The 71,520-nt window shown below is 43.2% G+C and overlaps 5 protein-coding genes across 6 annotated transcripts; 2 read left to right on the top strand and 3 right to left on the bottom strand.

The window, feature by feature from the left end:
- The first annotated feature begins 12,401 nt into the window (after positions 1-12,401).
- On the top strand, positions 12,402-19,871 carry LOC105049814 (uncharacterized). The gene is made up of 2 exons (XM_073262179.1): positions 12,402-14,385; positions 19,506-19,871. The coding sequence occupies exon 1, from the start codon at positions 12,545-12,547 to the stop codon at positions 14,255-14,257; it is 1,713 nt and encodes a 570-aa protein (XP_073118280.1). The 5' UTR covers positions 12,402-12,544; the 3' UTR covers positions 14,258-14,385; positions 19,506-19,871.
- A 1,072-nt stretch (positions 19,872-20,943) lies between these two features.
- On the bottom strand, positions 20,944-25,812 carry LOC105049797 (uncharacterized). Of its 2 annotated transcripts, none has more exons than XM_010929556.4 (3): positions 25,416-25,812; positions 22,938-23,065; positions 20,944-21,820 (listed from the first exon to the last, which is right to left on the bottom strand). In XM_010929556.4, the coding sequence occupies exons 1-3, from the start codon at positions 25,678-25,680 to the stop codon at positions 21,149-21,151; spliced, it is 1,065 nt and encodes a 354-aa protein (XP_010927858.1). In that variant the 5' UTR covers positions 25,681-25,812; the 3' UTR covers positions 20,944-21,148. The 2 variants fall into 2 exon arrangements, with proteins under 2 accessions (XP_010927858.1, XP_010927859.1); XM_010929557.4 differs by having other exon boundaries at positions 22,938-23,062; positions 25,416-25,810.
- A 14,911-nt stretch (positions 25,813-40,723) lies between these two features.
- LOC140851116 (glucuronoxylan 4-O-methyltransferase 3-like) lies at positions 40,724-42,299 on the top strand. The gene has a single exon (XM_073242632.1). It carries the CDS (start codon positions 40,943-40,945, stop codon positions 41,819-41,821), a length of 879 nt encoding a protein of 292 aa, XP_073098733.1. The 5' UTR covers positions 40,724-40,942; the 3' UTR covers positions 41,822-42,299.
- A 1,112-nt stretch (positions 42,300-43,411) lies between these two features.
- Positions 43,412-51,353, bottom strand: LOC140859772 (uncharacterized). The gene is made up of 3 exons (XM_073262315.1): positions 51,078-51,353; positions 47,666-47,780; positions 43,412-43,686 (listed from the first exon to the last, which is right to left on the bottom strand). Exons 1-3 carry the CDS (start codon positions 51,300-51,302, stop codon positions 43,613-43,615), a joined length of 414 nt encoding a protein of 137 aa, XP_073118416.1. The 5' UTR covers positions 51,303-51,353; the 3' UTR covers positions 43,412-43,612.
- Positions 51,354-63,384: 12,031 nt separating this feature from the next.
- LOC140859647 (ras-related protein RABA2a-like) lies at positions 63,385-71,020 on the bottom strand. The gene is made up of 2 exons (XM_073261650.1): positions 70,733-71,020; positions 63,385-64,487 (listed from the first exon to the last, which is right to left on the bottom strand). The coding sequence occupies exons 1-2, from the start codon at positions 70,904-70,906 to the stop codon at positions 63,996-63,998; spliced, it is 666 nt and encodes a 221-aa protein (XP_073117751.1). The 5' UTR covers positions 70,907-71,020; the 3' UTR covers positions 63,385-63,995.
- Positions 71,021-71,520: the final 500 nt, after the last annotated feature.

The following is a 71,520-nucleotide window of genomic DNA, read 5'->3' as shown; positions in this document are numbered from 1 at the left end:
ACGGCCGGCACCGAACCACGACAAAGCACGGTCCCCTTAACTTTTGCAGTCGTCCAAGTGCCTTCGGCCTACAATGCCATACTTGGACGACCCGGACTAAACGCCCTCAAGGCGATTGTCTCGACTTACCATCTCCTCGTTCGGTTCCCGACCAGGAATGAGGTCGGGGAGATGCGCGGAGACCAACAGCTCGCTCGTCGATGCTTCCAGATCTCCGCTCAAAACGACGAGTTGAGGGGCTCCCTGACGATCGACAAACTGGACCAACGGGAGAAGGAAGAACGGGGTTCGCCGGCCGAGCAGCTCGTGTCGATCCCGATAGCGGAAAATCCTGACCGGAAGGTATGGGTCGGGTCTCAACTGTCCGACCCCGAACGACGACGATTGACGAAGCTGCTGATGGCCAATGCCGACATGTTTGCTTGGTCGGCAGCGGATATGTCGGGCATCCCCCCAGAGACGATAACCCACCGACTCAACATCGACCCGACGATGAGGTCGGTGAGGCAGAAGAAAAGGTCCTTCTCTCCAAAGAGACAGAGGGCCATCGACGAAGAAGTAGACAAGCTGCTCGAGGCGGGCTTCATCAGAGAATCCACGTATCCCGATTGGCTCGCCAATGTCGTCATGGTCAAAAAAGCCAACGGAAAGTGGAGGATCTGCATCGACTATACCGACCTGAATCGAGCCTGCCCGAAAGATAGCTTTCCACTTCCGAAGATCGACCAGCTGGTGGACGCGACGTCCGGATTTCGACTGCTCAGCTTCATGGACGCCTTCGCCGGATACAACCAGATCGGATGGCGCCTGAAGACGAGGAGCACACTGCCTTCGTGACCCCCAAGGGCCTCTACTGTTATCGGGTGATGCCCTTCGGGCTGAAGAACACCGGCGCTACCTACCAGCGACTTGTCAATAAGGTCTTTAAAGATCAGATCGGGCGCAACATGGAGGTATACGTGGACGACATGCTGGTGAAAAGTGCGCAGATCCCGGATCATGTTCGGGATCTCGAGGAGACCTTCCGCACTTTACGACGACATCGAATGAAGCTCAATCCAACCAAGTGTGCTTTTGGAGTAACCTCGGGGAAGTTCCTCGGATTCCTCGTTTCTCAGAGGGGGATCGAGGCAAACCCTGAGAAAATAAAGGCGATCATCGACATGCGTCATCCGAACACCAAGAAGGAGGTCCAACAGCTGAACGGAAAAATCGTTGCTCTCAGCTGGTTCATTTCTCGATCAGCTGAAAGGTGCCTTCCATTTTTCAAAACTTTGCGGCAGGCAAACGGTTTTTCTTGGTCGGATGAGTGCCAACGGGCCTTCGAAGATCTGAAGAAGTACTTGGCTTCCCCACCGCTGCTCGTGAAGCCGCAGGTCGGGGAGACCTTGTATCTCTATTTGGCCACATCCTCTGAGGCGGTCAGTTCGGTGCTCGTCCGAAAAAATGAGAGCCGAACCCATCAGCCTATCTACTATACCAGCAAGGTACTCCACGGCACCGAAGCCCGATATTCGGAGACGAAAAAGATGATTTTCACCCTGACTGTCTCCGCACAACGACTCCGTCCATACTTCCAGGCTCATGCCATAGTGGTTCTCACCAACCAGCCCCTGAGGGCGATATTGCGCCGACCGGACACATCGGGACGACTGGCAAAATGGACGATGAAGCTCAGCGAGTTCGACATTCAGTACCGACCGCGGCCTGCCCTGAAGGCTCAGGTCCTGGCCGACTTCATCGCCGAATGTCCGACCACCGACCAAAGGTCGGGAGCTGCGGACCCAGGACGAGACGCGGTCTCCGAGCCAGACCCGGTCTCCACCTGGGTACTGCACATCGACGGAGCTTCAAATGCTCAGGGGAGCGGGGCAGGGCTCCTGCTCACAAATTCGGATGGGGTAGTCGCCGAGTACGCCCTCCGATTCGATTTCAAGGCCTCCAATAACCAAGCCGAGTACGAAGCACTCCTCGCTGGCTTGAGGATGGCAAGGGAGCTGGGCATTGACAGCCTCCGGGCATTCTCCGATTCTCAGCTGATCGTGGGGCAGGTCAAAGGTGAATTCGAGGCGCGAGATCCGACCATGACCAAATATCTCCAGAAAGTGAAGGACCTCGTGGCGCGCCTCAGGTATTTTGAAATTTCCCACATCCCTAGGTCAGAGAACGCCCGTGCCGACGCACTCTCCAGACTGGCGACTTCGGCCTTCGACTCTTTGGGTCGGACGTTCGTGGAAAACCTCGAGCAGCCGAGCATCGATCGGGTCGAAGAAATACAGCAGCTGGCGGCTGAACCAAGCTGGATGGACCCGATCGTCCGTTCTTAACTGACGGGATCAGCCCCGAGGATCCCACGGAGGCCAAGCGGCTCTGATGGTCGGCCTCCCAATATATAATCATGGATGGCCGACTCTACAAAAGGTCGTTCTCCCTTTCATTGCTTAGGTGCTTGGGACCGACCGACGCAGACTATGCTCTCCGAGAAGTGCTCGAAGGGATCTACGAGAATCACTTGGGGGGCAAGTCTCTAGCCTACAAAGTCCTGCGACAGGGTTACTACTGGCCTACCATGAGAAAGGACGCGGTCGAGTTGGTCCGGAAGTGCGAACCTTGCAGAAGTACGCTAACATATAGCACCGACCGGCCAGCCAAATCGCTCCTATTGTTGCTCCATGGCCCTTCGCTCAGTGGGGGGTCGACATTCTCGATCTTTTTCCTCCAGCATCGGGTCAAAGAAAGTTCATAGTTGTCGCATCGACTACTTCACCAAATGGGTGGAGGCCGAACCCTTGGCGCAGATCACCGAGCGGAAGATGGAGGACTTTGTCCAAAAATCCATCATCTTCAGGTTCGGGTTGCCGCATACTATCGTCACCGACAATGGACGACAATTCGACAACCAAGACTTCAGGGATTTCTGCGCAAGGTTTCACATCACGCACCGACTGACTTCGGTCGGGCACCCACAGTCCAACGGTGAAGTCGAGGTGACCAACCGGATCTTACTCCACGGGCTCAAAACCCGACTAAATGAAGCCAAAGGCCTCTGGGTCGACGAGCTTGGCTCCGTCCTGTGGGCTTACCGAACGACCCCCCGCGTTCCGACCGGGGAGTCGCCCTTCAGCTTGGCCTATGGGACGGAGGCAATGATTCCACTCGAGGTTGGACTGCCGTCTACAAGGGTCGAGCGGTATCAAGAGCCGGACAACTCCGATTGTCGAGGGCCGACCTAGACCTCCTCCCCGAACTGCGAAACGAGGCTCAAATTCGTATGGCTTCATACCGACAGAAGGTAGCTCGGCATTACAATGCCAAAGTCAGATCAAAGCTCTTCAGGCCTGATGACTTGGTCCTGAGAAAGGCAGAGGTCTCGAAGCCCCTGGACCAAGGGAAGCTGGCTCCAAACTGGGAAGGGCCCTACGCGGTAGCAGAAACCTATGGTCCGAGAGCCTACCGACTGGAGACTCTGGAAGGGAAACCCATTCCCCGAACGTGGAACGCCGACAACCTGAAGTTGTATTACCAATGAATTTTGTACTTGTCCAGTCGGAATACAAATCCGGTTTGAAATCTCGGAGTTTAACTCTTCGACTGACGATCGGCGCTCACCAAGGTCGAGCCCCGACATGCCGACTCGGACTTGGTATCCGCCTGAAACCGACTATCCCATCGTCGGTGACGCATCGGACTCTTACGAGGACCGATATATCTACATGGACGGGGGTCACACCCCTCCGACCTTCGGCGACACACCGGACTCTTACGAGGACTGATACATCTATATTGACGGGAGTTGACACTCCTTCTACGGTCGAACTTTCGGGCCAGACCATCGGCTAACACGCCGATCGAGCCCCGACCAAAGAAAGGCGGAATGCCTGCGCGACCGCCGTCGCGACTCCCGACCGAGCTACGGTCGGTCGAAGGATATTGGCTTGCCACCGTCTATCGCACAATGCGACCTCAGTCGCATTCATGATTCACCGACTGGGCTACGACCGGCCGGAAGATATTCGGCTTACCATCGTATATCGTGAGGCGCAGTACAGATACCCGACACAAGGGTATCGGGGTCCGACTTATCGGTGCTCCCTCGACTGAATGCGCCGGACGACATTCGACTGAACGCGTCGGAAGAGACCCGACTACCGAACCTTTATCACGGTTGGTCGGCTTCCGACTCAACAAACGCGCTCGACTCACGGCCGGGGAAAGGACGCCCGACTGACGACCTTGGCTATCAAAGGCCGATCAAAGGTCGGGACTTGTCCTACCTTCATGGCGGCGTGAGTTGCCGAACGTCCTAACCGACCTATATGAGTTAGCGACTTACGAAGGCATTCAACAACACATAAGAGAAAGAAGAACAAGCAAAGAAAAAAGTAAAGGACTGATTTCATTCAAGGTCAAAAGGAGTTTACAAAATCGGGCCGAAGCCCAGTTACAATAGTTCTAAGAAGTAAAACGAAAAAAGATAAAAGCCGACGCGACCGCGGTCATCCTTCCGAGTCGATCTCCTCGACCGACGGAAGATCGGGGATGACCGGTGTATCCACCATGATCGGCGCTGGGTCGATGGCCGAAGCAGGATTGTCGGTTGGTGGGGAGCTGGCAGTCGGCGCCGGGACACGAGTCGCGGCCGTCTCTCCTTCGGCCACTTGTTCCTGGACGGCCTCCCCCGCCACGACGACGCCTCCCGATGGCGGGTCGGCCATCTCTTCAGTGACTTTGCTCCTCGGCCCCCGGCGGGACGATACTGCTGAGGTACAGCTCCGGGTACAGGGCTTGGACCGCATCCCGACCGTCCTCGTACCCCATCCGGTACGACGCGAAGCCGGACTCCAGCATTTCCTCCCGGTATTGGTCGGTGGCGCGAAAGTCGTCCACCGCACGACTGGCCGACTCCTTCGCCGACCTCACTTCCGCTTCCGCCCGGCCGAGCGAGTCCCTTGCCGACTCTGCCTCTGCCTTCGATATGTCGGCGTCGGCCTGGGCGATTGACAGATCTTCCTCAGCCTTGGCAAGTTTTTCCAGCTGACTCGAAGCTGCTCGCGCTCACCCTCGAGTTCGATGGCAACACCGTCGCGCTCGCGCCGCAGACGGTGCACGGTTCGACCCTTGCGTTTGGCTTCTTTTTTGGCCGACCTTAGCTCGGACCCGAGGCGGGAGACTTCGTCCACCAACTTGGCCTCCCGGTCGGCCGACTGCTTCAGGTGGTCGACCAGCATTGCCCGGTCGGCTTCGGCCGCCACCGACCTTTCTTTCCAAGCCGCCCGGACGTTCCCGAACCTCCGGTATCCGGCTTCGAGTTCCGACATGGTGTAGATCAGCTGCCGACGCAAGCGTTTCGTCAGGAAAACAAAGTAACGAAAATACTAAGGAAAAACGAGGCGAAGCGGGACTTACCTCGACCATGGTCGGGTAGAATGAAGATAACATCTCGGTCACTTGCCGAGACCTTAGCACCTCCACGTCGGCTGGGAGGAGGATTCCTTGGCACAGCCTCCTGGCCAGGTTGTGATCGGCCAACGCCGACGCCCCTTGGAGAACTGTGCGCTGGACGGCACGGTGCGACTCCCCGACCTCGCGTCGTCCGCGGGGTCCATCGGGGCCTTCCCCCGATCGGCCACCCCGACCGACGGAACCGGCAGGGAGGGGATGCTCGAGTTTGAACCGGCACCCCCCATCGCGGCCGCAGACGCCGTCGGAGGGTGTTCGGTTTCCCGAACGTCCTCCGGTGCCACCCCCGCCGATGAGGCCACCGATGTTCCTTCGGCCGCTTCTTCCACCGGCCTCTCCCCGGATGCGCTGCCGGAGCCGCGAGCGCTATCACCGGCTCCGATTGGTCGATCGCCGACGCTTCGACGGTCGGCGCCGCTGGAGTGGGCTTCTTTGGTGGACGCGAAGGCCCTGCCCCCGACGCCGGCCTCTTCCTCGCTGCGTACTGCCGAATCTCGGCGTCGGTTGGCCGCATCCTCGGAGGTATCCCTGCGATACCGACAGAAATATTAATCTGAGAACCGGAATAAGGGCTGAATGAAAAGAGGACCGGGGGATCGGGCGATACCTAGTCGGGGGACCAAGCTCAGGCCGGCGTCATAGAGAGCTTGTTCGGTAACAAGCTCCCTCTGCTTTGGAACCGACATGTCTTTAAGTCGGTGGAAGTCCTCCCGGTCGTCTGCCTCCACCCGGCTGTTGTCGTTTGCTTCGGTTCGAGGCACGCCCCAGTGGGAAGGGAAGCCCCAAGAGAAGGAGATGAGATGAAGAAAAATTGGTTCTTCCACCCGTGGATGGACGATGGAAGACCAGTGATGAAGGAAAGACCCTTCCGGGGGTTGAAGAGCCACCACCCTCGGGCCTTAAGGTGGGGTCGGAGCACAAAAAATGCCCGGAAGAGCGAGATGCGAGGGTTGGTCGGCAGAAGCTGACACAACAGTGCGAAGCTGATTATCAGTCGGACGGAGTTCGGCGCCAGTTGCGCCGGACAGAGTCCGTAATAATTTAGCAGATTCCGGACGAACTCCGAAATCGGAAGCCGAAGACCCGCGCGGAGATCTTCGACATACAGCGTCAGTTGGCCCGGCGGAGGGTTGTTAACCCGACCGCCGGCCCCTGGGGCGGAAAGTTGAAACTGCTCCGGGATGCGATACTGCTTCCGAAACCGATCAACGTTCGGCCCCAAAGCGAGGAAACCTCAACTTCCAGAGTCGACCGGGAGTCATCGGTCGGATTTTCCGACCGAGCTCCCCGAGACGGATTTCCGGCCATCGCACCAGAACCGAAGGAAAAGCAAAGAAGAAGAGGAAGAAAGAAGAAGAGGAAGGAAGAAGAGGAGATCACAAACCGAAAATGGACCCTTTGGGGAGCGGGAGGAGAGACGACTGCCGGCGATGACGGAGAAATCGCCCGGACAGAGTCTCTGCAGCAAAAACGTCAAGAATGGGGTTTTGAGTGCGGATGGTCCTATATATATAGGGCCGTCCGACGGCCGAGATGCCCCCGCGCCGACCCAGGTCTCACGGATGTGCGACACGTGGCGGCCTCCGGGCCCTCCCTTCGGCCCGATGATTCAGCGCGCCCATCCCGGGACGGCCGCACCGTCTTCATTTAATGCGAGGGGCGCCGGCCCAACCACCTCCGACACGTGGCGAAAGAGGCCACGATTCCGAATTAAAGCACCCGCGGCGATTCGCGTTCCCGATGGGACTCCTGACGGTGCCCCGCGCTCCCAGAATCGATGCTGGGCGACGATTTGCGTTCCCCAGAAGGCGCCGGACATCCGGTCGTCTGACACAGAATCGTCCGGCACCCGACCACCTGACGCCGACATGACACCTGACACTGACTGGACGCCTGACGCCAGCGGATCGCAAGGCATTCATAGGATGCCTGACATCGCATCAACCCGCGGTACGGTCAGAATTGGGCAAACGGTGATTCCACTCCTTGTCGCCCAGCGTCGCTGTCCAAGCAATGGCATCGGCCAGCTCACCGTCCGACTCAGGAGTGGAGGGGGGCAACTGTTGGGGAATACCGACCGTCCCACCGACCGACTGCCGGAGGGTCCGACCGACCGACTGCCGGAGGGACCGACCGACTGCCGGAGGGACCGACCGACTGCCGGAGGGTCCGACCGACCGACTGCCGGAGGGACCGACCGACCGATCGACCGATCGATTAACGGCCCCTTCCCGTCCGTGGATATGTCGATCGGGTTTCCACTCTCCGGGCCAACTGAACCAGGGAGTCTGATGGCCGACTCTCGCAACATGACTTGCTGACCGTCAAAGGGGCCCGAATCTCCACCCGACGCCACATAGATGGCCACCGACCTAGGGTCGGTCGACTCCTCCGATCGTCGTACAGCCGTCAGAGCTTGTCAGTCCTGACAGCAACATGCGGCACTGCCACCTAAGGGCATTATCCCGCCTGGGGCATTGTCAACCCTAGCGATTTGACAGCCCCACGACGATATGACACTTTTACGGCGACTCTGACAGTCTACAGTGAGTTGACAATTCCTCAATTGTCCGCGCCATTAATGACGGCGCCATACCACGCTCCACTATATAAATCGGGGAAAGCAACAGTGCAGGGGACCTCCACTTCGACTTCGAAACCACAGGCTTGCTCCCCCTCTCTCTCTCTCGATTGAGCTCTCTTCATTTCACTATTGCCCAATCACCTCTCTGACTTGACCATCGGAGGGTCCCCGCCGGAGCCGCCTCCGGTCAGTGTGGACTTCTTTTTTTGCAGGCGCTCGTTTCCCGGCGATCAGGCGATGGGGGGATTGGCCGCAACATCTGTTATCATTGGCATTTGGATGTTGAATTGAATAAAGTTCATATTCTCCATATCAATTGTTGGTGCGCTCTGGTTTTAAAGTTATACCGCAAATTATTGACCTGGTATCCTGCTGTTTGAGATTCAAATCAAGAATTTATTATCCTTCTCTTTTACCTTAATTGTATTGGGTTTTGATCATGGACGGGTATACATTGGAACTATCTAGTGATTGCATGTTTAATTACATTTGTGTATCTTGATTATGGTTGTTGAATTATAAGGAGGCAAAAATAATGAAATTTTGGTTTGATGGAAATGAATTTCTTCTGTTGATATCAACCATCATTTTATGCTTTGGGGACCTTCTTTTACTGAAAGGTGGATACTGGATGTCTCTTGTGTGTGACATTATATTCAAAATTTTGAAGTTGGGATTTGCACTCTTTTCCTTTTTGACAATGAGAATGTGGTAAACTTTAACAGTGAGAAATGGTCTTGTTTATTTGAATTTGGTTGTAGGGACCCTACTTTGCTATAACAATTTCTGAATTGTAACGGTGGCTCCATGTTGACATACAATTAATTTGCCATATGCCAGAAATAGAGTGATGAGTACAGAGGTCTGATGGCTCCCTCTGATGTTAATGTACTTTTATTCTTTGAGAGTTCTCAATTTATTTGTATTTCAGTGTGCCAAGGGAAGTTTGGTATTTGTTCTTAATATTACTTTTCCTTATTTCTTTTGGTTGATGGATTTAGTTTGTTTTGTTTGGTTTCTTATTACTTCGCTTATTCTTGAATGAACGAAGAGAGGGGTGGGGTGCTCCTTTGCTTTTGGTAAATAAAACTGGCACATGCAAATTGTTCACCATACATATCCTGGATCATACATAGAATTGTTACAAATCTATCAGAGTGGAAAATTAGATGGACTTGTCCACTAGATTTTAGACTTTCAAGAGTATACCAGCTCTGTTGCCTTAATGCAGTATTTGGATCCAGCATCTTAGGAGAGAACTAAATTATCCACCTAAATATTGACAAGTTTTAGAAGTTTTCCTTCTGCCCCCATTAATGTTGTGATTCTTTCTCCTTGAAAGAGAAAAGGAACAAGAAGGAAAGGAATTCTGTTTATTTGGGTTGAGCGCTATGCCCCCCAACAACAAAAAGGGAGATACATATTTTTGTAGGATTTATTTTGGTAATTGGATTTTGGGGCATGATATGATTTTTGTAGGGTCATTCATCAATGACTGTGCAAGTTGGTACAATTTAAATTGCTTGTCGTTTATGCTATTACCAAATAACCAGGGAGCATTTGAAATCAGTGTAAGATTTCATATGATGATAACTGGTTACCTCATGAGTCATGACCCACATTTTTCTATATAGGCGATTTAACAATCAGTTCATTTGAGAAAAAGATGGTTAGGACTTTGAATCCAATAACTCTTTGAATGAAAATCTTGCCACAATAAACAAAAATCAGCTACTTGTTCTATTGTGATTGTAGTTAAAGAAACAAAAATCAGCTACTTGTTCTATGGTGATTGTAGTTAAAGAAAAGACTGGCAATCAGGCAGGTAGAAACATAGCTTTGTCAGAATGATGTTCTTTGATATAGGGCTAGAGTTCTTTATCTAGTGTTGCAATTTATCTAACTTAGCTAGATATATGGAGCCAATTTTTGTTTCAGGTAGAAGCTTCAACAGCAAGACCCATATTGAATGCAAAAGGTCCAATTTCTTCTGCTTTAAATCTTTCATCTTAGTTGCAACCGAGAGAGCCACATGGAGATAATCTCCAACATTAGTTTTTCGTTTTCATTAGTTTGCACGTATTTTTGATGGGCAACTATACAAGCTTGACTGTATAATAAAGTAAAATAATCAATAAAACAATTACTAATGATGGAAAATTTGATTGTCTTTTATGCAAAAATAGAACAATTTGTTCTCTGATTCACCTTTTTCAAGAAGAAACACAGGATGTTTTGATCATAGATTCCTATGATTTACCTTCTGCTGTATGTTCATCTCTTATCGTCAAACTTTGTTTTTCATGTTAACATCCTGTATATGCCTCATCCTAAGAGGATTTATTTACTAATTCTTATTCTGTACCAAAAAAAAAAAAAAAAAAACAAAACAAAAAGAAGTTTTTTTTTTTTGTGATGGAGACAGAATGATAGACTTCAGATCAGTCTATTATTTGGTGCATGACCTAAAAATGTGATGATGTTGGATGTAAATGCTTTTGATCTTTTGGTTAGTATTTGTTGTTGCCTGTTTCTTCTATCACTGTTGTTCATAAATTGTGCAGAGATGATGAACTTTTGGATAAAAAATAAAATTGTGAGGTCATTATGAAGATCAGGTAAAGGTGATGAAACCCAAGCACATGTATATCTTACAAATGCAAGTACTAACTGAAGATGTCGCCGTTTAAAACAGTACTTATTACATCCAGAAATACTTGGTCACCTCCACAACTTCATATGAATGTTTAAACTTTTTGATGTTTTATTTTCATACCATCAGATCTAAAACTGTCACTTTGCTTCCTCTTCCCTCTTTAACATAATCTGAAAGATACATAAATGGTTGGCGAACAGACTGAGTGAATATGCAAGCTCATTAATTCTGTCTCACTGATCCATAACTCTTTTTCTGTCCCATAAAGCACTAATCTTCTACAACATTTGACTCACTAATGTCAATGTTTTCATTGAATTAACTCCTTTCTGATATATTCTTTGGTAGTCCATCTTTTTCTATCATATATCAAATGCTAGCTGCAGGCCTAGTTGTGTATAAGCACAGAATAATGTGAAGCTTTGGGTAATTAGTAGTGCACTCTTCATATTGTCACTAAACTTAGCAGGAAAATAACTGGGATAATATTGAAATGCATTTCTTACCTGTCCATTTTATCTCTAGCTAAGCGACTTGTATGGAAGGTTCCTTATTTTGTTGCTCACATGAGGGTTTGGAACCTGAAAGAAAGCAAGGGCAATCTTGAAGGAAAATGACTTTGGTAAAGAAAATTTACATGCCTGAAGTCACAAAAAAGGTCTAACAGCAAGTGATCATTCATATGGAAATTTGCCCATACTTTTAATAAGGTAGGTCAATCATGGTTATACCTATGCTAATCAGGTGGGAGACCAACTATGATAGAAGAAACACCAGTCTAATGCCATGACGGTCTTCTTGCAAGCAAAGAAGTCAATCAAAAACACAGGCATTATCAACTAAACAACGTAACCATGCACTAACACCAAAACTTATATAAAATTAATTCAAATTTTATGGAAACATATACATAAAAATAATCTTTACAAAAACATATATTTAATTTGCATGAATTATTTATGCCTTGGTTGGGAGTTTGGAGAAGAAAAGAAAAAAAAAAAAAGTGTCAGAAAAGAGAAAAAAAAGAAAGAAAAAAAGTATATTTGTTTCTCTTAATTGTAAGTTTAAAGAAGAAAAAAATAATAATTTCTTTCCTTTTTATTAAAAGCAAAGAAGAAAGGAAAAAAAAAATATTACAATCTTTTTTTACTATTATATCATTGAAAAGAATCCACCAAATTTCAAAAAAATACTCTCAAAAAAACTTTATTTTTTTATTTTTATTAATTTTTTTCATCTACGAGAATCTCAATCAGATAGAAGATTTAGGTGAGATCTTTGAAATAAATTTTAAAATTAATATATAATATTATTTTTATTTTTTATTATTAAAAAATAAGATGAAAATTATAAAAGATTTATCAATTTTTATTTTTTTTTGAATTCATTTGATTTGGAGGAGCAAAAAATTATGGGTTTGAAGTGGTTTATATATTTTTTTATTTTTTAAATTTATTTTATAAAAAAATTTAAGTATAAAAAAAAATTATTATTATTATTTATTTTTTTCTTCCAACCAAAGCGTTGGAGCCGTGGAATTGGATTCTGAAATTGGGGTGGAAATGAGTGAATTCCATTTGGTTAGGGAGAATTTCATTCCGATCGGATACTTAAATCCATTATTCCATCTCGGTCACGGACCAAACGCACCCTGAGGGTTTTAGCCATCCGGACGCATCATATTAAACCCCCTCTCCCTCCCGAGTCCCAACTAGGGTTTTCGCCTCCTTGTTCAATTCGCCTTCCCACCATTCTCCTCTGTCTCTCTCTCTCTCTCTAAAGTTCTCTCGTTGGAGGAGAAGAGGAGGAGGAGCCCAGTCAATCATCCATCCATCTCGATCCCCATGTCCCTGTGTCGCCACCTCCTCCGCTCCCTCCGCCGCCCCTCCCCCAAATCCTCCCTCCTCCCCTTGGCCGCGGTCGTCGCCGGTGATCCGCAGCAACCCCCCTTCGCCCTCACTCTCGCTCGCTCCTTCGCCTTCTCGTCCGCTGAGGAGGCCGCCGCCGAGCGGCGCCGCCGCAAGCGCCGTCTCCGCATCGAGCCCCCTCTCTACGCCCTCCGTCGCGACCCGAACGCCCCCCGCGCCCCGCCCGACCCGAACGCCCCCCGTCTCCCCGACTCCACCTCCGCCCTCGTCGGCCCCCGCCTCAACCTCCACAACCGCGTCCAGTCCCTCATCCGCTCCGGCGACCTCGACTCCGCCTCCGCCACCGCCCGCCACGCCGTCTTCTCCTCCATCCGCCCCACCGTCTTCACCTGCAACGCCGTCATGGCCTCCATGCTCCGCGCCCGCCGCCTCGACGACGTCGTCGCCCTCTTCAGTTTCTTCTTCAACCAGTCGAGTATCGTCCCCAACGTCGTCTCGTACAACATCCTCATCAATAGCCACTGCGACGCCGGCCGCGTCGACACCGCCCTCGACGTCTACCGCCACATCCTCGACCACGCCCCCTTCTCCCCCTCCTCCGTCACCTACCGCCACCTCACCAAGGGCCTCGTCGACTCCGACCGCATCCAGGAGGCCATGGACCTCCTCCGCGAGATGCTCAACCGCGGCCACGGCGCCGACTCCCTCGTCTTCAACACCCTCATGGCTGGCTTCATCGACCGTGGCAACATGGACAGGGCCCTCGAGCTCTTTGACGAGCTCCGCGAGCGCTGCCTCGTCTACGACGGCGTCGTCCACGCCACCCTCATGGAGGGCTACTGGAAGCGCGGCATGCATAAGGAGGCCATGGAGTCCTACCAGTCCCTCCTCGACCGCCAGTTCAAGATGAGCGCCGCCACCTGCAACACCCTCATAGAGACCTTGCTGAAGCACGACAAGCGGACCGAGGCGAACAAGCTCTTCGAGCACATGCTCGACAACCACACGCCTCCCAGCTTCATCGCCATGAACACCGACACCTACAATCTCATGGTGAACCAGTGCTTCAAGGAAGGGAAGTTTTTAGATGCCCTCGAGGTGTTTCACCGCACAGGGAAGAAGCCATGTGCTATGGATGTTGGCTGCTTCAACAACATCATTGGAAAGCTCTGTGAAAACAGCCTCCTTTTAGAAGCAGAGAAGTTGTTTGAAGAGATGCCTGGCAAGTCGGTGAATCCAGATGCAGCGACCTATGGGTTTTTGGTCGATGGGTGTTTTAAAGAAGGGAGAGTGGATGATGCCCTGCGGTATTTTGAGAAGATGGTGAGCATGGCAGAAGGGGCTCCGAAGGTTGACGTGGGATTCTACAACAAAATGTTTGATGGGTTGGTGAAGGCAGGATTGGTCAGTCATGCATTGGAGATCTTTGGAAAGATGGGAGAGAGAGGGCTTAGGCCAAATTCAGTGAGTTATGAGATTTTGGTTAGAGGGCTATGCAAGGAAGGAAACCTGGACCGAGGACGGGATTTGTTGGAGGAGATGGTGAGGAGCAGAATAGCTGTGTCACCTGAGTCGCATGGGTTTTTATTGGATACTTTCAGGAAAGCAGGACGACATGATGAGATAGAACGTCTGTTTGCTAGGAGTGCAGGCAACTTTCCTCCTCAATTCCAGCGGGTAGCTGCCTGAACTACAATCTTCTATTCTTCATGAAGCCCCTGTCTTCTCATTCTTGGGGGAAGAAACTGGCTTGTGATTGCTCCAAGGGTTGTCAGCTGGACATAAATCGACAAAGGGTTTTCTGATGTATTCTTAAGGTATAAATTTGAAGTGAGTAGTTTTCTTCTCGGGAGTTATAGTCATTAAAGTATTAGAGCCTGGTGTTAATTGTTGAATCACGCCTTTCTTATCCATAATATTTATAATTTTTGTGTATTAACATTTTAAAAACGATTCAGTCAATGATATAAAGGTTCATCTTGTCTGGTATAAGTACAGGAGTACTTTATGGTGACTTGGCTTGTCTGTTGGTTTACGCTGTTTATGTTTGTGACGTTGATTAGATATTTTGCATTACATCTCTCTCTCTCTTGTGGTCACCTCCTCCTCCCCGTTATGTATGTAAAAATTGGCGAGTGATGTTTGTATTGAGCAACTTGTCTCATTTTGATTGAAATATCTACTTTGACTTGCTTTCTTGGATCTGTTATTATGAATTTGCTTTTAGAAAGTAAATAAATTAGTAGGATGCATAACGTATGCTAATCATGTTGGGTAAGCACTTTCAGAAAAGTGGTTAATCATTATATTTAATTGACCTATAGAGAAAAATCAATTTTTTGATGTTATCACTTGGATAATAGTCAACATATACCATGCAATCCGTCATGTGAGCCCATCATTTAAGTTAAGCCAGCAAATAGCAATGTTGGCATATGCCTGTGGAGGATAAATTGGAATAATGTTGTTGATGCCATCATCCAATATCTGATGAATATGAGTCTTTTTCAAAGGTTTTATGCACTCCTGCAATTCTTTCTTTAGAAGAAAAGGTCCAATATTGTTGTGCTATGAAAATGACCTTTCATTCCTCGAAAGTTGCTCTTGTTCTAATTTTCTTTAATGTGGTTTTAAATGAATGTAATTATACTATTGCTTTCCTTTAGATAACATAATTTATTGTTCGGTCAATTTGCGTCACTTATTTGACGAGCTATGTGAAATGTATGGCATAAATTCATTTTGTAAGTTTATACATTTTAAAACATGTTTGAACCAAAGTGTAATTGGTTTGGGGGCTTCTAACTGTTTGTTGTATGAAAAATTTTGGTTGAGCCATTAAAACTATCTACTTTTTGTCAAGCACATGATGCATAACTAGACCTCAACAACATAATCTGTTTCATTTCATAGAGATCCTAAATGCTGCAAATCATGATTAATGTTGTGGAACCTAAATTTGAACCTGAAATTAAAATGCATGTTGTTGGGTTTGCATTGGCAAGGTTGTAGCCTCAAAGTAGTAGGAAGGAAATTATATATGTGGATAAGTGCTCATTTGTATAAGGGGCACATGATTGTTAGTCAATTAGCCCTTCTATGGTTCAAGTCAATATAAATGTAGGAGTTGGGGGAATTATGCCTGCACATTTGCATCACAGTTGTAGACAACGAAACAATTCTTAGTTTTGGTGCAACTTATTGAAATGAAACCCATAAATGTTTTAGAATTATGATAAATAAATGGAAGCATAGTTTTTTTCTTCGCTTTTTTTCACACTTTGAATTAAAGTGCTTTTATTTGGTCTTAGATGTAATTGGATCATTCTTTATTGTGCACATATGTATAGGTGAGAAGCATAGATACTAGATTTATTTTCAAAAAAGTTGTTGAAAAGGGTTAGGTCTTCTTATTTATTTGTTGAAGTTTCTGGCTTGGGCATATGTTATAAATGGATTTTGAGAATAAATTTGGTTGTCCCTTTCTTTCTTGGTTACTTCATTATAAGTGCTCAAATTATAGAGTTTTTGAAGTAGGAGGAACCTTTTTCTTTTTTGTGGTTCACCTTTAGAGAGATTATCGTGGATTGAAGTACTGTACCATAAACATCCTATCAACTACTTGTCCTATAACGCAAGGTACTTGTGCTGGTGTGCCCCTTGATATATCATATTGGCAGATGGTACAATATCTGAATTTTGCTATGCCAGCACCAGCAGGTATACGGTGTGACAGTATGATATATACCAAACTAATGCATATGTACCAGTAAGTTGCCGGTATCAAGACTTTAATCTTGGCTACCATGCTGCTATTGGATGGGATAATGTGTGAGTGAGGTCTACAACCTAAAAATTGACTAGCAAAATGCTAATTATTCTATAGGATCCATTTATAGTGAATTTCCTCCCTTCTTTTCTAAATGGTCTTTAAATCATCTATCTACTAGTGTGCTAATTACCTGAGTATGATCAATCATGCTGCACAGACATCTGAATATTTTTAGTTTAGGGTTGCTGTCCTGTTAAAGCTGGTAGGAAGTTTGGTAGAATGGTTGGTATCTTGTCATGGAAAAAATAAATAATGGGTGGGTAGTTTTATAAGGAGATAAAGTTCCTCTCCTAATTCTGTTATGCTTCTGAATCCAACTATCATGTATATCTGTAAAAAGATTATAATTTTATTTTTTTATAATTTTAAATGTTGTTATATATGAATGCTAAAATGAGTTTGGGTGCAAGATTGCTCCCAAACTCGTATGGCATATGCTTCCAATTTTAGTTACTGTGGTTTTACTTAGATGCTTGTCATGGATACCATTACCAAATGTTTAGGTATACCTGAGTGTATGAGACAGCCAGCTATAGAAAACTAGATTAATTGCAATTCTACAAAATATGTTATATGAAGGTAAAATCTTTGAAAATAGTAAAAGATGTCAATTGCTAGAATAAATTATTAGATGGTGCTTAATATTAAATATTGCATTTATACCATATTAGATTAAGAAAGTAAGAAAAGTCATGGTATTTCACTAGAATTAGATACTTTAGGCCAATAATGCTGAAGACTTGGACAATTTAGATTTAAGATAGCATCGTTTGCACTAAAGTGTTTCTTAGCATAGCACTTCAAAAATGAATAATGTTACTTTCAGTTGATGGAGACAAGATATTTCCAGGTACCATCACTTGCCCAAATCTATCCTTCAACATGGCACTTCAAATATCATATCGAATATTGATGCTTCCAATTAAGGCTGAGCACGGATGGGTTTGGTCGGGTTAGAGAAAAATTTTATCTGATCGAATCCAATCGGATTGAAAAAAATTCAACCGGCTACCGACCGTTTATCTTATAAACCATTTGAAACGAAGTGAACAGTTTGTAGCGGATTCGGATGGATTGTATCGGTTTGGCTTCAATATTGATCTAATGTTGATTTTAAGTCCAATGTTGGCCTATTTAAGCTTATTTGCTTTTTTTTTTTAATCAATTTAATGCAAAAAGGTCTAAACCTTATAAGTTGTAAATTTTGGATTTATTTTTGAACCTGTACAAAACAAAACAGAAATAGGAAAGATTTACTCATCTGAAAGCAACTACATCTGAAAGCTTTCATTTAGAATTATCTCAAATTAATGTGCTTTCATCATCAATTCAATATTAATATTCCATGAATCCAAGTAGGTGACGGGGTATTTTTTAGAATGAAGTATTGAAATCTAAATGATGCCGTCCCAAAAATAAAATACAGATGGTTTTAAAATACTACATTGATTGGGTTCAGTTTCATACAGATAAAAGTGTAGGAACCGAACCCGACCATAAATAACCGATTTTTTACAAATCCCAATCCGATTCCACTCGATTTATGTCTTTCAACTAACCGAAATCGATGTTTATTGCGTTGGCTTGGGTGGATTTCTTTGGATTTCAGTTATTTGCTCAGCCCTACTTCCAGTTGTAGGCAAGATGCTCCAGTTTTGGGGTGTTAAAGAGTGTTATGCTATGTCACATCAAAATGTCCAAAGATGTGGGGTCCCCAGAAATTCTGAAGCTGAACCAACAATGCAGCACAGGTGGTTAGGCTAAGTTCATAGTTGTTTATCCAACCTTTCAGCAGTTTTTAGCTCCTTTTTTAGGGTCAAAGGGGTGATAAGCAAACTTGAACTTGTAGGTGTGATAAGCAAGGTCGAAGAACTAAAGAGTTCTTTTGGAAAGTGGGTAAGATTGAGGGTGGATGTGGCTATTCGTGTTGAACACAATGGGATGTTTAGAATGAGGCCAAAAGAAAAAAAAAAAAAAAAAAAAGAGCCCAGCATTGACCCAATGGATTTAACCTTGCATGGGAAGTCTCTTTTTCAATGGTATGGAATGAGAGATGAAACAATTCATGGAGAGGGGTTAGAAGAACTAGATTTAATAGAACTAGAGAGAACCTTAATGCTATGCACCATGGTTTTCATGGTTTAAAAAGAAATTCTATATGCCTGAGAACCATATGAGATAGAGGTGGTATGTTTGGATCATCAAGGCATTTGAGATGAGTTCTTTCTATGAAGGTTCTTTTCTCATGATTATGATGGTAAGAGAGTATTTTGTACAAGAATGCTTTGTTTTGAGGGATGATCAAGTACCATCATTTTGGCAAAACTTATAAGATAGGAAGATCTGGATTGTATATTGAACTCTATCAACTTTCTGGTGGGCATTAGCACTTGTGATAAACAGAGAGTGTGATTCTTGAATGATGGGTTCTTGGAGCTGTGCCAGATGTACAGTGTAGGTCTTGAGTGCCCCTGCTCCCTGTGCACCTAACTGCTCTCCTTGTTGTGTGGGCTTCTAATGTTGTCCCACCTGTCAGCTCTGCAAAGTTAGGGGTGCTGTGAAGTGCATGGTGTGTGCAAGTGGTTGAGACCTACAGAATAATGTACCTTTAGCATGTGTCTGGTTCCTAATGTGCATGAAGAAAATAACATGCTCCATTTTTTGTTATATTTTCTGCAATATATTGGTCAAAAACTAAGAGGTAGTATGGCTTGACCTATAAAATCCTTCAGAACTATAGAGCTCTTCATCAATAAAGAAAATGGAGGTGCAATCTTATTCCTTCTGCATTTTGTGAGAAATTTTGTGGATTGAAGTTGGTTTGTGTGGATATACACTTTTTAAGTCTTGTCTGCATTCAACAGAATATTACTAATGCCCCTCTCTGAAGAATTTAAGAAAAAGGGTAAACATGTATGCATCCATAATTCAATGGGTGTCCAGTTTGGCCTCCTTGGTGCATGGTGTATTTGAATAACCTCGGTAGCCCACTATGGTTAGCAAGGATCTGATGATATGTATTGTAGATTCATCCAATAATTCATTTGTGCTATCCTGTACAATAATGCTAACTGATAATTGCTTTTGCATGGTATGCATTTTCAGTGCCAGTCCTAATCATCTATGTTGAAGACAAACATCTAGTCTATGGATGCCTTGAAGAGATACGTGTTATATGTTGGAAAAGCCTAGATTGGCCATTTTGCATTTCTTAGTTATAACTCTGGTGACAAAGAAGCACTTGATACTGCGAGGTGATATCAGGAGGACCTTGGTGGACTGCGCCTCTCTGGTAGTCAGGCATGTCTACCATGAGATGAATAATACGGCGGATTGGGTTGCCTCTTTCATGACTTAGCATTCGGTGGACGTCCTATGGACTGACATGTTGGCTACTTCAGAAGACTTTAGAAATATTTTGTTTTCTAATTTTGTTAATTGTTCTTATATAAGACTTGTATGAACTATCTGCTTTCATGAAAAACAAAAAAAAAACAAAAAGAAAAAAAAGAAGCATTGGATACAAATAGATGATGAGTTAAGAGGTAGGGCTTTGGTGAATGTGGAAAAAAGGAATCTAGTGAGTTTATCATAATGTTCGCTGAAGGTGAGTGGAACAGGGCTGATATAAGGGGATTGCTTTTATTCTTGTCACAGATTCCCCTACTTTGCTTAAAGAGAGTTCATGTTTTTCTTAAGTTACATAGGTGCAAGTTCGGTTTTAGCTAATGCTGATGCTTGTTTTGGCCCTGCATACCTTATCAAACTCATAAGAAAAGGGAAGAAATGTTAGGCCTGACAGAGAATACCTTTACTGGAAGCTGTCGAAGTATCTGTGATCCCTAGTGATCAATTAGTACATGGAAGATATAGTGACATGTTAGACATACGGTTCATTTATTTCTTTTATATTCTTCAAAAAATTGACATTGCAAGGAATACAGGGAGACTTTATTTGTAGTTTTCAGAGGTAATTGTTGCTGCTGTACCTTTTTAAACTTGATTTTAGAGGAGGTTAAGCTGCTTCTTGGGTATTGCATAGGGATGGGGGCCGGGTGTTGGTGACGGAGCTGGTGCTTGTCATTTGACGCAATCAATAAGCTAGGCATTTGTTGGTGTGGTGGATGTAGGCTGCTATTTTCTTCATTAGGTTAGCAGATTGTTTTTTCTGCCAAGTTAGCAGTAGACTATATTTTCAGTCTGTGAAGTGGAAAGCATCTTGGTGAGTCTTCATGAGTTGCAACATTGGTGTGGATATTGTCTTACATGTATATATAGATGGTGATTTGTTGAGACTATCTGCTTGCCTGTATGTGTATGTGAATGTGTGTGTGTGTGTGTGAGAGAGAGAGAGAGAGAGAGCATCCAGTATCAAGAAGGAGAGGCCTTTTATTTGCATGGTGGCATTGGAGCGTGCAATGGTCGAATCAAGATTTTGCATGGCAGTTAATTAAATTAGTTCATCCAACAACATTAATAACAAATCAGATTCTCCAATATGATTTGGAAATGATCAATCCACCAAGCCATTTAAATTCACAAATTAAACTGAAATGCTACCATCAATCATTCTGCAAAATTACTTCCGGAAAGTGCCTTTATCATATAAAAATGAGAAATTACGTACAAGAAACTAATCCTAAAACTTTAGGGAAGAAAATAATTAGTCCTATAAAGTTCAGTTTGTAAGCACCTGCTGTACAAATGATTCCAGTATTTGCACTGGATGGCATCTCATGCAACCTTCTTCAAAAGCTATCCTGCTTCGGCTTCCTACTCAATTCTGAATACTGCCCCCCCATCAGCTGCAAAATCTCCTCCCACAGATTTGATGAAGAACCTGCCAACGCCTCATTAATCAAATGCGAGCTACATGCAGCAACAACCCAGTAACCCAACCTGATCTCCTCTTGCAACTGATCGAACTGCCACCCAGAATACCCAACGAAGAATCTGAAATCCTGGGGTCCAAGCAACCCTTTCTTGATGAGTGCTGCAGCTTCATTTAAGCTGTGCCTGGCACCAAAGCAAATGCCTGGGATCACCTGTTCAAAGCCTTGTACTGATGAATTTCCACTGGTCTTCAGCAAGAAAATGCTAGCATCTAGGGGGCCCCCAAAGTGAAGCGAGCAATCTGCAAAGGTGGTTGCGAGGTCAGGATTGGATGGCTTCATATGCTTGATCTTCCTGTCGAGGGGGCGGTTGAGAATGACTCCAAAGGGGCCCTCTCTGGGGTCTCTGCTTCCTAACCGGAGGAGGAGGACAACAGTTCTGTCAAAGCTGCTTAATCCATCGAGCTTCTCCGTTGCAACTAACAGACACCCAGTTTCCAGCATGGAAAGTGGGTGTGCCCATTTTAGACCAAGCTGCCGGGATGAGGCTGTATCTTTCGCAAGAGCATCAGGATCCACCAACTGCAACTGAGTAAGCAAAGGAAAGGGTTGTCTTTCATAAGTCATGGACATTGACACTAAGTGATACACTAGCTAAGCCACCATCGATGCTTGCTACTTAAACAAGCCAAGTTGATTACAATACAGCAATTGAGATCATGAGCACTGCTAGAGTAGTTAAAATAAAAAAAAGTTAAATGAGCATAATTCACTTAGGTCAATGAGCATAAGTTATCAGAGAGGCAAGTCCTGAATTAACCAGTGCTATAAGGCACATCTAAAGACCATGTAGCCAGCTCCACTTGATTTGTTCTTTTCTTGGCTGCTTGCATAGGTCGATATTTATCAACTATGGTTGCTTATCAGGATGTTAGTTAACCGGTCCAAAAATTTCATCATTCCAATGCAACCTCACTCACAAACTGGGGCTCCATTATGTAAGAGGAAACAGGGTTCCATCCACACCGACATGTGCATTAAAAGAGTTGTCCATGAGCCTAGAATATTATTCTCAGGAAAAAAAGAATCAGAGATCTAGTTCAAGTAAGGTTCTTATTTGGTTAAACCTAGGTTACATTTTGCTTGTAAAAAGCTTTAGTTTAAGATTTATGTAAAACAACTGAATAGGTGTTATATCCACTGGCAAGGACTTACAAGAAAACCATGCTAACATACTTTGTTGCAAATAGCATGGGAATTTGTACCCCCCCCCAAAAAAAAAAAGCATTGGAAGTACATTTTTCATTTATATAGCTTTAGGGAGGATGTGAACAGAAATGAATTGGGTGGACAAAATTATTTTGAATATTATTAAATAATCAAATAAATATACTTGCTGATCCAAAGTGTAGTTTAAAGTATCTAATTAACAAATGTACTTGCTGATCAAAGTGTAGTTTGAAGTATCAAAATTAGATTGAGTAGAATTTGACATTGCAAAACCATGGTAACAACAGTTAATAACTGAAGCAAGAAATGCATGAGAGGCATTGTGATGTGTCACAAGAAGTGCGAGTCACATCCAAGGAGACTATCCATATTCGAAAAATAAACTCACCATTATATGAAATGCTAAAAATTACCTCCACTATAAATGACTATTAAGTGGAATGACTAGCTACACTATTTCAACTAGTCAATTCACCTGCTCATCATGCACAAGTTTTGCTCTGAAATCTCGCCACTCAGACAATGTATAATGGGACTTGTGGGTGGAGTCACTGGATTTTGATTCAGCATCTCCCCCAGGAATTGATGGATCATCATTTCCTGCTAACCAAACAAAATCAAATTTACCACTACTGTATCAATATCAAAATGTAATAAAATCTCATTTCAAGCATCAATGGAATTGAATATGGAACACATTCATGATGCAAGATAATTACTAGAAGATCCAGTTCCATTAAATGAAAAAGTAGTTTAGAAACAAACAAAAGGATGCAACTCTAGATGCTAGGCTACTTATGTTTGATGATTTATAAAAGAAAATGAGATTTGAAATGTTGGTTAAGAATTAACAAGCAAGTAAATGGATAACTGATGGACATATCAGCAGCTAGATGACTGCAAGTCATCTCAATGGGTTTCCTCAAGGAGTCATGACCTAAAGGAAGCAGAGGCATACTCGTCTTCTCACCTTGGAGTCTCACCATTAGCTGAGAGAAATCTCAAATTCTACCTTAGTCTGCCTCAAATTTGTCCATACATTACATGTGTATATTGAAACTTTTAAACCAAACAAAACCTTGATGAAGATGAAATATTGAAGCTAAAATTCCATAGCGCGACAAAACCTGTACTTTTCATGATCTAAACCCTGTTAGCTCTCCTTTTAGAAAAAGAAATAAGTTCTTGAACTCTCATCCCTTGTTGATAATCATCATCACATGCCCCTTGATAAAGGGTTCCACATCAGCAAGAAATTGTTTCTTTCAAGATGATTGTTGCCGCAGCATGATGAATCTACTTTAATGCACTTTCATTGCATCCATAGGAGTCTTTGAAAGATCATTCAGGTTCATTCCTTATTAACTTTATTAGCCGCTGTTTTTAAAAGCAACAACCTATGCACCTAATGACCACCTAGGTGCTTAATTTGGCCAGGCTGCCGAGCCAGGCCCACTTAAACCATACTTCTTCAAGGGTTTCTCTGCCATTTTCTTTCCTCTTTGCCATCTTTCCCTTTTCAAGCCTCAAATGGGACATTTGGGAGAGCACCAAAGGCTACCAGCAATCTGGTAGCAATCAGTGTGCCGATCAACAACTATCAACAGGTCAGCCTGCACATACGAGGAGCAGCAGCAGCTGCAGTTGCCAGAACCAGTGCCAGGTGTATGTATATTTGTTTTCTTTCTTCTTCAGACCCATTTATATCTTCCTCTTCTCCTTCCTTGCATTTTTCTTCCTCTTTTTCTTTTCCTCCTACCACTTTTTCATCTAGGAATTATTTTTTGCTGATAATTTCCCTTTTGTTCTGCTACCTAACCTTTGTTTCACTTGCCTCACCTCCTGCTTCTTGATGGTTGTGGGTTGTGGCCCTGCAGCGTCCTGGCTGCCGCTTTTGGAGCACTTTCCTCCCTAGGCAGCTGTCTAAGTGCCCAGTTGTCTCCCAAGGCCATGCAGAGAGTTCACCACCTAGCCTCACTTAGGCAGTCACACAACCTTGTCCTTAGATTCTAGATTTGCACTGTTTATTTGAAGCTTAAATGCTTGATCAATAGTTTTATTGGCATAGCTTCCTAGATTCGAAACTGTGCCCAAATTCACTGCCTGAAATATCAATGTGGTGTTAAGAGTTTCTTTTTCTGCAAAATCATCACCTTACATCCTGGTTACCTATAAATCGATATGCAGTCTATGACAAATCTCTAAAATCAATAGAACAACCTCCTTCAATACCTCCTGGTGTCAATCCAGCTTCCAATGACATGCAAACTCATTTCTTCAATCTGACATCTGATTTCATATTCAAAGGGAAAAACTAGAAATATGTTGATCCGGGCAAATGCATGCCTAACAAGCAAAAACTCTCATACTCAAGGTAAGTATGGATGAACTTCAACAAGAATACACACTATTTTGTAGGTGCCATTGGAAAAAGATATAACTGTCTAAAGAAGGGATAATTTTCATCAAATCCTGCTGCAACTGTTGTCAGAGTAATAAAACAGTACTTTCATATGGTTACAGCTAGGGAAGATCAGATTATTAAGATACAAGAAACAATCAAACTCTAACCGTTTGCGGAAGCCAAACTATTTGTCAAACCATCTTACCAGAATGTAAAATCCATGTCTGGAATGGAAAAGAAACGAAAACTATATACCCAACATTCAATTTTTTCTTATTTTAATGATTCTTTTTTTTCCGTTTGTTAATCTGAGAAACCGATAAACTTAATTTAACAACCGAAAACCAAAAAAAAAAAAAAAAAGGAAAAAAACCTCAGAAAGATGCTTCTTCTTTTTATACAAATACATTCTAAACAAAACCAGCCATAACCTCTTCCCCCTGATCACAAACAGAAAACACCACCCATCTCAAAAAAATCCTCTAAAAACCAATAATTCCAAATCAAATGCGAGAAGAACACAACAAAAATAAAAGGGAAGACCTTTACCGGAAGAGGAGGGATTATCATGGTCCTTCTTCTTGCCCGAGGCCCTCACCACAAAAGACCGATTCCCCAAGGACGACAACCTCACGGCCCCCCTCGCCGAAACTCTCATCTCGAACCCTCCGCCGAAGACCGGGGCCTCCTCTTCGCCGCCAAGAAGCCTCCATCCGGCGTTCTGCCTCACGGCCAGCAGCCTCTTCTCCAGCCTCTTCGTCGCTGCCCCCAAGACGAGCCCTCCGCTCGTGGGATTGAGAGCGAAGGCATCCATGGCCGCGCTATTGATCTCGGAATTCTTCTCCTCCTCCTGAGGGTTTTATTCTGGAATTTTGGATTCAATTTTCTAGGAGGAAAAGAATTTTGGATGAGGATGGAGACAGAGAGGTAGTTTTGTTCTGATGGGAAGAGGAAACGTGGGAAGCGATGAGGCCAAAGCGGGGGTGAGTACTGTGGATGTAAGGTCACCACCGGTGACGGTAAGCGTACTTTTCACTTAGTACGGTAAGTTAAGCGGGGTCGCATTTACCGTGTGATCCAGTTAGGAGTTCTCGGCTGTTGTAACGGCCTCGGAGGCCTATCTCTACCGAATCAGTGTTTTTTTTTTTTTTTTTTTTTGACTGAAAACAATAAAAAACACTACCGAGTTAGTGTTGGCCACGTTTGATCTACCAAGGGGAGGCCTTTCTTTACGTATTTTATCCCAAAAAAAATTTCTTGCTTTTGGTGAAAAAACCTTTACGTAAAGCATTATTTATGTATGCGTTTTTTTTTTTTTTTTGTGGTGTTTTGTTGGAGCAAAAAGCTGGAATAAAACTTTAGGCCAGCCAAGCGCCCTTTGCAAAATAATCATATTTTGAGTATAATACTATTCCATCATAGGGCCATAAACTACTCCATACCTATGTTGGAATAGTATTATGCCCATTATTTATACCCACTTCACCTTTTTAAGATTACACATCTAAAATTAATTCTATTATCTATTATAATTATCTAAGTAATACAATATGACAATCAACATTATATATACTATTATTAGCACAAAATATTATTTTTTGTACGAAGGAATACATTATAATATTATAATATAATTATGGATTAATATATAATATTTCAATATATCTTCGTATGTTATAATAATTATTAATAATATTATTATGGCATAAGAATAATATAATAATGACATTATAACAATTATAATAAATTTATTAATATCTATTATGTTACTAGAAAATTATTAGTTATATTTTTAATATTATAAAATAATATTAATATTATATAATATTAATATTAATATTAACATGTTTAAAGTTACATATTAATTATATAAATTTTTAACATTAATATTATAATATAATATCATCACAAAATTCTAATTATATATCATAGTGTCATATGTATTGGGACATATTTTATCTGCCTGGTGATGTGTCCGACACATGAAGATGTAGCGAGCACATGACATTGTGACTTGCCAATCCAGATTGTGTGATCCAAAAAAATATCGCGCAGCACCTTAAAAAGCTTCACGGACCTCGACTCTTATTCGACCACTTAAAAGAGGTTGAATGCTCGACGAAATTTACATCGTCGCAACCATCGATCTCACCTGACCCCTGCTCCAGTCTTTCGTAGGCTGCATCAAGGTTTCAAGAGGCCTCTGGCATGTGGGGCATTCCGATCTAATGGCCGATGATGTTAGCAGCTTTTTCTCACTCGTGGAAAACTAGTCCCATCAAAACCAACTGACACCCATTACTCTGACCTCGTGATGGCCACCTTTCCGACGGGCAGCTGAGATCAAGCGACCAATCGTCTGACATTCTTCCCCTCATAAAAGGGGAGCCAGGCCAATACCAGAGGGGGAATCTTTTTCTCACTACCCTCTCCCTCCTCTATTCTCTTCTCTTCGAGACTTTGCTGACTTAGGCATCGGAGAGACCGTCATTGGAGAACCCCCCATCATCTTCTCTGACGTGTGAGTGCTTCTTTTGGAGGTGCTGGAGACCTTGGTCAGCACTCAAATGCTCCAGCACAGCATGGAGGATCTGAGCTATCCCGCCACGATGGTTGACTTTGAGGAGGAGTGGCAATAGATTGATACTAGAAGGAGGACGGCCACTGTGCATGCCCCATTTTCTGGGAGAAGTAGTGAGAGTCTGGTGGCAGAACTATCCCACCATGTCACACTGGTGGTCCCTCCAACATAGCATGCTTGATGCGTGAGATGGCAAGGATCGGCCTTCCTTGAGGGAACAATCGGTTGATGTCTTGATGGAGCAGATCTAAACACCCACGCCTATCGCATGGTGGTTGGGTGAGGTGCGGCGAAGGCCCAAACTCCATCAACAACTTTCCTCGATGCGACTGTTGGGTCTATGTAAACAAGACGAAGCGGAGGTATTGATACCCAAACACGACTTGAGCCTTCCGCCTATGGTCATGACCGTGGAAAGAGCTCCGTACAATCCATCCTGATCCCCCTCGAAGCCTAAAAGAGACGGTCGACCATAACGATCATCGGCCCCACCATGAGATGGCACCAGTACCATCCCTGACAAATGGGAAGGCTTAAGGGGAAGATTCGAGAATTGAAGCATTGAACCGATGGACTCCAGGTGGGGCTAGCTATCAGCAGGATGACGGCTCCAACCCCAGAACTCTACCACCACCCTCGAGAGAGATTCAGAGTGGATAAACTCCATGTTGATTTGAGATCCCACCTGATGAGCCACATGACATACCCATCGACGTCTTGGATCATCAAGAGGACTAGAGCAGGTGGAATGGCATGTCGGCAGAAAAGAGACAGGATTCTTTGGCGGGCAGGGGAGCATGTGCGAACATGCACACATGGCCCCTATAGGAATGAAGTCCTCCCGACCGTGAAGGCACCCAAAACTTGAAGCTTGCATCGACATCCCAATAGCTTTGTTATAGCAGTGATGTTCCGAGTCTGATGCCCCTCCTCGCCTACGAACGAGAATAGTGAGTGCATCATCAACGTCCACCTATGGAAAGGATTGGGAGTTTTGTCGCCAGCTTTGGTTCGATGCCCTTCATCTACGAGCAAGGATAGCAAGCACATCATCGACCTCTACCTACGGGAAGGATTGGAAGTTTCATCACCAGCTTCGGTCCGATGCTCCTCCTCACCTATGAGCGAGGATAGCAAGCGCATCATTGACTTCTACTTGTGGGAAGGATTGGGAGTTTCATTGTCAGCTTCAGTCTAATGCCCCTCCTTGTCTATGAGCGAGGATAGCGAATGCATTGTCAACCTCCACCGCTGGAAGGATCAGAAAGATTGTCACCAGCTTTGATCTGATACCCCTCCTCGCCTATGAGCAAAGATAGCGAGCGCATCACTGACCTCTATCTACAGGAAGGATCAGGGGTTTCGTCGTCAGCTTCGATCCAATGCCCCTCCTCATCTAGGAGTGAGGATAGCGAGTGCATTATCAACCTCTACCTACGAAAAAGATCAGGAAGATCATCACCAGCTTCGGTCTGATGCCCCTCCTTGTCCACACATGAGGATAGTGAACGCATCGACAACCTCCGCATCTATGGAAAAGAATGTGGAGAGTCCTCATCTCTACATCATGCAAATATTGCGTGCCGGCGAGGGGGCGAAGCAAAGACCTCTCAAAGCCACACGAAACATTACAGTAATAGTCATTCAGAGTGCTAAAGAGAAGGAAAAAAGAATATTCATTTCTTGGAAGCTACATCACCATTACAAAGACAACAACCACAAAGAAGAACCATAAAATAGGAGTTACATTGGCGTCATTGGTTACCCGCTGTGGGATCAAGCTCAGACTGCACCCCAAATTGACTGGAGATGATCAAGTAAAGTGCTAAGTCGGCGAAGGTCGCAACCTCCTTAGAGGGCACTTTGGCAGCATGGTGGGCACCCTTCTCAGAGATATGTCCACCCTCCAGATGCCTCACTAGAGACTATGGAAGAAGCCATCTCAACGAGGTGGGAAGAGTAGCCTCATGGAGAGGTTGAAGACCTCTCGATCGGGTGCTACTCAGAAGAAACCTCTAATGACCGCTGTGCCGACTCTCTTATCAGAGCGGCGAGAGATTTTCAATATCTCCCATGCCAAGCCAAAACCTCCACCATAACGGCTCTCACCCAAGTGCCTAGTGACTGTCCAATCAAAGACGTAAGCTTCCCCGACTATGAAAGAGACACCCATCGTGTCTTGACAGCGATGGAACAGCATCACCGCAACATGGGGGGTCACTGACAAACCTTGGCCCAAGGGTGAGGGGGAGTCTTTTATAAGAAAGGTCAAGGTTGAAATCTTCCAACCACTCCCACTGACCAGGCAACAGGTGTCGCCGAATGAGTGGTCTCAAAAATTGCCTAAACTGGTGGCCAAAGACCCAAACTGACTACCCCGGTAGCAACATCATTATCCAAAGCGCGCCAAGGTGAATGCATGATGCCCTCAGGATTCTACGAAAGTGACCCCCCAGGTGCTAGGCGGACGGGAATCACTACAATAGTAGGCCAGACCCATCGATCCTCCCTTGGAGGGGCCACGAGATTTTTGTGACTCTGTGAAGGTATCGGATGCCTTCTTCCATGGATCCTCCCCGATGACCCTTAGGAAGGATACGAGAATCCGATCCTCTGACCTCCCACAGAGGACTCCCTTGAGTGATGAGAAGTCAGCCAGTGGTGTGCCTCCCTAGCTCGAGACTACAGACAAAGGATGATGATAGTACCTCCACCAATGTCAAGAGGGGTGAATGTCGCTGAGAATAATATATGGAATGCCTTGACGCTGTCACTCCAAAAGTCCGTGCCCTCAGTGAACCTACCACAATACGGGCAATGAAGTAAGGATATGGGGGTGAGTGCCTAGTTTTCTTCCTCAATGAGAACTTTACAAGGGACAATGCCTACCTCATCAATCGAGGCAAATAGATGCCTGGGTCGGGAGGCCAAAGTCAGACTTTGGAAGAAAAAGAGAGGAAGAACGGCGATAAGAAAAAGCCCTACGGGATCGTGGAGCTTCAAAATAGGGAGAATAGAATCACCCCAGACAACCGCAGAAATAGTGGGGATGAAGGTTCCTCCACAATACTTTCACTACTATTCCCTTTCTCTGACCTACACCTTGGATCCTCATAAAGATCAGAGACCAAGACTCTGTATGCTGGCCCCCAAAGATAAGAACACAATAAAAATAAAGAAAAATGTTACCTTCTTTCATACAATAGCGACCACGACATCACGGAATACTATTGGCTAGAAGACAATCCTGAAGATCTCACCCACTATGAGTACCTTGAGAGCAGGAATGGGGATCTTTGGGGCACTCATGGTGGATCAATGTCGAAGCAAGGGGCAACAACCTCGACAACGACCCAAGGAGTGGAGCCATGTATACGACCTTGGAACCATCTTCAGCCACCAGGGGGAATAGGAAGCATGGAAGATCGAGTGACAAGCTCCAAAGCCATTGGTGTTTGGTGTGAAGAGGTGCAAAGAACTCCGTTCAGCAAACTCGGGCATTCGCGATGAAAGAAACTCTCCACCACAATAATCCATTATATTGTCAAACGAGTTGGAGCTCGATCCCTGCCATGAGTCATCGAGGCAAGAGTTCAAGATAAAATAGTATATCATGTCGGCTATAGGTGGTTGATCACTACAGAGCCCGTTCTGAAGTCGATGCCACCTGACATCTCTCAACCTAAAGATCCTAAACTCGGATGGACTAAAACACCTAAATCTGCCAAACATGATGGATGAATACTAGGTTGGGAACCACCGAGTTAGTCGATAGAGATAGATGAGCTTAGGGCCCATATGTAGCAACTCTCAGCGAGAGCCGGCCCCTGCATGCTCGATACTCCAAAAGATCTTGGATATACTGTCGATAAGTAAGACCATTCTATGCATCCTTATCTTCGATAATACTGTTCCTCCTACAAGAAAATCTTATCGTAAGTTTCGAACGAACTAAAACTCATCACCGAAGTAACCCCGGAGATGCCATGCAATGACTTCGGTTCGATAACCAAGTGACATCTCAAAGGAATCTCTCATAATGACATCAGGACAACCATGCAAAACACAAATGGAAAGTGAAGAAATATTTTATTGAGGAAGAAGAATTCATTATAAGAGGATTTCGACCAGATGAAGTTCATGATTACAAGACAGAAAAGACCTTAAGCACGGCCACCATCTGAGCCCCATGCGGGGTTGGTCCGACAGAAATCATGAGACTCGACAGTGTTTGCTTCACAACCCTCAAAAATGCTTTGCTTTCACGATAACATCCAAGGAGGATCAAAAGGCTACACTAAAACTATTCGAGCGAATCAAACCATCCTCTGAAAGGGTTCGAGCCTCTCCCAAGGAACAACATCAAGAGCAATCCTAGCGCCTGCCTAGCACCCATCGTGCAACTCTGTGAATGGAACTGTAGAAATTTTCAACACCTTTCACCCCAAATAAAGTCACCATCCAATGCGCTCCCCTCCGGCATGCTCCTTCGAGATGAACCTTGTCCCCATAGGGATGCAAGAAGACCGTGCCAAGTGAGAGCAAGCAGTAGCAGTGCTTCTGCAATAGGAAGGACAACATCTGGAAAGGGCTACCAAACAATCTTGACCTCAAACAGCATGGGAGGCTCCTTTTATAGATGAGTCATGCATCTATGGCCTCCAACTGCTCCACTGGCCATAGGACGCATGTCGTCGGGGGAGAGATTCAAAGGCCGCACCATTAAAAGTCAAAGTTTCAGTTGTCCCTTTTGACGCACCACCATCCTTGGAGAACATCCAGTATTGAATGCCAAAGGTGTGCATCCCATCAGCATGGAGGACCAACTCCCCCAAAAAAAAGAAAAGGAAGAAGAAGGGGGAAAAGGAAAAAGGGAGTGTTCGACATAGCTCTAGATTAGGCAGGAAGAGATCAGATGTGCATCAAAATCTGATTTTACGATTTTCTAAGAGACCTAACTCCTAAAAGATTCATCCGAAGATGGAGATCAGATGCGCACTGAAGTCCAAGTCTACGATTTTCTAGGAAAACCTAACTCCTAAAAGATTCACCCAAAGATGGAGATCAAATGCATGCTAAAGTCCCAGTTTACGATTTTCTAGGGGAGCCTAACTCTTAAAAGGTTCATCCGAAGATGGAGATCAAATGCATGTTGAAGTCCAAATCTATAATTTTCAAGGATGGCCAAACCACCTGAAAGGTCTACCCATCGAAGAAAATCAAACACATGCTAAAGCCTTCAATCCAGCAATTGCACAATCAAACAATATCGAAGATTTCGATAGAAAAAAAAATAAAGTGCAACCATGGAAGTGGTACCCATAGTAAAAACTCATTGTTTCATTCAAAAGAAAAAAGCATTTACATAAAATCGATGCCGAAGGGACATCAAATAAAAAAGAGAGAGAGAAGGAGAGCAGTCAGATGAAGGCCTAATCCTCGTCCGAGGAGAAGGCTCCCACCTCATTACTATTCTTCAGATAGAGATAGTGCAAGTCTAGCTACGACATCATGTACTTTATACCGACTTTGTAATTTTTAAAGCCCTGGATGAACTCAATAGTTGAAGCATCGAGGAGCTCCCCCTTGAGGCCTTGTACTTCGCAATGCAGTGGAGTCGTGCCTCAGCAAAAGCATCGACGATGGTGCCCTAGCGGGCCGCTCCCTCAGGAGAGGAGGACCCCTTGCCTAGGGCCCTCAGAGGAGACAGTGCCCGACCAATGGTGGAGGGCCCTGGAGGCACAACCCTTGCCCTCTTGGGCCAAGACTTGCCCCTTAAGAGGGCCGCCTTCTTCTTTACAGCCTCCTTCATTGACTGTGGCGTTGGTTCCATCAAAGCAAAGGGCAGGAGAGCAAGAAAGACTTCATCAGTGAATGTGCCCAACGCTGAGGTGATGGCCCCGTTTATACAAGTTTCAAGCAATGCACATCCAATCAACCAGCAATTGGATCAGGCCATACGTCTAATTCAGAAGCACCGACCGTCGCAACCATAACTACACCCTTTCGTTACCATGAAGTAGCCAGTGAAATACTTCGTGACCCACTTCAATCCGCCATGTGGCAGCCCAGGATTGACTTGGGTGAATTTCCAGCCTATCCCTTGAAAAATCCCACTTGCCATTATGGCGGGTGGTGTTACGAGGCACCCCACGAACGAGTGGCTAAGGTCCCAATGAAGGGACCAGCAAACCGGCCTTGGCTAGGATAATGCCTATCGCTTGGGCTCCCTGAACATATCCAGAAAGGCCTTGGGTTCATCCAAGTCTACGGATCGAGCGGATGCCCGTCGAGGCAACAGTAATCCACATCCGAAGATCTTCAAGAGTCGAAGCCTCAAAGTTTGGAAGGATGTCCATCAACTTTAGTCTCATCCCAAAGATGAGAGAGCCAAAGCTCATCCGACTGAGATATTAGTGAGTGTAGTGTGATAGACAATAGCTCAACAGCAAGAATTCGCACCGTCGCAAGCTCTAACAAGCTTTCAGACCTGTGAGTGTCTCATGACCATATGATTGAGTCCTCTCGACAACTGCCCGACATGGGTTGTTGATGGAGTCTCATGATGGTAAGGAAGCTCACTTCAACATGAAATCCTCGAGATCCTTTCGATAATCTACTTTCCAGCATGAGATGCTTTGAACTAGAAAATGGGAGGCAAGTGTTGGGTCATATTTTATTCATCTGATAACATATCCAACACACGAAGATGCAATGAGCATATAGCATCGTGACCTAGCAACCCAAATCGTGCGATCTACAAAACATCGCACGATAGCTTATAAAGCTCTACAGACCTCGACTCTTATCCGACCACTCAAAGGAGGTTGAATGCTCGGTGAAATTCACATCATCACCAACCACCGATCTCACCCCACCCTTATCCGATCTCCCATGGGCTGCATCGAGGTTTTGGGAGGCATCTGACATGCAAGACATTTCAATCTGATGGTCGACGGTGTTGGCAGCTTTCTTCCACTTGTGGAAGGCTGGTCCAGTCAAAATCAGCTAACACCCTCTACTTTGGCCTCCTGACGGCAACCTCTTCGATGGGCAGCGACCATTCGCCCGACAGTCCTCCCCTCATAAAAAAGGGGCAAGGCCAATACCACAGGGGGGATCTCTCTCTCTCTCTCTCGATCTCTCTCACTATCCTCTCCCTCTTCTATTCTCTCCTCCCCAAAACTTTGCTGACTTAAATATCGAAAGGTCTGAAAGAATTATGCCCTACAAATCAATCACGATTTGTATTGCGATGAGGTTTTCTTTGATCTTTTTGCTCGTGTACGTGATATTTTATGAATAAATAAAAATATTATGTTTCATCATATGCTGTATCTTATAATTATTAAGATTATAATGAATCTCATAGATTAGGACAATGATTTTAGGGTCATGATAAGATCATGTCACTGAGACCTAAAATCTTAATCTAAAATATTTTCAATCATTGACATATTGAGTCGGAGATCAATGATATCGAAAAGACTGGCACATCTTATATATGCTCAATAGAAAGGATGATCGATCTCACAATTACTTATGTGAAGATACTAATATAAGGATATAGGTGCTCATTAAAGAATAAGTTCACTGAATTAATCCATCGAGAGAATATTTTATAGAGTCTTACTTATATATCAAAAGATGGTTCTCTAAGTAGGAGTAGTTTAACTGATCCTTAGATCTGAGACCACCATGATATCTTGTACAAATAAATTCATATTTTGGTTCATACTCATTAATGACTAAAGTCATGTATGAAATATTTTAGATATAGTAAATTATATATGAAGGTTGTGAGTAGGTTAATAAAGAATCAATCACTCTTAGTAAGAGGAGATTGTATCCTATGTACTCTAATCGTATGATGATTGAGAAACTCATTAATCAAAATAGAATAAAAATTAGAAAGAGTTTGTAATATTTCATTAATCGAATCATTATTATAACATCGAGAGAGATATGAATATGTAATTGGATTTGACATGTATCCATACTCATAAACATATTCGGGATGTAAGGATGATCAAAAAATTGAATTATATGATAACTTACTATTAAAAGATATATTAGATATTTTTATCAAATTTTATATCTTTCGGATAGACATGATATATTGTTAGACATCAATTTTATCTTTTAGATTTAATCAAATTAAAGAGTTTAATTCGATTGTCAATTAGAAAGAGTTCTAATTGCTGAACTTGGGTTAGTTTGGTTTGACCTAAATCGATTAGAAGGGTTCTAATCAAGTGAGGTCAACTTATATTCGGACCTACTGCTAGCTAGATATGAAATTCAATAGGTCACACATAAAGAGAACTGATCAAAAATCTAATTGGATTGATCATGTTTGTAGGATAAACATACTAGCACGTGTTGCAAATCCTAGCTCCTGATTTGAATCGGATTCGATTTTGATTCTTGATTTGGGTTAATCTAATTAATTTGATCTTTTGAGCATATCAAGTTTTAATTTGGGTTAACCAAGAGTTGGCACCTGGTTGGCTTTTATTTGAACCTAATTGGATTGGGTTTGACCTTATCTCTTGGCGCCATAACCTGATATGGACTAAAGAGTCCATATGGTTATGGTCTCTTAAATATTCCATGCCAACTACTTTCTCCCTTGGTTCCATGCCCCTATCTAAATTTGGCATATGGTTTTGTGGCCATTGGATGGCCATGAGATAGAGATCCAATCATGCACAAGAGGTGCCTCTTCGAAAAAGCACCGATAAAACACCAGTGATTTGAATTAGCACCAATATGAAGAGTCTTTCTGTTTTAAGGTGACTCTTCATATTTTCTAGATAATTTTGAGCGTAGAATATTAGGAAGGGGCATTTGGAAGAGGTTGTTTTGATTGGGATTGTATCTATACACCAATTATAAATAGATCATGCATCGAAGTTCTTCATCAAATTCAATCCTTTCTTTCTTACACAAGTCTCCAAGGTGTCTGAATAACTCCCTTCCTTCCCTTGTTAAGACAAACCCTATTTGGAAAGGATAAGTCTAATTTGGAAAGGATAATTATGATATGTATACATACATACATACATACATACATATATATATATATATGCATTATATATATATATATATATATATATATATATATATATATATATATATATATATACATATACATATATATATATACATATACATACATACATATATATATATATATATATATATATATATATACACACACACATATATATATATATACACATATACATATATATATATATACATATATATATACATATATATATATATATATATATATTATATATATATATACACACATACATATACATACATACATACATACATATATATATATATATATATACATACATACATATATATATATTCTGTGAAAATCTCAACGATTGACCATTTTTATTTATTTTGTTTCCAAGCCCTTAATATTTTGACTTTGTATGACATACTTCTTATTAGAACATATTATAGTTATTGATGTACACTAGGTTTCTCTCCATTTAAACTAAAAATTGGATCATAAGAGAATGAGCTATAACTTCTTCTATTTATATAGCAATTATAATCTCATTAATTATAGTTATAAATTATAATTATCTGACTCAATTCGATCAGATCCGATCCATCTTATTTACTTGACCTGGCCCATCATAATTTATCATAACTAATTTATCCAATTGGATCCATCTTATCTACTTGACCTGATCCACCACAATCAACCCCCTCTACTTTACTTGACCTGAGATGGATGCAAAGTGGATATGGATATAGAGTTTTTAATTATGGAGCAAGTCTGGATATTATCTGATCTGATCTATATGTAATCTATTATTATCCATATTGCTGGTGGATCAATAATTTTTCTCTCTCTCCCACCCCCCCTTCCTCTTTCTCGATCTCATTAAATCTCCTCTTTTGCCTAAAATTAAAAATAAAAATGAAAATACATATTTTTCTCCATTTAGCTATCCATTTTCCCCTCTTAATTGATGCCCTAAATGCATTGACCTTCTTAAGTCTCATACTTTACTTAAATATATTATTTAGCAAATAAATAATTTAAACATCAAATGTGATGCACCATGTCCCATGTCCCACACCGCAAAGTCCTCTCCCCCTGCCTCCTCGAAACTTCATAGAATCTCTCCAATCATCCCTCTTGTTCAACAGAAAGAAAAAAAAAAAAAATTATCTCCCTAATTACACTACAATTTCCTTAATATAACCATCCACCTCCCTCCTTAATTTACTTCTTTGAGACTTGTTTGGTTTGTGAAAAAATTTTTCTTTCTATAACATATTATTTTTTTTAAAATTTGATACATAATGTTGAAAAAATAATTTTACATATTTAATTGATCATGAGAAAGTGGCTTATTTTCAAATAGCTGATGTTTGGTTGAGCATATGCTTTTTTAAAAAAATTGTATAAAATACATACTAAACTCTTAATACGATAAAAAGTCTTGCCCTATTCAACACATTATTGTTATTTACAAATAAAAAATTATTATGATTAAAGATTTTTTTTTACCATAAATTGTGGTGGATGAGGATTTGAGGTGTCGTGATTGAGAAAATATATATTTAAGCCGTAGATCTTTTGATGACTTAAAAAGATAATTTTGATAAAAAAAAAAAAGAGAGCCTTCTATTCCTGTCATATAAAAAAGTCAAAAACTCAAGCAAGATATGAGTTTATTTTTCCATAAAACATAAAAATTTTATTCATAATATAGAAACATCTTTTCTCAGTCTTTTTCCTTTGAAGACTCCAACTAAACTAGGAAGATGTTTGGTTAGGAGTTAGGATTTGGAATCGGAATAGGAATGGATAACTTCTATTCCAACCATTTGATTAGGAGGAGCTATATTCCGATTCCAATTTCGAGATGGAATAAAAATACCTAATTTATCTATGACTCAATCTCTGCTCTCCCTTAAGGATTCAAATTTTCATTTCAATTTTAATTTCGATTTTAATTCTCGTCATAAACTAAATGCTTCGGAGAATTTAGCTATTTTAATTCTATCTCATCATAAACTAAACGCTTCGAAGAATTTAGCTATTTTAATTCTGATTCCAATCCATTCTAGTTTCTATTATGATTTCGATTTCAGTTACGATCCAAACACTTTCCTGAAGATTTTTTTTTTTTTAATTTTCCATGGACTATAGTTTTCCCCTCCGTTTCCCACGAACCAAATGATTCTTTAATTAATTCAATTCTTATTTGGGAAAGTCTATGGTAAGCACGTTCACATATGCGAATAATCGGTGATTGACGTGCACAAAGGACCCCCTTCCCCCCTCCTCTCTCCGCATGGGATCCAATCACCACGTGCGGTGATTGGATGATTACGGGATGTTTATTTAAACTGTTCAAATATTCTTAGGATTTATCTATTCGTATTTTTTTTATATTTTAAAATATGCACGATGATGTGGTAGATGATAACGGTCCAACCATGTTCCATGGTCAGACCATCATCGGAATTAAAGAAAGAAAGGAGGGGGTTCTTCGTATATGCTAATCACCATCCATTTTCATATGCAGACGGATTCATCTCAGACTTTTTCTTCCTATTTTTAGTAAATAAGTAGTAATGCAGCAAAAAAACAAAACGACTTGGACGTGGAAAAAAGAGCTATATTCACTAATAGCGGCTAAGATTGCGGACGGTCGATTTGCCGAAATGACCAAAATCCGGATTCCCGCGTACGGGCGTCAGACACCTTCCTCTGCTAACGTTCCCATTACTTAGAAAACTTTGGCTGCCACCCATGACGGACCCATAGATGGGTTATTTTCCTATCCCATGGCGCGGTGCATATCATCAAGAGGTTTTTGCACCCACTACTAAACTCATCCCAGAATCAGGCTAGTTGGTTTACATGACTAGTACATGGTTTAGTGATTTGGTTACCTACTCCCATAAAGAATTCCTTTTTTCTATTTATTTATTTAATATGATGGAAAAGCCACCATCCAGAGATTAAACCCGCAACCTTCCCCTTGGAAATGGTGTGCCAAATAGTTTAGGTGAGAGATGTTGGTACACAAAATTCAAATTAAAGATACGGTGGGGAGATTTGTAGACTTGGTGTTGAAATCCATTCAGGCAACGTACATTGTTTAATCTTTACCAAAAAAAACGTACATTGTTTAATAGAGGGTTTAGGTATGTTTGATTGCTTCCCACTTATAAGTTGAGCTGTTAGGCTTATTATTGATGTTCTTTAATTTAGCTGTCTGCTGTCACTATGAAATTGTCAGATCTCACCCACTTCTTTAACCGACGTCGAAGCCATGGAGACTAATCAAATACCGCCCGTCTTCTCGGGGGAATTGGTAAACATTTTGCTTAAAATATCAATCTAGGTTCACAGTGCCTGACTATTTTGAAACACACATCAATAATTCTATTTTTTTTTAAATACTCGAGGAACCAAAACTTCCTTTTGAAATTGGTGTTTAGCATCGAAAAATTGCTCTTACCTTTGTGATTGGGTGGTTAATTTTTTTCTTTTTAATTATTCATCAAGATAAGATGGTACTGGTTTCGGTATACTCACTCCAAATAGGTGATAATTCTACACGGAGCAAACACCGGACGCAAGGCTGCCTGTTAGAAAAAGAAGAATGAATTCAATCAATAACTCTTCCTATTGTTGCTGAACACATGGTGGGTATTATTCTATAAAAATGTATCTTAGCCCCACCCTTGGTATCTTATCTAATTATTTATGAATTCTAGCTAATCATAAGGACAAAATCCATTTTTGAGATTGCATACTGATACCTCTGCAAGATGGCCTCTTTGGGGAAATCTCAATATTAAAACAATCTTTTCTTATAAATGTATTATTGTACAAAAATGTATTTTAGCCTTATTTTATCTAATTATTTATGGATTCTAGCTAATCATAGGACAGTCTATTTTTGAGATTGTATGCTGATAGCTGATACCTTTGCAAGATGGTCTCTTTTGGGAAATCTCGATTGTAAAACACTCCTTTGATAGATGCGTGCATATTTCTTTTCCTTTCTCATACATCCTCTGAATTCGAATGAAACGTATTCAAGCAATACATATGATCTAAATCCTCCAAAATGTGTCTCCAGGAATTTTGCTTGTTGGGTGCTCCTATTTAGACCACCCTCCACCTAATTCCAGCTGGGTCTCCTATAAAAACAAAGACCAAAATCCTTATCGCCCAAAACAAATTTCTCCCACTAACCGTCACCAACACCAATAAGAAACCTGTACTACACATTGTGGTGCACCTTATCACCTTTGCTGCATTTAAGAAATGTCCACAGAATCCTAGTCAACCAGCCTTTCCTCTTCCTGCCTATTTACCACCACCTCCTTTCTCCCACATAGAAGGGAGAAGACCTCAAATTCCATTTCCAAAACTCTTCCAAGCATCATCCCTTCAGCTCCAAGAGTCATCATCCCCAGCCACCAAACCATGAGGTCCAAGATCCTTGTCTCCCTGAATACAAAGCTCCTCTTCCTTGGCTTCTTCCTTCTCTTCATCCTCTGCTTCATCCTAAGATCCAACCTCTCTTCCTCTCCATATCCACCAACCACCTCTTCTCCGCAATCTAATTCATCAGAAGAGACCCAATCCAGCCTACCATCAACAACAACAAGACCAACCCAATCCTGCACAAAGATCCCACCCTCCCTAGCAAACACCATCATCCACTATGCCGCCTCGAACACCACCCCGCAACAAACCATCAAGGAGATCTCCATCACATCCCAAGTACTGGAGAGGAGGTCGCCATGCAACTTCCTGATCTTCGGCCTGGGCCGCGACAGCCTCATGTGGACTGCACTCAACCACGGCGGCCGCACCGTCTTCTTTGAAGAAGACCGGCAATGGATCGAGACGATCCAGCAGGAGCTGCCAAATTTGGAAGCATACCATGTCGAGTATGACACGAAGGTGAGCCAGGCTGAGGAGCTTCTGGAGCTCGGGCAGCTGCCGGAGTGCACGACGGTGGGCGACGTGAGGCTGTCCAAGTGCCGGCTGGCGCTGAAGGGGTTGCCGGAGGCGTTCTTCGAGGTGGAGTGGGATTTGATCATGGTGGACGCGCCCACGGGGTACTTCCCCGGAGCGCCGGGGAGGATGGGGGCGATATACACCGCCGGGATGGCGGCGAGATGGAGGAAGGAGGGGGAGACGGATGTGTTCGTGCATGATGTGAATAGGTTTGCGGAGGACCGGTTCAGTAGGAAATTCTTGTGTGAAGGCTACATGAGGCAGGAGGAGGGGTTCTTGAGGCACTTCACCATTCCCAGCCACAGGGGTGATATGGCCATGCCCTTCTGTCCTAATTAATGGTGGTATGGATGGAGAGTGATGCGTTTGTCATTTGGGATAGCTTGCTCATCTTTGGGGGTAGTTTCATTGGATTCATTTGGCATTTTGGAGGTGGGGTAATTGTGGAGGGTTGCTATTCTAAGAGGAGATCTTGATGCAGTGGATTGATTTCTTAATTCGGTATTCTTCAAGATCTCCATGAAGAACTCCTTTACTGTTATAATGTCTATCTATTAGAGACAATTCCCGTCTGGGATCTTTAGATTACCATCCTTATCTTTGCCATCAGCAGGCATGGGACAATTTGGATTGGTTGTGGGGGTTGGTCTTGCTGTGTCTCCATTTTTTGCTGCAAGCAGAGGGATCAGTTGATTTGTCTGTTTGATATTCTTCAACTTCTCAGGGAGATTTCTTAATCTTTTTTTTTTTCCTGAAAATCTTCTTGTGTGCTGATGCGTACAAGATACCTTTTTTTAAGCATCATTTTTTTCTTTCACTAATATTTTTCCTGTTTTTGTCGGGCTACTCTTTTTGTGTGTTGATGTGCACTTTGGAAACAATGACTCGGCATATTGTAGTGGCTTTGAGTTTTGATTGGCAATTACCACTTTTCTGAAATCATGTAAATGAGGCATGAATGCAATCCTTAGTGCACCTTGGGAAAATATTATGGCTTTGAAGTGATTACTAGGAGTGGATCCTATGGAACTATGCTTCCGGGTTATCTTGTCATTTTTCTCGGAAACATGTATAGAAGCTACATAGGCTTCTTTGCCTAAAATTTTTTTGATTGGCTGTTTTTCTGATAAGCCGATCTGATGTTAAGGATTGGCCATCACCATTGATTGAAATCAACATGTTCAAGTGGAAGCTAACCTCCATAGATTTTATGACAGAGATATGTCAATAGCCATATTCACCATGGCATTTTCAGTATTTGAACTTCTTTGATTGCATGTAGGAGCTTGATTTCTCGCTGATTTCTTTCCTCAGTCTTAACCTGATTTCTTTCTCGTTCAATTTGTGATATGCAAGTTTATTATCACTTTTCCTCTCTCACAAAAAAAAAAAAAAAAAATCTCCATGTACAAAAAGATCATAATGTCTCAATGCTGGGTGAGGCAGAGTTTGATGTAGCATCACCAATCTAGCACAAACTCACCCAATGTTAATAGCAAAACCATGAGGTTCCCAGGTTTTAGAACCTGGAAGCCAATGATAAAAGTGAGGAATCAGGGACATGTTGACAGGAGTGATAGCTTAAAGTCCATCTGCAAAGTAACTGAAAGATTTCTGAAAATGATAGTCAATGTTAATTGCTGCAGAATTGGGGGACCAGACATGCGTCAGACTCAGAGAGCTATTTATCACTTTCAACTGTGATCAGGCTATAGATTGGCCGCATATTATGAAGACCGTCCCCTGTAGACTGGATTTTGAGTACCAGGAGATACCACTTGAAACAGAGAGTGCACTGGTGCCACTTAAGGCACTAGATTAAACCATAAGAGCAAACAGCTAATTTCATTTGAATGAAAAAAAAATAGCCAACTTTGTTTTCTCCTGACCATCTCCTGTAGGTAATCAGAACATAAGTCATAAGGCAGGTTTCTTGTAAATAGATTTCCATTGCCACATGCCATTAGCCAGACAACTGCATTCCATTTACACCTCGTTTGATTAAAAAGCACCCATAAAAAATGAACCGAACTCTTACGCAGTTTTGGAACAAAGAAAATTAACAAGCTCAGTAAGTAACAAGCCCGGTATGACAGACAAGGTTTACATAGTAAATAATATAAGTATCACTCAACGAACACGACGGGCCTTCTCTTCCTGCCCGAGCCCGAGTGATTTTTGTGCTCCCGCAATTCCCTCTGGATCTGCAAGCAACAGATCAGGAAATATGTAGAGTTATTAAAACAGTCATATATGCCTATGCACATAAAAAACAAATGTATAAATATGTGAAGGCTAGAACCAGGATTGAGTTTATAATGACAGAATGCATTCAAAGGAATATATATATATATATATATATATATATATATATATATATATGGACTATAACCAAGAAATATTATTCAATTTTATCATGCACTCAACTACATAAAATCACGGTGCATATTATGCTATCAAAATCTAAATTTCTGGTAAATGCAAAAATTATCGGAAGACATCTCAATGTCTCGCAATCTTGATCCAGGTTCTTCAGGTCCCTCCTTGTCCTCTCTTCAACATCATCCGAGCCTAGCACACAAGGGCCTCTAGTTATAGCACATTACTACTGACACACGGGAGCATCATCTTTTTTCAATTTTTGTCCTTCCCAAATATGCATCCATATTTGATATTTCTGTCATGTGAGATTCACTCGATGATGAAATGTCCATATTAGACATCTCATGGGTGTTCTCATTATAAAATAGTATAGATGATTGTGCAGTTTCAATCAGTTCTCCATCATTACATTCATGTAGGTGGTGCAACATGTGCCAAAAAAGGTGGCATGAAAAGTGAAGCTGCCTTAATAGGAATATGGTATATGTAATACAGTAGATAATATTTAATACAAACACACACATGGGATGTGACCGTTCCCATTTTTGGTGGAATAGGATGAGCAGCTGTCCAGACACTTGGGATGATGTCTCAGGACAAGCCGATCAGGACACTGGGGCGATGGTAGGACAGTCCCATCCTGACACTTAGAATGGTACCCCATGCTGGTGTCTCACAGGATGTCTCACCACAATTGAAACCATGCATATATACTCCAATTACAGCAAGAAATGACACTAGGCATGTCGACAATAATAAATTTGAAACATGATGTTAGCTATTGGCAGCAGAAACTAAAGAAAAAGAACCTAGATATCCATCTCAACTGTGCAACAACCATATTCAGAGTGACAAAGGGTGACTGGAATTAATACTGCACTAAATAAATATACACCATTTTTCAGACATCATCAACATTCCTGTTTACGCAACATGAAACCCAACAAAGGAGTATTAGGGTTTGTAGACACATCCTTTCAAACCAAAAAGGTGAAGAATAAACAAGCCTCAAGGGTTCATGGTCCATGAGCGGTAAGATGTTACGGTGGAGATGGCACTCATTGAACCTACATATAGATAACATAGTCTAACGTACACTATTGACGTACACATTCAAACATATATGTGGATACATAAATATACCCTGCAAAGAGAGAATTTATAAGGTGATAGCATGAAATACACCTAGAGATGGACTAATTATTATCAGCCTTATACTTCTGATTTGGGACAGGTTGAAAAACCTAAGGGAAATTACTTAATGAAAAGGAAGCTCTTCGAGTGAATAGAAATGAGAGAAAACAACGTTGAATTTTATTAAGATTATGTCATACATTACATGCCTTAATCAAGGATACAACCCTAGGTTAATTTAATATAACTAAAAGAAAGAATTGTAAATAATGGGGTAAAGGAGTCCAAGCTGGAGGCATAAAGATCCATTGAAACAGTTTTAGTAAACCAAGTAGATTTTAAAAGGCAATTGACATCGGCATTCATATCTTTTATCAAGCAATAAAAGGCTTTGGCAATCTCTCTTAGAAAGTGGAGGCATCAGCATCAACAACACGAAACCAGCAATGCAAGCCATCAGCAACTAAATAAGAGTTCATATGGGAATATTGGAAGTACTAGTATGCAAAGATTCAAGCCTTGGCGGAACACTCTATAGGACGTCAAGATGGGGTACCATCCCATATGTCGGGATAGGATCGTCCTGCCAGTGTCCCAATATCCCGATCGGAACATCTTAGGATATCCCCTGTCTCAAGTATCGGAATGGAGCAGGACGACGGCGCATCCCGTTCCATGAGAAAACCAATATAGACCCATCCCACTGGATTTAAAACCTTGCTAGTATGATAATCAAATAGAAATACTGGCATAAGGATCAAAAGAAAGTACCAGTATAAAGATCAAATACAAGCACTAACATTTATATCCCCAAACAGGCCTTTAGAAGTCCAAGTCAAAGGTTCCAAGGAAAGCCAAACAGGGAACAGGGTTCAAGATCAGTTGTTCAAAAGCTGGTTCCAAGGCTAAACTATAACATGAGTCTAGGATCCAAACTGGTAAGGGTACAAGAGAGACAAGTTTAAAAGTAGGGGTCAAAATGGTTAGGAGTTGAAATGGCAACTTTGCTTAACATGGTTTAGGCTCTGGTTTAAGAATATGATGATCCATGGTCCACCTTGACTTCAATCCAAGTGAAGGGTTGTCATAGCTTCTATTGTTTCATTTATGAAAGAGAACAAAAGAGCTGCATGCCTGTATCTTCCATATGCTACAGAAAAGAAAACTTGCATCTCTACTCAGCACTGGATGGCTCTGGAAATTTAGGGCATAGCAGTCGATCCTTTGACCTGTTAACCATTGTGTTAATCACATTTTTACTTCCAATAAAGATTTTAAAGTCGTTTGAAGTAGCAACTGTCTTTTAGTTTACTAGTGTTGAACAATTGTGATGCATGTGAGAAAGATGGATCGTTGTAAACTTAGTTTGAGTGTTTATTTGTCTATCAATCACATTGACGATTACACCTTATTTTTGCTTGTTTAGCGGGCAATGAACAAGTACATTAACAAGAAGCATGATGAATGTAACACTCAAGGTTCAAAGTATATGTTTCACACCTTTTCTCCACCAGTTAGAGATTGTTTCTATATCAATTGAAAGTGCAATCTTTCAGTGTAAAGTGTAAACATACTATGCCAACCCTGAAGTAAATGACAATTGACTCCTCAAGTTATATAATGGATACTCACTAGACAGGAAAACTCATGTAAGTCTTGCTTGCTCCATTGTGACGCCAAAATAGCAGAATGAAACACTCAAATGAAGAAAAGGAATCAAATGGAAATAGTGGAAAATTGGGAAAATATTCCTGTTTTTGTGCACGGGACCAGGTCCAGAGGGATAGGGATGGGTTTCAAAAGGTAAGATGGGTGGGGGTGGGGGTGGGGGTGCAGCGCTTCCATAGAAGCCTTTACCAATCAATACAACAATGTAACATTAGGGGGCTTGTCTGAAAATGCAGTGTGGACACTATTCGTCTTCATGTACTTAGTCTACAAGGCATTAGTATGCACCACATGATGGTAATCTAATATGAACACATGACAACATAAGACATTCATTTTAAGACTCCTATAACATCAAGTGTGAAGACCAAATTTTAATTTACAATAAGCATAATTTAAACCAAAATGAAATAGTGAAGCTTTCAAAAATACATCATGAATCCCCTTCTGATCATTTTTGCAAATGAAAAATAGAATGCAAGATAGACCTCCATCACTGAATCCCCTTGTATGCAAGACTAAGATGCAAATAGATTATTTCAAGCCAACCTTACTCGTAAGAACTATTATTGAATCACTACCGGTATTTCTACAGTTTATTCATCAGGGAATAATCACATCTTTCCGATAAACAACAATATATATATATATATATATATATATATATATCAGAATACCAGAATTGATTAAAACAAATATCTAATAAAAGGTATGAAGCATCAAAGGCATCATTAAAGAATGTATGATTAACATCAATTTAGTCTACGATTACAATTGAAGCTCCAATAAAAAATAGTGCAAAGTTGAAGGAATTGAACATGAAATCAAACATCAGAGACAAGTTTCAAATCATCAATTCTTCATAGAAAGATCAAATAAAACAAAGTATAAAATAAATTGAAAGTAAAAGACAAAAGCAACGGATATATGAACATAGAAAGAACCCTGACTACATGCTCCACAAAAGCTCCGCCTAAACAACAGCTGCTGAGTACTTACCAAAAAACTGTGTGAAAATGCGAACAAAAAAGTTCAGGTTGCGAGATACATTATATGCCATAGCAGGAGGAAGAGGTTTCACAATGGTGTCTATACTGAAAACTCGTCGGAGAAACTGCAAGCATGAGAAAGCGTCACGTCAGAGTATCAAAAGTTATTAAGGAACAGAATTTTTACTATTTCAGAAAGTAGGGACAAAGATGAATACTCCATTGTGAACCTACAAATGTTACCACCATGTTAAATGAAATCAGATATCCAGCAATAATAATCACTCATTATGTACGACATCGTTCATATAAAAGAGTTAGCACATGGACCAGATTTTCAAACTTGCCTGGGTATGTACTGATTCCATGTATCTATGCTAGCATAGAAAGATCTTGGATATATAAATATTTCATTTTTTTTTCCATAAGATAGTACATATTCCAACATAATGACAGAAGCTTTAGCCATGTGCTCTGATATATTTATTAGACAATATCCAAATTCAAGTCAGCCAACCTATGAACTAACCAACATGCAGCCATCAAGTTTGAAGCACCATGGCGGCACATGTTCAAGCTTTTCAACCATCTAAGACCATATCGCTCATCCTAAAGGCAATAGTCAGACCCTTTTTGACAATTCCCATTAAATTATATAAAATCTTCCCTCATCGTATGCAGACCCTTTTACCAACCTGAGTTTGGATCCCTGACTTGAATGTCTTTGGTCTCAATTGAAATAAACATTTATTCACAAATCTGTCCTCAAGCGGTGCAACTGCTAAGTTTTTTTTTTTTTTTTCCCTTTTTGTACAATCCCAGTCTTACAAAATTCTCCCCATTGTTAGCTTCTGAATACATAAACTTTTCATTTATTCATTGTCAAACATTCAATTCAAAACAAATGCAGCCAATTAATAATGGAACTGTCGAGATCATGCAACACTCAAGTTCTTCATAAAATGGCATCATCCTCCCACTCTTTAATATACAACCAATAAATTGCAAACAAACGTTTCAATGAACCTCTTTTTCAGAAATTTGATTGAAGCCTCATCTCCATAAGCTGTCCCAAAAGAAAGTACAAACCAATACTAATCTGCATGCTGTCCGGATAGGAGAGGAACTTGACAAAAGATATCAAGGTATCTTTCCTCAGAAAGTACCACCACAAAATAGAAAATAGGAAATGATGATATGGGGATTTAAGGATGGATAGAAAAGGTTGGCTGAAAACACAATTTCAACCAGAGTCCTATATGGGTCCAGCTTACGTCAAATTAATGAAGCCTGAACTTGATCTGACCTAATTCAATGTATTTAAACTCTAAATAGTACAAAATGAATCCAGTCTTTCAGATCTGCCCATGATTATGTCAGAATGAACTCAGCCTGGCCTATTAATGAGTAAATTTCCGAAATGACCATAACTAAAAGACTATAACAGCCCTCATGTGAAACAAAAATGCTCACCCTGATACAACTTCATCCATACAAATGGGTTGCACAGCTCACCCTTGGCAAGAGCTCAAACTGATTTTTGATACAACCTCCTCATCCAAACTTTAGGTAGTCAGTCCTAAACACCAAAAATTTAAGACTTATAACAAGCCCATGACTGAACTAGATTAGGCTAAGATGTAATTCTGGTACATAGATATGGCTAATTTTTCTTAGCATCAAGTCTTACAAAGAAGAAAGGACTATAAAAATAAGGTTTACACTGAAATTCGGTGCTCAATGAATCATACCATAAGTCACTGCCACCACTACAAGTACTATAGCTTCATTGTTCATTACCTTGAAGGTGACACATGACTAAATAAAAATGCACAACAGTGGATCTTAGCTATCAGATCTATGAAACAATATAACTGGAATAGCCTTGTCTTCACAGCAAGAAAGAATAAAAATTAAAACCCCTCTTCTCTTCTCTGATCCCTCAACACACATTTAAGCACTCCTTTCACCACAGTTTCCTCATATAGCTGTCACAGTCCCTTTACCACTGCCATCAATGTATGACCTCTATTAACAAAATATTAACTTACTATTTTAGCATTTCAAGGTTTTCACGGTCATGTATCTCAACATTCTAAACTATTCAATGCCCCCACATTATGTGTTTGGGTCTCATTATTTCCCGATGCATTGGCCCAAATAACATCCCGGCATTTATTATTTTAAATTCTTCCCACAAGTCTCAAATGTTCATACAACACTTTAGTTATACATCTTGCTCCAACACAATCAGATCTCCTCATCCACGTCTTCACACTTCAATATACAATAAGTTCCAGATATCAAATTAATCAACCTAAAGGGAAACAAAATCATAACCAACACAATCCTCTGATACCTTTTCTTGAAAAAAACTTCTGACATGCTTGGGTGATAATATACTTAACAAGATATGCATCAATAACTCAAATCATCACTTCCTTGGGAAGAAAGAGATGAAAAGTGGATATCCACATAAACCTACATAATCCATCTATCTCACAAAAACTGATCAGTATCAGGGAAATTGAATGAGAAATGATAAAAAAAGAAATGAAGAAGATATAACACTCTTTATCTATAAATAGACAACAAAATCCTTCCAATTCATCACAGCATTGTATAAAATACCAAATACATGCATACAAAGAAAGCTGCCTACTGATGTCTGGATGGCTGATTACTGTCAAACTTGGTTAAATTTCATACCTACAGAATAAAAGAAGGCAAAAGAAACCAATTCAAAGTACAAAGCTAATCAATATAAAGCACGATAATAAAGAATCTCGAATAAGTATTTAGAAAGTCAGCTAAAAAAAAACCAGATATCAAAAATCCATTTTGCGCATTGTCTCATTTATAGATACATAATGGCCACCACAATGAATAAATGGGAAAAAAATGTCAAGAAAGTTTAAACTTATCAAACCCACAACCTGAAATTTCTTAGAAAGACCTATTTTGAGAATTCAGAAACAATTTAGAATGAAAAATAAAGAACAATAAGGTTAATCAGAAAGAATAGAGTCCACCTCACTCTCAAACACTGCAATTAAAACCATAAAGTCATCAATTTTCGAGGCCAAATCATGCCAGACAACCCATCAATGGCGGGGCCACTGAAAACTATCGAAGTAAAGCCCAATTACATAGAACCCAAATAATTATTTACAAAAAGCACCATGAGAAACCACCCTATGAACCATCTAATTTATGAAAATCATAACAATTAGACTGACAGGAAAAAAGGAATAACTCCAAAACCCCATTTTGATTACCTAAAAATCGACAAACATAGAGATTAACGACACCAAATTAACCCAGAATCCAAACACATCAAAGAACAAATTCCACCTCAAATTCAAAGACAGCACCTAGACGAACGACAAAGGGATCGAGGAAAGTGGTCGAAGGGGAACGACCTGGAAGTTCCTCTGGAAGCTATATCTAAGCTCGGGGTCGATCTCGGCCTCGGGGTCATCGTCGTCATCGTTGGCGCGGGAGGAGACGGACTTCTTTTTGCGGGGGACGTGCATGGTGGGGGTGCCCCCGGGGTGGTTGGTGGCCCGGAGCTTGGCGTCCTCGAACTTGTTGCTTGTCTCCTCGCCCCTCCATGGCGCAGACGCCAGCAGCTCCTTCTTCCCCATCTCGCTCTCTGGAAGCCTTTGGGAAAAGAGGATAGAATAGTGCAAAACGGGGGAGCAATCTAATATGATATGAGAAGGTCCAATACAATGGTTAACGCTCATTTTCTATTTTAAATTATTTTATTTTATTTTATGTATGAGTTTTTGTGTGCATATCTTGCCAAAAGAGGCCATATCACCAAAGGGTGGCAATAGATCAGGTCAAGTTTGGATCGGATTCAAATTGTTAAATTATGCTTGCTAGGCTTGTAGGTTTATTTAGTCTAGGTTTCGGTTCATGATTTTTGGTTGGACCTTCTCAATGTATTTGAAGCGAATTCAAGTTATTAAATTATTCTATAATAAAAAAAAGATTGGTATGCAGTTTTTTGATTCTTCAATTCATTTTAGCTCTGATTTAGATTTACAATGCATAATTTATTCATATGCAAAAATATATTTAAAATTATATTTAATTTGTTTATATGTCTTGATGGTAATAAGTTTGTAATCCACCTTATCTCATGAAAATTATCTCCACTTTACTTTGTAAAATAGAAGGAAGAAAGCTAAAAAGGAAAGATAGCCATAAGATATAAATATATATCTTATGATAAGTTTATTTTGAATAAAATATTTTCACTTAAATATGGGAGGAAAAAGATAAATAAAATATAATAAATATAAATCATGAATTTAGATAATATATTGTTAACTGATTGTCCCAGTTAGATTTAAATTCACGAACCTATCTCATAAGGCTAATGTTTTAATGAATGCAATTATTTTTTTCTTTAGGTCTAAAAGTTAGAGGGAAAGAAAAAAGTTAATTTGAGAAGGTAATCTGATTAATGAATCAATAAATTTATGCTCCTCATTTTTTGTATTCAAAAATAATCATTTTCACTTGGGGTGTAACTTTTTGCAAAAGTAAGAAACAACGGGATAAAATGATTATAGAAATATTGTGTTTTACTAGATGTAAAATTTAAAAATAAAATAAATTAAAATTAAAATTAAATAAGAGAAGAATATAAATATTATTAAATGATAAAATTAAATTTTAAAAATAGCATATATATATATATATATATATATATATATATATATATATATATATATATATATATATATATATATATATATATATATATATATATATATGTTGGTGCAAAAATCTGCTTGCGCCGGAGAAGCTGGAGTCGGGGAAGCCGCGGTCGCCGCCGGGACCTGCAAGGGAAGTCTAAACTGGAGGTGGGGTTGCTCCGGCAAGACCCTCCGACGCTCAAGTCAGTTCTCTGCCTCAACAAGAATGGAGTGCTCGAACGGAGATTTTAGCAGAGTTTTGAGATAGGAAAATGAGCTTAAAGAATAACGTATCTGGGTCCCCCTTTTATAGGCGGAGGAGGCAACGGATTGATGGCGACGTTTGTAACCGCCTGGTAGTGGGCCTCCCATGGTCAGGGGAATTGATTGCGAAAGATAGTGGAGCAGACACGTGGTCATCGCCGCGGCTCGCCACGCGGAATCTGTTATGACGGGTGGAGCAGCGTCCGTTGTCCTGACTTGCCAGTGGATAGAAGAATCGCATGGTATCCGTCGCAGGAGGTGGAGCAGGTTCGTGGCCGTTATTGTGGCCTGCCAGGGGATAGTGGAGCTGTGCGGAATCCGCCACAGGAAGTGGAGCAGGGTCGTGGCCGTTTTGATGGCCTGTCAGGGGGCGCGGATCTGTCGATTGAAGCTCGGCAGCGGCCGGAGCCCGGTTTCTGTAGAGGTCCGGGAGAGGTCCTCCTGGTGGTTGGGGTCGTGGGTGGAGCCCGACTTCCGGGGGAGTCCGGGCGGAACCCTCTCGGAGCCGAAGTTGCGGGCGAAACCCGGCTCCCGTAGGAGTTCGGGCGAAATCCCCTGCAATCAAAATCAGATGCGGAGTCCGGCTCCCGTAGGAGTCCGGACGAAGTCTGCTCGTAGCCGTTGGAGTCGAGGACGAAGCCCGGCTCTCGTAGGAGTCCGGGCGGAGTCTTCCTGCAATTAAAGTTAAAGGCGAAGTCCGGCTCCCGTAGGAGTCCGGACGGGGCTTACCAGCAGTTGATACTGAGAGCGGAGCCCGGCTCCCGTAGGAGTCCGGGCGGAGCTGCGCTGCTGTCGGCGGTGGAGCCCGGCTCCCGTAGGAGTCCGGGCGGAGCTGCGCTGCTGTCGGCGGTGGAGCCCGGCTCCCGTTGAGGGTTTCGGCTGTGGGTATTTTATACCCAACAAGGATCATGGTTGTTATTGTGATCCGCCAGGGGGCGCGGATCTGTTGATCGAGGCTCGGCAGTGGTCGGAGTTCGGCCTTTGCAGGAGTCCGGGAGGGGTCCTCCTTCCGGTTGAGGTCGTGGGTGGAGTCCGGCTCCAGCAGCTGATACTGAGGTCGGAGCCCGGCTCCCGTAGGAGTCCGGGCGGAGCCGTTCTACTGTCGATGGAGGAGCCCGGCTCCCGTAGGAGTCCGGGCGGAGCCGTTCTGCTGTCGATGGAGGAGCCCGGCTCCCGTGGGAGTCCGGGCGGAGCCGTTCTGCTGTCGATGGAGGAGCCCGGCTCCCGTAGGAGTCCGGGCGGAGCCGTTCTGCTGTCGATGGAGGAGCCCGGCTCCCGTAGGAGTCCGGACGGAGCCATTCTGCTGTCGATGGAGGAGCCCGGCTCCCGTAGGAGTCCGGGCGGAGCCGTTCTGCTGTCGATGGAGGAGCCCGGCTCCCGTAGGAGTCCGTCGAGGATTTCGACTGTGGGTATTTTATACCCAACACCAGTCCCCCTACTTTCGAGTTTGAATTTCAAGCGAAGGAAGTACACACAGAGAGGGATGTGCACAGCCGGAATCGCCCCTTCGAATCCTGCGCACTGCCGCCCCCAGATATTTTGACATTTAATGCGTGCACGCCAGAGTCCGCTTTTCGATGAAGGTGACCTGAAAAGTCTTTTCGGAACCCCCGTTGAAACGCGATCCCAAGCGTCGTGCCGCGGGAATTTGTGAGCGGTCAACCCTCGATGGCGATGAAGGGGATAAGCGTGACACGTGGCACACACCAGCTGGCCCAGGAATACCCGCCGCCATAATTGTGCCAGGATCCGTCGGCTATTTAAACCCCTCAGTCCCTTCATGGCTTCATCCTGGCGCTTTTCTTTCGTCTGAGAGTCTTGCTTCTCTCTCACCAATCCTTGTCTCCTTCCCTCGCACCATGTCCTCTACTCGGGAGGCTGTTCTTGAGGGAATTTTTAGGGCTTGGAGGAAGGTGAGGAGGAGAATGGCGGCCGGTGAGAATCTCCGTCGTTTTAAAGGGGGCCCAAGGAAGAATTCCTTCAACAACAAGAGGAAGAATTCCTTCAACAACAGGGGTTTAATAACGGGGGCTGTCGGTGAAGTTATTCTGCCCGCGAATTTTGGAGTAGCAAGGCGGAGTGATACCGGTCAAGAGGGCAGAGCAGTCGTCATAAGCCATGACGGGATCCTTGACGCCGTCGGGGCCGAGAGACCAGAGGCGGTCGGCATCGACGGTGGGGCAGTAGAACTTGTTGCGGGGACGGTGGAAGTAACGCATGCCGACCTTGCCGGAGCATCTTGGGTGGCGGCCGTCGTGGTGCATTCGGAGATGAGGCACATCTCTGGTGTCGCTATCGCTCCTGAAGTGGCTACAATTCTTCTTGAAACAGGTCTTCGCTACTGCCGCCTTTGCCCTTACCGCCTCCGGAGATCTATCCCACCCCTTTCCTGCTATGGTTGGGACTTCGGAAACAGAATGAGGCGAGATGGGGCGAGAGCTATTACACGCACTGGAGAATGCGACTGAGAAGGATAGAGACGGAGAGAGGAGTTCGTAGCTCGGAGCGGCCTCCGGTTCGTCCTGCCCGAACCGTGCTTGCGAGACTGGCGATGACGTGTATCTTCTTTTTCTTCTTCTTTTTTCCCTGACCCATCGGGTCCTGTAACGTATACTTTTGTTAAATGAAAGAGAGATTTTGGTACCTCGTCTGCATCTTGCATCAAATAGTTGTCTGTCGAATTTCTTCATTTTCCTTCCCTTCTCTTCGTCTGTGTTACGTCGTCCCGAGGTCGTCGGCGACCTCTTCAGTTCATGTGGGGTCGTCATTAGCCGAGCTCCTTTTCGGCTTTTATGCCGTTCGAAGATACCCACTTGTCAAGTTTGCTTAGGGCCCTTCGGGCCCAAGATTCCTCCTAGGGCTTGAACCCGGGGATTCGAGCTCCCGTTGCTTTCGGGCACTATTTGCTTTTCTTTTTTGCTTGGATTTTTCTCCGCTGAAGTCGGGGCTAAGTTCGGTTCCCTTGATAGTCCGAACGGAGGAGCCCTCCTGAAGTTGGAGTAGCCCAGTTCTCGTAAGAGTCAGGGCAAAGTTTTCCTGCAATCAAAGTCATAGGCAAAGTCCGGCTTCCGTAGAAGTCCGGGTGGAGTTGTCCTGTAGTTGATGTCGGCGATGGAGCCCGGCTCCCGTAGGAGTTCGGGTGAAGTCTTTTTTGTTGTTGGAACCCGGCTCCCGTAGGAGTCCGGGTAAAGTCTTCTTTGCCATTAGAATCCGGCTCCCGTAGGAGTCCGGGCCTTTCATTTTTCTCGAGCTGGCGTGAGGTTCTCCTCGTGTTCCTGACACGGCTGTGGGGGTACATTGGGGCGTTGTAAGGCCTCTCCCTCTATCCGGTCTAAAAGAACCGGGTTTTTGACTTTGCTCAAATTAGGGCGAAGTTTTTCTTCTGTCCCTAACAGGGCTGTGGGGGCACATATGGGCGTTGCGAGGCCTCTCCCCCCATCCGGTCTAAAAGAACCGGGCCTTCGACTTTGCTCAAGTTAGGGCGAGGTTCTCCTCCTGTCCCTAACAGGGCTGTGGGGGCACATATGGGCGTTGCGAGGCCTCTCCCCCCATCCGGTCTAAAAGAACCGGGCCTTCAACTTTGCTCAAGTTAGGGTGAGGTTCTCCTCCTGTCCCTAACAGGGCTGTGGGGGCACATATGGGCGTTGCGAGGCCTCTCCCCCCATCCGGTCTAAAAGAACCGGGCCTTCGACTTTGCTCAAGTTAGGGCGAGGTTCTCCTCCTGTCCCTAACAGGGCTGTGGGGGCACATATGGGCGTTGCGAGGCCTCTCCCCCCATCCGGTCTAAAAGAACCGGGCCTTCGACCTTTATAAGGTTGTCCTCTTGTTTTTGATACAGTTTGCTTGAATTGTCCCAAGACAAATGGGCACGCATTTTTTGATTAGGACGAAATTACTGGTAGTACATCCGTAAGTTTTCTGAGCTCCATGGTCGCAGGAGGTCGGCTCCTCCGAGCTCCTTAAGATAATAAGTTCCAGGCCGGACTACTTCTTTGACCTCGTAAGGTCCCTCCCAGTTTGGGGCAAGCTTCCCCTGGCCCTGTGGTTGCGAGACAGCAGCTCGTCGGAGCACTAGATCTCCTGCTTTAAATGCCTTGTTCTTGACTCGGGCATTGTAATATCGGGCAACTTTCTGTCTGTAGGCTGCCATTCGAACCTGAGCAATCTCCCGCCTTTCTTCCAGTAGGTCGAGGTTGGCTCTGAGACTTTGTGCGTTTTGGGGTTCGTCGAATGCCACGATTCGTGCCGACGGGAGTTTAAGCTCGATCGGGATGACGGCTTCCGTACCAAAGGCTAAGGCAAAGGGAGTCTCCCCTGTAGGCAACCTCTGGGTGGTTCGATACGTCCATAGCACATGATAAAGTTCGTCCGTCCAAGTTCCTTTCGCTTTTTCGAGCCTTGTCTTAATCCCCTGCAAAAGGGTTCTGTTAGTTACCTCAGCTTCGTCGTTCGCCTGAGGATGGGCCACTGATGTGAAGTTGTGGGAGATGTTTAGATCTTCACAGAATTCAGCAAATCTAGCTCCCGCGAATTGTCGTCCATTATCAGTGATTAGGGTTCTAGGCAAACCGAACCTGCACACGATCGATTTCCAGACGAAATCTTGCACTTTCGCTTCTGTGATTTTTGCTAGTGGCTCGGCCTCGACCCATTTGGTGAAGTAGTCGATTGCTACAAGGAGGAATTTCCTTTGACCGGACGCCATGGGAAAGGGGCCAAGAATATCCATCTCCCATTGTGCAAAAGGCTATGGGGCACTCAAGGGTGTGAGCTCGGTAGCAGGTTGTCTCTGGACGTTGGCGTATCTCTGGCATCGATCACACTTTTTGACATATTCGATCGAATCATGATGCATTGTTGGCCAGTAATACCCTTAGCGGAGTAGCTTGTGGGATAGAGACCTGGCACCCAAATGGCTTCCGCAAGCTCCCTCGTGTACTTCCCATAAAGCGTAGTCAGCTTCTGAGGGCCGGAGGCACCTTAAGAGGGGCAAGAAGTACGATCTTTTGTACAATCTGCCTTCATAAAGGACGTACCGGGAGGCTTGATTTCGGAGTTTCTGGGCCTCTTTCGCATCCTGGGGGAGAGTCCCATCTCTAAGATAGGTTACCAGCGGGTCGACCCAGCTGGGCTCGTGGTCGATCTCCATCACGAGTCGCGGTTCTTTCGTACTCGGATGTTTTAAAACTTCAAAGAGGACGTCTTTGGGCAATTCGGCCGGAGCTGATGTCGTCAGTTTGGAGAGAAGATCGGCTCTGGTATTCTCCGATCTTGGAATTTGCCTGATGTCGAAATTGCCAAAGACAGGGGTGAACTCCTTCACCTTCTCAAGATATTTGGCCATACTGTCCTCCCGCGCTTCAAAGCTCCCGCTAACTTGCCCCACCACAAGTTGGGAATCGCTGTGCACCCGGAGTTGACCTATTCCAAGCTCCCTAGCGATCTTCAATCCTGCGATCAGAGCTTCATATTCCGCTCCATTGTTTGTTGCGGGGAATTCGAAATGCAGAGCGTACTCCACGACGACTCCCTCCGGGCTAGTCAAGATCAGGCCTGCATCCGCGCCTGCCATGTTGGAAGATCCGTCCACATGGAGGGTCCAAAAGCGATCGGAGGAACTGGCTTCTTCGTCGGGGGAGTTCGGTTGAGTCTTCAGGTCGTCAATTCTGCTTTGCTCAGGTTCGGCCTCCTCGGGGATGGTGCACTCTACTATGAAATCCGCCAATATTTGGGCCTTTATTGCCGGTCTAGGTTTGTAGTTGATGTCGAATTCTGTGAGCTCGATTGCCCATTTTGCCATTCTCCCAGAGGTATCAGCTCGGTGCAAAATCGCCTTGATCGGTTGATCGGTGAGTAACGTCACCGTGTGCCCTTGAAAGTATGGTCGGAGTCTCCGAGCTGCAATCAACAAGGCGTAGGTCAGTTTTTTTAATTTAGTATACCTGATCTCGGCGTCCCTCAACACGCGACTAATGTAGTAGACTGGTCGCTGGACTTTCATTTCCTCTTTGATAAGGACAGCTGCAAGGGCTGTGGGAGAGACTGCCAGGTACAAAAATAGTTCCTCCTTAGGCTCGGGTTTCGCCAGCAGTGGGGGCGAGCTAAGGTAGCTTTTTAATTCTTCGAATGCCTGTTGGCATTCAGGGGTCCAACAGAAGTTCTTCGGCTGCTTGAGGGTTTGAAAGAAGGGCAAACATCGTTCGGCCGACCTCGCGACAAAGCGATTAAGAGCCGCGACTCTTTTCGTGAGGCACTGAACCTCCTTGATCGACCTTGGGGCAGTCATATCTTGGATAGCGCGAATTTTCTCCGGATTGGCCTCGATCCCGCGCCCCGATACCATGAAGCCCAGGAACTTTCCTGAGGTTACCCCAAAGGCGCATTTGGTCGGGTTCAGCTTCATTCTATACTTTCGAAGAGCGCCAAAGGTTTCCTCGAGGTCGGCGACATGATTTTCGGAAGACCTGCTTTTCACGAGCATATCGTCCACATAAACCTCCATGTTTCGGCCGATCTGCTCCTTGAAGATTTTGTTCATCAGTCGCTGATAGGTTGCGCCCGCGTTCTTGAGGCCGAACGGCATAACCCTGTAGCAGTAAAGGCCGAAATTAGTGATAAAAGCTGTCTTTTCTTCATCTTCCAATGCCATTCTAATCTGGTTATAGCTGGAGAACGCGTCCATAAAAGTGAGAAGCTCATGGCCCGAGGTAGCGTCCACCAGTTGGTCGATCCTGGGAAGGGGGTAGCTATCCTTTGGGCAAGCCTTATTCAGCTTTTTGAAGTCGATACACATCCTCCACTTGCCATTTGCTTTCTTGACCAAGACAACATTGGAGATCCACTCAGGATAATTGACTTCCTTGATAAATTCGGCCTTGAGAAGTTTATCCACTTCCTCGGCTATTGCCTTCTGCCTCTCCGGGGCATGACTCCGGATTTTTTCTTTTGTCGGCCGATGTTTAGGGTCGACCGCCAGATGATGTTCCATAACTTCTGTGTCGATCCCCGGCATATCCGTCGGGACCCATGCGAAAACGTCCGCATTCCTTCGGAGGAAATCCACGAGACGCGCCCGCACCTCCTCCTCCAGGTTGGAGCCAATTAACACCACATGCTCCGCATTCCCATCATTCAAAGGAATTGGTATTAGGTCCTCGATTGGACCGCCCCTCTCTTCAGTGAGGTCATCGCGCGCATCCAATCCGTCGACCGGGCAGAGGTCCGCTTGATCGTTTCTTTGCAGGGCAATGTTGTAGCAGTGCCTGGCCAGCGCTTGGTCTCTCCGGACTTCTCCGACCCCCTTGTTGGTGGGAAACTTCAATTTCAAATGGTAGGTCGAAACAACGGCTCTGAGGGCATTGAGGCCGGATCGGCCAAGAATTGCATTGTAGGCAGATGGCGCCTTTACCACCAGGAAATTCATCAGGGCTCTGGACTGCTTTGGATGCTGACCCGCGGTCACAGTTAGGGCTATCATTCCTTCCGTCGGAACGGCGTCACCAGTAAACCCTATTAAGGGAGAGCAAATCGGCCTTAGATGACCGCCAAGAGTGGCCATTCTTGAAAAAGCATTGTAGAACAAGATGTCGGCCGAACTTCCGTTGTCGACGAGAATGCGACGGACGTCATAATTTGCTATGTTCAAGAAAACTACGACCGCGTCGTTATGAGGGAATTGGACTCCCTGGGCGTCTTCTTCAGTGAAGGCTATGGGTTCTTCAACTTTTTGCCGCTTGAGGGATGCAGCCGATGTGCTGATTGCCCCCTGCCGGGATTCCCCCGAGATGACGTTGACGGAATCCGACAGAGACTGGTCACCCGGCCACCCTTTATCGGCGACCATAGCCGGAGGTAGTTGTGCAGAAACCTCGCGAGAGGGCATCGGATGGGGAAAAGAGGATTGGGTGCCGGAAAAGATGGCCGGAAGCGGGTCCGTTGAGCGCTCCTTCAAGAACAAGGGTGCTGCGAAGACACACGCCCCTCCTTCTAGCGCCAATCCTGTTGGTGCAAAAATCTGCTTACGCCGGAGAAGCTGGAGTCGGGGAAGCCGCGGTCGCCGCCGGGACCTGCAAGGGAAGTCTAAACCAGAGGTGGGGTTGCTCCGGCAAGACCCTCCGACGCTCAAGTCAGTTCTCTGCCTCAACAAGAATGGAGTGCTCGAACGGAGATTTTAGCAGAGTTTTGAGATAGGAAAATGAGCTTAAAGAATAACGTATCTGGGTCCCCCTTTTATAGGCGGAGGAGGCAACGGATTGATGGCGACGTTTGTAACCGCCTGGTAGTGGGCCGCCCATGGTCAGGGAAATTGATTGCGAAAGATAGTGGAGCAGACACGTGGTCATCGCCGCGGCTCGCCACGCGGAATTTGTTATGAGGGGTGGAGCAGCGTCCGTTGTCTTGACTTGCCAGCGGATAGGAGAATCGCATGGTATCCGTCGCAGGAGGTGGAGCAGGTTCGTGGTCGTTATTGTGGCCTGCCAGGGGATAGTGGAGCTGTGCGGAATCCGCCACAGGAAGTGGAGCAGGGTCGTGGCCGTTTTGATGGCCTGTCAGGGGGCGCGGATCTGTCGATTGAAACTCGACAGCGGTCGGAGCCCGGTTTCTGTAGAGGTCCGGGAGAGGTCCTCCTGGTGGTTGGGGTCGTGGGTGGAGCCCGACTTCCGGGGGAGTCCGGGCGGAACCCTCTCGGAGCTGAAGTTGCGAGCGGAACCCGGCTCCCGTAGGAGTTCGGGCGAAATCCCCTGCAATCAAAATCAGATGCGGAGTCCGGCTCCCGTAGGAGTCCGGACGAAGTCTGCTCGTAGCCGTTGGAGTCGAGGACGAAGCCCGGCTCTCGTAGGAGTCCGGGCGGAGTCTTCCTGCAATTAAAGTTAAAGGCGAAGTCCGGCTCCCGTAGGAGTCCGGACGGAGCTTACCAGCAGTTGATACTGAGAGCGGAGCCCGGCTCCCGTAGGAGTCCGGGCGGAGCTGTGCTGCTGTCGGCGGTGGAGCCCGGCTCCCGTAGGAGTCCGGGCGGAGCTGCGCTGCTGTCGGCGGTGGAGCCCGGCTCCCGTTGAGGGTTTCGGCTGTGGGTATTTTATATCTAACAAGGATCATGGTTGTTATTGTGATCCGCCAGGGGGGGCGGATCTGTTGATCGAGGCTCGGCAGTGGTCGGAGTTCGGCCTTTGCAGGAGTCCGGGAGGGGTCCTCCTTCCGGTTGAGGTCGTGGGTGGAGTCCGGCTCCAGCAGCTGATACTAAGGTCGGAGCCCGGCTCCCGTAGGAGTCCGGACGGAGCCGTTCTGCTGTCGATGGAGGAGCCGGGCTCTCGTAGGAGTCCGGGCGGAGCCGTTCTGCTGTCGATGGAGGAGCCCGGCTCCCGTAGGAGTCCGGGCGGAGCCGTTCTGCTGTCGATGGAGGAGCCCGGCTCCCGTGGGAGTCCAGGCGGAGCCGTTCTGCTGTCGATGGAGGAGCCCGGCTCCCGTAGGAGTCCGGGCGGAACTGTTCTGCTGTCGATGGAGGAGCCCGGCTCCCGTAGGAATCCGGACGGAGCCGTTCTGCTGTCGATGGAGGAGCCCGGCTCCTGTAGGAGTCCGGGCGGAGCCGTTCTGCTGTCGATGGAGGAGCCCGGCTCCCGTAGGAGTCCGTCGAGAATTTCGGCTGTGGGTATTTGACAATAAATCATTGTTTGTGAATGTCCTTGCAAGGCTCAAACTTTTAACCTTCCCCTAATAAGATTCAAGCTCGAACTATGGTAATTGCTTTCTTTTTTCTTGTAAGCATGTGAAGGAAGTATCTTTCACTGTACCTAACCCAGATGATTTAAAGTCAAATCACATGACATCGTCCCATATCTCAACTGAAATATGACAAGCGCGATGCTTGATGCATAAAATACAAAGCTTCAGGCACCGCTATCATATATTTTTTAAAGGCTTATTAATTCCATAAAGCCATGCTAACCTAGTCCAACCAGGAATCATCAAGCACAGAGCATGAATTTGGAACTCTTACGGCTAGTGGATTTCCTTTTCATATTGTTGGTCCTGAGAATTTGAAAAATAACGACTTAATCAGAACACGAATTCTTGTCTCTAAGATGTTTGATGACTGAACAAAGACTATCCATAAAATGCAAACCTTTAGTCTGAACAATCAAAGTTTGTTTATAGTTCTCAGCAAATGCATTTGGTTAAACCTGCTTATTCTTTGCTTAAAGGGTAGGTAATATGAGATAGCAATACGACCAAAGAGTTCTCTAGCATCTGTTGAGCAATTTATAACCAGCATCAGGTGCACCGCTTCTACATTTTCAGTGCCCCAGTTTTATTGAATCCTACCGCTCATGTTGCTGAAGATAAAGGGAAAGGCGGAAAGCAATTGACTCATTGTATAACCACACCAAATTTACCACAGAAGGCACCGGATATCAGCCGCAGCATTAGACATTAATTCCATGATTGAAAATAACAGGACAATTAGGAAGCAAATGGCAATTTTATTTGATAAATAGGAAGCATATTTTGACATATAATTTCCAAGGAAATCGGTCTCCCTCGCAAACCAGCTTCTTAGATCACTAATCTGCAGCAGAATGCCACTGGAGTGTAGAACGGTCACCAAGTTTGTTGTTGTAATACCCTAGTTTTTAGTTCAGTAATCAATAAAGCATGAGGGGAAAGCTCTTAGCAGTGATTTATGTTAAGCAAAGTTTCCAGTGCAAATATGATCCTTCAGAAACACATGATACATGAAGAAGATAAAATGAAATGAGACAAAAGAACCCAAAGCATAGGGTGCACATTGCCCTCAATCACCCATCATCAACTCAACTATGGTTATAAGTATTCTACGGCAAAACTACTTGGGCTGAAACAAAAGATATCACGTTTTGCAACAAAAAAAGGGAACTTCTGGAAAAACTAACAGAAAATATGGTAACATTACAGGCTCGTGCAAACAGCTTGAACCATTTCCGATCAATAAGCATGCAAACGGCTTGAGCTGTTTCCCATCAATAAACAACACGACAAAGAAGAAGGTCACAGAATCCTTCGTGCAGGGGTTGCACAGTTGAACCTGATAATTCCCACCACTTCCTTTTCAGATTTGCTGTAGAACAAAAGGCATCTGAATACACACAATCTTCCCATCGAAATGGTTGGACAATTAGCACAAGCTCTCTCTCTTGGGGGTGGAGGTCATATAATACCATACATATTTCTCAGAGGGGCTGAGAACAGGGCAGGATACATTGAGATCCTACAGATCTAGTCAAAGGTCACCTCAAATAAGCACATGATCCCAACCAAAGCACACAAATTAGTCCACGAGCACTGATCCCAAATTTGCAGCATGTCAAAGCACAGCCCAAAGAAGCACCTCTATGTGGAGCAGCATTGCTTCTTAGTATTGTCATCATGCGAAGCTGACACCTCAATGGCCTTCCCTTCTTTGATGCCTCCGGAAGGTCCCAGTGCCGGCTCTGAAGAGGACAGAGGCTTCTTACTGATGATTCGATATATCTCTGAAAGGATAATCTGAAAGGCTCTCTCTACATTCGTGGCCTCCAGAGCAGAGGTCTCAATGAAGGACAGACCTTCCTTCTCAGCAAAGCTCTGTGCATCCTCTGAGGCAACTGCTCGAAGGTGCTTGAGGTCAATCTTGTTACCAATGAGCATAACCACAATGTTGGAGTCAGCATGGTCACGGAGCTCCTTAAGCCACCGGTTCAAATTCTCGAAAGTTGTGGGCTTGGTCACATCATAGACTAGGAGGGCTCCCAGGGCACCACGGTAGTAGGCACTGGTTATTGCCCTGTATCGCTCCTGGCCTGCTGTGTCCCATATTTGTGCTTTTATTGTCCTCCCCTCTACCTAAACATCAGAAGAATAAACAAAACAAAGCAATGGGAAAAATAGTTAGGAGACAGATACCAATGTCATACTTGCTGTTTAAGAGAATCCAGATAAACAATTGATAATCCTATGAAGAGAAGAATAATTCGAAACAAGGCGACAGAAATGAAATTTAGATTGACATTAGCTGAAGTTTTATTCTACAATTTGGTATCAAACATAGTTAAGGATGCACCTCCATGTTCATATTTTCTGAAAGTACAATACAAATGGTTGTCATTGTTTGTAGTAAAAATCGATCCGATGCCTAAAATAGTTTACCTTCTAGAATATCTCAACACTTAAAATAAAAAAAAAAATTCTAAATAAGGAAAAGGATAGCTTTCGAAACTTGAAAAACTTCAAATGCAATTTGTTGATGAAACAACCAGAAGTCTTGAGTGTCGCAATGTAGGTTCACTGCCTCAAAGAATGCGAGGGACTTGTTGCATCATTCTTGGTTCATTAGCCCAGCTGGAAGGATCTACACGATGTGTTTGCAAATTATGATCCGTCAAAGATGATTTAGACCTTGCCTTTTCACATCATTAAAATGCTTTTGGTCAATGTTTGGTAGACAAGGTCCATAACTACTTACTCATATATGTCACCGGTCCTAAAAAAAAAAAAGAACCTTATGGCAAGACAAAATTGCTCTGAACTATTAAAAACTCATTGTAGCAAGCAGTTTGATCAAAAGAATGAACCACAACATATTTATTTCCAGATGAGATCAATCATTAACATTGAAAACTGATTCAAAAAATAGAAAAAATCAACATCTATAAAATACAAAAAATCCTTTCGAAAACAATAAACATTAAGAAAGAAAAAAAATAAAAAAAAGTAATATTAATATATGAAACTTAATTGGTTAACCATAAAAATATACATCAAACTGTCAGACATACCCTACATTGAAATGTTTTCTAAAAAAAGATAAATAATGCATAAACAAGTATTAATTTGAACATGAGCAGCAGAAAAAATATAATCATGCACAATATTGAAGTGATGCCTAATTATGACGGACACCAGGGTAATTCTAAACAACAAATGAAGGAAAGAAGAGAAACTAAAAGTTGCTTAGAAAGGGTTCATTGTTAATCCCAAACAGAAGTCTTGCAGGTTGAATGCCAACAAGGTTTTCAGCTTAGTTCAGGGAAAAATCATGATGTTCATCTTTCAGAGGCAAGGAATAGCATCACTGGTTAATATGGGTAAAGGTGAATGGATCCCAAATTGGTTATAGCTGTGCAACTTACCGATTTTTGCCAGTCATGCAAATGAAGCTTATGTTCATTTGAGCCAAGACTAATTATATCTACTAATTTTTGAAAAAACTGTTGTGCAGAAACTTCAAGCAATAGCTGATCAATAGAGAGAGGCATCAAAATGTCACCACATTTTGTTGTAATCCTCAAGGATTTCATCAACAGTATGTATAATTTGGCTAGGCATCATTTGTTCAAAATTCAATGCCACACCAACCGAAATGTTCTCGCTAAACTTTTTCATGGAGCAAAACAATCATGGAGTGTATGTTGATGTTAAATTAGTCTTTAATTTTTAATTATACAGGACTATTATCTTGTTAGAACGTGAGTCTGGAAAGGAGCTTCATGGGTAGCACAAAGTGAAGGAGATTGTGAAAATGTAGCCACCACCTGGGATTCTGGGATTTGAATTCCCTACTGTTACTTGCCATAGGTAGAGAAGAAATTAGAAGAAACCCAGGAAGTATAGTGTAGAAGAGGCAATTATGACTTTAAAATGGAATTAGAAACTAGCTAACATGCACGTGCATTGCGCATGCAGATGGCACTAATAAATAATAATGCTAAGGATGAGCACCACATAAACACATCACCCTTGGTTTAGTTCTTGCACTCTATTTTCAAAGGGGAAGAAAAAAGACAACTGCACCAGCCAAAAGTAGAAGTATATTAATCATATTATCTAAATATTTGAAAAGCTCTTTGATCAGAAAAGATTGGACCTTGAAGTTTCCTCTCACATGAATCGCACATGCTCAACTCTTGTCATAAAAACTAAACCTATGACTACCAGTTGATCACCCATTCAAGGAAAACCCAGTCCTCCAGCTAAGATCATCTTGTACCCACTCTTGTAGTAAAAATGCTAGCATGCTAAACTAACTCATTGCTAAACATTTGATAACATCAATTTGAAGGACAGGCAAGGCCTACAAATGAAGTGCCCAGGTTATTACTTCTATCAGATAATCAATGACAGACATCCACATGTTATAGATTAATGCATAGCCAAAGAGGAAGAAACATCATGAATTAATGATCATGCGAATGATGAAAGGTTAAATTCACAAATAGCTCCAGTGCCACTGTTATAAAGTTTTCAATTAAAGCAGGGACAACAACAATCAAATCTACAGATAAGACGACTCAATATCAGACCAAACAGTAGCAAAAATCCAAATGACAAGGAAAATTGGTCCTTTATCGAGCATATGCTTGGATGGCTTCACTTCAGCACCAAATGTTATTGGTGGATGAGATTTCCCACATCCTATTCTGTTAAACTTAGTCCTAAACGGTCATTTGAAAAACTTATCCTCTTAGCCTTCAGCAGAAAGTTTGGGTGACACTTGAACTGCTATCATAGGCTTATACAGTTCATACATACAATTTGAAAAGGAAAAATTCTTCATAAATGCTAACAGCAATCATTAAGAAGTTGAAAGAATAAACCAGATTTCTTTTCCTTTGTTTTTTTGGGAGGTGAGCTACAAAAAACTTCTTATACCCTGGCAAATGCAGGATCAATCATTCAGGCAACATCAAGTTCGGGCATGAAGTAGTCATAAGCCTTAAGAAAAGGAGGCAGTCTACTTGGGGGAGGGGATTTCAACCATTGAGCATTATGATCATCTCAAGAACCAATTCGGCCTTAATAAGGATGTTTTCAGAAAGAAGTAAAAAAACAAACTTTTATCAGCAAAGAAATATGTGGAGCAACAGGAATTAATGGATAAAAGTTCATTCACTAGTGTTCCATATGATTCTTTGTTTTAAGACATGGATTTGACTTCCTACCAGCTATTTCAAGTTGTCATAACACCAACTTATGAAGAAATGCGGCTGTCCCTCCTTAACATCCAGACTACATCATTCCAGCAAAAGTAAAAGGCAAAGTAATATGTCCGGAGAATGTCTACCAAGGCAGTGGAGTGCTTGATTCCCTTAACACCAAATTCTTGGGAGAGGAGAAAAGGGCCTCATGTTATGAAATACAAAACCGCTTGGTTAGAGAGACAGATTCTTCAGGGGGCAATACAAACAGCTTTAGATTTCTGTAGCAACAAATATTTGCCTAAATCCTCTAGTGTCACAGACAGTAATTTCCATAATTCATGAGCATATGTCCACTCACATTGTGCACATGAACGATTTCCAGTTTCTTTTTATCCTTTTACAATGAAGACCTTGGACATTCATAGAAGATTTCATTGATTAAAACACTGTAAATAGCTATATTTTTCTTGAGGAACATAACTTTGTTCTCTTTTTTATATAATTCAGAGCAGTCAGACTATCAACAGTTTTAAACAATTCTTCTATATTGTGACACTTTGCCTTTCCACAAAAAACTATCATACTTCATGATTTATTTTTCATCTCCGTCAAATGTTAAAAATGGCAGATAGATATACAAAGATTATAGTGCCACAAAAAGTAAGTAGTGCATTACTTCAGCATCCTTCCCTAGTAGGACACAATATAGTGGTGCCTTTACCATATACCATAGGTGTTGTATCTATTGATACTCCGTAACTTTCTATAACCTTATATTATTGTAAACTGCATTTGCTAAATATTGACATTGGCTTTATGACCTACTATATCAGCTCTCCAAATATTGTGAATTCTACATGCTAAATCATTAAGATCATTCTCTTCCATCAGTTTAAAAGCGATAGAATCATAGAAACATTTTTACACAAACAGGTTAGGAAATTAAGTTTCAAGGATCAATTCCCTGAACAATAACCCTTTGGAAACCAACAACCCAACCATCATTCCTGCCACTAATTTACATTCATTCTGCCTTTGAGTGAGTTCCCAGAAAATACGAGGCATCTATTAAAAATTTAGAATGCTGCTAAGAAATCTAGCATCTCAAGTCTACAAGACATGAAGAGAATCAACTCGATCTATGCTTATTTAGCAAAGTTAGGTGGCTTCAAATAGTCAGACAGGTTTCTGGATCCCATGTTATTATTACAAGTTAACCTTTTAATATACCAAAATTAGTGAGAACAGCATTGCAAGAATACAGATAAATATGTCAGAGGACAAAAGAGTGAATAAACAGATCTTCCAATGTTATAAAATTATTTATTTGAAAGCTGCGTGAAGTGAAATACAAGAGCACAGCCAGTTCTTTTTCCTCCATACTAATACATTCCAAATTTATCTTCAGAGTTTACTCTCATATCATTGTCATTATTAACCACACATTCTACCTTGATTCTCAGATTCTTGATCTTACTCACCAATCATCATAAATTATTTACGAAAATTGAAATGAATAAACCAAAAAGCAATGCTACCCGTCAAAGAATGTGCAAAGATCAGGGAATCACTTTGAAGGGGCATACCCTACAGATTTCTTTTCTCAAAATCTACCACTTTCATGTGTCTCAAGAACATGACTGGAGACCTTCAAATCATCAACCTTTCCATGTCAAACAATGGTTGCATGGAGCAATCGATGCATGTAGCTTCAACACTAAAATGGATGAAAGAAGGGAACAATAATCTCCAAAGTTTAATAGCACTTATTGTGGTGTAGATGGAAAGACATCATTAGTCCTACATTGGTTGAAATTAAAAGAGAATTTAGCTTATATAGGAAGGGACCATCCTTCCCACGTAAGATGTTTTTTAAAAAGCAAAACCATGAGGCCCATGGACCAAAGCGGACAATACCTTACGTACCGAGCTATGAGTCCTTGACTGCAACATTGGCGCTAGAAGGAGGGCTTCAACCTCTATGGACTGTGGGGCTCCTTCTGCCTAAACACCATTCTGTGAGAGTACACAAACAGGGTCTGTGGAGTACACGTATACAGATTCCTCTTTAACTGGAGGGCCTGTATTGTGGTGTAGAAAGAAGGGTATCATTAGTCCTACATTGGTTGAAGTCAAAAGAAAAACTAGCTTATATAGGAAGGGACCATCTTTTCTTTATGAGACGCCTTTTAAAGAACAAAATCATGAGGCCCATGGGCCAAAGCGGACAATAACTCACATGTCGAGCCATGAGCCCTTGGCTGTAATATTGACACTAGAAGAAGGGCATCATCCTCCATGAACTGTGGAGCTCCTTCCGCCTAAATACCACTCTGTGGGAGTATACAGATATAGTCTGTAGAGTACACGGATTCTTCTTTGACTGGAAGACTATGTTGTGGTGTAGAAGGAAGAGTATCATTAGTCCCATATTGGTTGAAGTCAAAAGAAAATCTAGCTTATATTGGATGGGACCATCATCCCCATGTAAGACACTTTTTAAAGGGCAAAACTATGAGGCTCATGAGCCAAAGCGGATAATACCTCACGTGCCGAGCTATGAGCCCCTGCAACAGCACTCAATCTCCATAAAAACGTAACTATAAGTTAAACTAGTTGGGGAGATGAAGTGCTAATAATGTGAAACCAGGTATTCTTCTCTTTTTCCTAAAACGCCTTAAATTAATGTTGTAGTGCATTGGCAAGGACCGTAAATGATAATCAAGTAGTGGTGCTTGTTGTGTTAAATGGCGGGCCCATTCAAGAAAACCTTCACAATATGCATACAGAAGACACCTTCTGCCGTAAGCAAATCAAATCACAGCTTTGATATTGGTTTTCAGGAACAAGAAGTTCCCTTTTATCCAATTAGGTTGCCGTCGAATTGCATTTAGGTGAACAGAGTCAAGAAAACAGAGGAAAAAAAAGGCTCTTTTTTGAGAAATTTGATTCAGCTCAATCAATCAGAACCAAGAATGCAGAAAACGTGGATAATTCCCGGTGCTCATATGAAATGTGTATGGAGAATTTGCTGATGAATCACCCAAAAATTCAACAATATCCGAAACCCACTACTAATTTCGAGAGCCAAAAGACCCCACCCCCACAATTAGAGACATCAAAGAGAAACCCCAGGGGAATTATGAGACGAAAGAAGGGTGGGGAAACTACTTGGAGGGTGCGGGTGGCGAATTCGACGCCGATGGTGGACTTGGAATCGAGGAAGAACTCGTTGCGGGTGAAGCGGGAGAGAAGGTTGGATTTGCCCACGCCCGAGTCGCCGATCAGCACCATCTTGAACAGATAGTCGTACTCCTCCGCCGGCCCCAACCCTCGCCGTGCCATCTTTGCCTTCTCTTTCTCTTCCTTGAGCCCGGATGAGGGAGTCTTCTATAGTAGTACTCCTCGCTGGTTCCTTTGATCACTGGCGGTAGAGAGAGAAAGAAACCATTTTTCTCATTCTAATGATTTAATCCACAATGGTTTTGTTGTTTAAATCCCTAATTCCCCACCTTAAATAAAAAATTATAAAATATAATAATAATAATAATAATAATAATAATAATGAGCCTGTGCAGCTTGAGATTTTGAATTAGATTCAATACAAAAATATTTGCACAAACCAAGTTCCATTTAATACAGCTCAGAAGTAGGAGATCTTTTCCAGAATAATATAAAAAAAAAATTTAAATATCAAAATAATTCAAAACGAAACTTATTTACCAAACTAATGCAAAAGGAAAAAATACCATTTTGAATGGCATTTTTTTCCCTTCCACGTCACCCCCCTTTTTCACGATGGCATCGTCCCAAAAAAAAAAAGAAAAAAAGAAGAAACGCCATTTGGAATGGCGTCTTTAAAAACGCCATTTTGAATGACGTTTTCAATTTTTTTCACAAAAAAAAGAAAAAAATCATGAAATAATGAGAAAATTAGTTTTTTAAAATTTAAATTAATA

Source organism: Elaeis guineensis, chromosome 8 (assembly GCF_000442705.2).
Source record: "Elaeis guineensis isolate ETL-2024a chromosome 8, EG11, whole genome shotgun sequence".
Lineage (NCBI taxonomy): Eukaryota > Viridiplantae > Streptophyta > Magnoliopsida > Arecales > Arecaceae > Elaeis > Elaeis guineensis.
Note: the sequence above shows the minus strand (reverse complement) of the source record. Positions and strands in the feature narration are given on the sequence as shown.

Excerpts from the sequence above, each read along its gene's own strand:
- LOC105049814 (XM_073262179.1), top strand. The coding sequence starts at position 12,545 with ATGTCCCTGTGTCGCCACCTCCTCCGCTCCCTCCGCCGCCCCTCCCCC.
- LOC105049797 (XM_010929556.4), bottom strand. The coding sequence starts at position 25,680 with ATGGATGCCTTCGCTCTCAATCCCACGAGCGGAGGGCTCGTCTTGGGG. Across the intron at positions 23,066-25,415 it reads TGATAATCCCTCCTCTTCCG|CAGGAAATGATGATCCATCA; the intron begins GTAAAGGTCTTC and ends TTGTTTGGTTAG. Across the intron at positions 21,821-22,937 it reads AACTTGTGCATGATGAGCAG|TTGCAGTTGGTGGATCCTGA; the intron begins GTGAATTGACTA and ends TTGCTTACTCAG.
- LOC140851116 (XM_073242632.1), top strand. The coding sequence starts at position 40,943 with ATGAGGTCCAAGATCCTTGTCTCCCTGAATACAAAGCTCCTCTTCCTT.
- LOC140859772 (XM_073262315.1), bottom strand. The coding sequence starts at position 51,302 with ATGGGGAAGAAGGAGCTGCTGGCGTCTGCGCCATGGAGGGGCGAGGAG. Across the intron at positions 47,781-51,077 it reads GCTTCCAGAGGAACTTCCAG|TTTCTCCGACGAGTTTTCAG; the intron begins GTCGTTCCCCTT and ends TCATGCTTGCAG. Across the intron at positions 43,687-47,665 it reads CATTTTCACACAGTTTTTTG|ATCCAGAGGGAATTGCGGGA; the intron begins GTAAGTACTCAG and ends TGTTGCTTGCAG.
- LOC140859647 (XM_073261650.1), bottom strand. The coding sequence starts at position 70,906 with ATGGCACGGCGAGGGTTGGGGCCGGCGGAGGAGTACGACTATCTGTTC. Across the intron at positions 64,488-70,732 it reads TCGCCACCCGCACCCTCCAA|GTAGAGGGGAGGACAATAAA; the intron begins GTAGTTTCCCCA and ends TCTGATGTTTAG.